The 68,645-nt window shown below is 45.9% G+C and overlaps 8 protein-coding genes across 10 annotated transcripts in view; 4 read left to right on the plus strand and 4 right to left on the minus strand.

Annotated features, from left to right (window-relative positions):
* The window catches only part of LOC120671250 (probable fatty acyl-CoA reductase 4), a 5,622-nt gene extending 1,884 nt beyond the window's left edge, over positions 1-3,738 (plus strand). The window contains exons 3-7 of the mRNA XM_039951541.1: positions 1,592-1,794; positions 1,938-2,038; positions 2,149-2,350; positions 2,478-2,727; positions 2,828-3,738. Of these exons, the coding sequence (XP_039807475.1) occupies positions 1,592-1,794; positions 1,938-2,038; positions 2,149-2,350; positions 2,478-2,727; positions 2,828-3,409 (1,338 nt within the window). The 3' untranslated portion in view covers positions 3,410-3,738. The remainder of the gene's footprint in view (positions 1-1,591; positions 1,795-1,937; positions 2,039-2,148; positions 2,351-2,477; positions 2,728-2,827) is intronic.
* Positions 3,739-11,891: 8,153 nt separating this feature from the next.
* LOC120671258 (protein HIRA) lies at positions 11,892-17,981 on the plus strand. 2 transcript variants are annotated; one of them, XM_039951548.1, is made up of 10 exons: positions 11,892-12,336; positions 13,037-13,312; positions 13,485-13,736; positions 13,827-14,224; positions 14,308-15,292; positions 16,192-16,402; positions 16,503-16,737; positions 16,833-16,955; positions 17,148-17,268; positions 17,398-17,981. In XM_039951548.1, the coding sequence occupies exons 1-10, from the start codon at positions 12,229-12,231 to the stop codon at positions 17,650-17,652; spliced, it is 2,964 nt and encodes a 987-aa protein (XP_039807482.1). In that variant the 5' UTR covers positions 11,892-12,228; the 3' UTR covers positions 17,653-17,981. The 2 variants fall into 2 exon arrangements, with proteins under 2 accessions (XP_039807482.1, XP_039807490.1); XM_039951556.1 differs by lacking the exon at positions 11,892-12,336 and having other exon boundaries at positions 13,164-13,312; positions 13,482-13,736.
* Positions 17,982-18,094: 113 nt separating this feature from the next.
* LOC120671274 (GDSL esterase/lipase At5g03600-like) lies at positions 18,095-22,680 on the minus strand. The gene is made up of 4 exons (XM_039951567.1): positions 22,263-22,680; positions 21,850-22,113; positions 18,848-19,128; positions 18,095-18,748 (listed from the first exon to the last, which is right to left on the minus strand). Exons 1-4 carry the CDS (start codon positions 22,324-22,326, stop codon positions 18,236-18,238), a joined length of 1,122 nt encoding a protein of 373 aa, XP_039807501.1. The 5' UTR covers positions 22,327-22,680; the 3' UTR covers positions 18,095-18,235.
* A 5,894-nt stretch (positions 22,681-28,574) lies between these two features.
* Positions 28,575-35,829, minus strand: LOC120671281 (probable uridine nucleosidase 2). Its single transcript, XM_039951580.1, has 9 exons — positions 35,527-35,829; positions 30,915-31,030; positions 30,765-30,824; positions 30,140-30,322; positions 29,942-30,046; positions 29,756-29,852; positions 29,542-29,649; positions 28,982-29,117; positions 28,575-28,888 (listed from the first exon to the last, which is right to left on the minus strand). The coding sequence occupies exons 1-9, from the start codon at positions 35,609-35,611 to the stop codon at positions 28,780-28,782; spliced, it is 999 nt and encodes a 332-aa protein (XP_039807514.1). The 5' UTR covers positions 35,612-35,829; the 3' UTR covers positions 28,575-28,779.
* Positions 35,830-38,135: 2,306 nt separating this feature from the next.
* LOC120671290 lies at positions 38,136-39,854 on the minus strand. Its single transcript, XM_039951590.1, has 2 exons — positions 39,015-39,854; positions 38,136-38,927 (listed from the first exon to the last, which is right to left on the minus strand). The coding sequence occupies exons 1-2, from the start codon at positions 39,846-39,848 to the stop codon at positions 38,877-38,879; spliced, it is 885 nt and encodes a 294-aa protein (XP_039807524.1). The 5' UTR covers positions 39,849-39,854; the 3' UTR covers positions 38,136-38,876.
* A 6,367-nt stretch (positions 39,855-46,221) lies between these two features.
* LOC120671299 (R3H domain-containing protein 2-like) lies at positions 46,222-51,277 on the plus strand. Of its 2 annotated transcripts, none has more exons than XM_039951608.1 (5): positions 46,222-46,703; positions 47,462-48,182; positions 48,659-49,031; positions 50,049-50,706; positions 50,789-51,277. In XM_039951608.1, exons 1-4 carry the CDS (start codon positions 46,424-46,426, stop codon positions 50,094-50,096), a joined length of 1,422 nt encoding a protein of 473 aa, XP_039807542.1. In that variant the 5' UTR covers positions 46,222-46,423; the 3' UTR covers positions 50,097-50,706; positions 50,789-51,277. The 2 variants fall into 2 exon arrangements, with proteins under 2 accessions (XP_039807542.1, XP_039807535.1); XM_039951601.1 differs by lacking the exon at positions 50,049-50,706 and having other exon boundaries at positions 46,230-46,703; positions 50,789-50,879; positions 50,911-51,253.
* A 2,849-nt stretch (positions 51,278-54,126) lies between these two features.
* LOC120695192 (zinc finger BED domain-containing protein RICESLEEPER 2-like) lies at positions 54,127-56,277 on the minus strand. The gene has a single exon (XM_039978492.1). It carries the CDS (start codon positions 56,275-56,277, stop codon positions 54,127-54,129), a length of 2,151 nt encoding a protein of 716 aa, XP_039834426.1.
* Positions 56,278-57,415: 1,138 nt separating this feature from the next.
* On the plus strand, positions 57,416-59,998 carry LOC120671314 (60S ribosomal protein L10a-like). The gene is made up of 6 exons (XM_039951619.1): positions 57,416-57,526; positions 57,641-57,673; positions 58,334-58,553; positions 58,832-58,997; positions 59,396-59,601; positions 59,730-59,998. The coding sequence occupies exons 2-6, from the start codon at positions 57,669-57,671 to the stop codon at positions 59,781-59,783; spliced, it is 651 nt and encodes a 216-aa protein (XP_039807553.1). The 5' UTR covers positions 57,416-57,526; positions 57,641-57,668; the 3' UTR covers positions 59,784-59,998.
* The last annotated feature ends 8,647 nt before the right edge of the window (positions 59,999-68,645 follow it).

Raw genomic sequence — 68,645 nt, forward strand, 5'->3', positions numbered from 1 at the left:
TGTATAAAGAAGGACGACGATGGGGAGCGAAAGTTTCATAGGGACCCCAAGCGTGGTCCATGATCAGATCTATCTCTGCGCATAATCTTTGCTCTCTCCAAACTTTATTATTCACCTATCACATCAAATCTATTATTTTATGCATGGAGTATTAAATGTAGATAAATAAAAAAACTAATTGTATAGTTTTGATGTATACGACGAGACGAATCTTTTGAGCCTAGTTAGGTCATGGTAGGATAACAATTATCACAAACAAACGAAAAATGCTACAGTATGCTACATTGTCTGATGTGACTCTTTTTACCCCTATTTTACGAATCTAAACACAGCCAGCAATTTTCAGTTTTCACACACCTAGACGGCTAGACCTACTAGCTAGCTCACCGAAGAATCTCCTTTCTCCTATACACCGATGGCAAGATCGCCACAGAAATGGACCCATGCATCTGGCGAGCCCCTGAGCCGTACGTAAAACACAGTGTGCAAGATGATCCACCTCGCTCTCCATCTGGGGCCCATACAATCCCAAACCCACCCAACATGAACTCGCCATCCATCAAGCGATTCAAAGCCTTTGAGTTTACAAGAATGAGACGCGTTTAATCACCAGAAACGTCATGGCGATGGACCAGCAGAAACTATAGGTGGCCAACCGGGCCGCACGGCACGGGCACGGCCCGAGCACGGCCGTTGCCGGGCACGCTGGGGCACGGCACGCCCGGGCACGGCGGCTCCGCCGTGCCGTGCCGCGCAGTGCCGCCGTGCCGCCATCCCGGCCCAGGCACGGCCCGGCGAGGGCGCCGGCGTGCCGTGCCGTGCTGTTGGGCACGCCAGGCCGGCGGCGGCGGCGGCGGCCTGCGTGGGAGCGGCGGCGGTGGCCGCTGGCCGGGGAGGCGAGGACAGGGGGTGACGGAGGCGGCCGGGTGCGGCGCGAGAGGGAGGCACGGCAGCGGGCCGGCGGCGCGGTGCGAGAGGGAGGCGCGGCGGCTGGCCGACGGCGCGAGAGAGAGGGGCGCGGAGTGGAGGATAGAGGCGTCGGGAGGTTGAGGGAGGAAGGCGGCGGCTGAAGGATGACGATGGGGCTGTGGCATGTGGGAAGGAAAATGATTTGATTTTATATCTAGGTTTGTAAATTGGGCCATCTCTGTTAGTGTTATCGGGCCGGCATCGTGCCGGCCCATTAGTCGTGCCGTGCCCGTGCTAGTGCCGCGGGCTGGACCTGCGGCCCAGGCACTATATAGACCGTGCCTCGTGCCGGCACTGGCACTATGGTGTCGTGCCCGTGCCGTGCTAGTGTTGTGCTTTTTTGAATCGTGCCCGTGCTGGCCCATCGGGTCTGGCCCATTTGGCCAACTATAGCAGAAACATGCCTTCTGCAGCGTCCAAGCTGATGATTCAGTGCCTGGGATTCTGCTTGTTGTTGCTGCATGCGATTTTCTGAAACGTTTCATGCATTTGATTTCTCTGTCAGAATACTTTTCTGGCATGGATCTCTTTAGAAACTCAACAGATTTTTGTTAGAACAAAAATCTGCAGATGAGATGATGATGATGAGTAAATTAAAGCTGCTTGTGGTGAATTCGCGCAGGTGATCGGGAAGGAGCTGTTTGGGCTCCTGCGGGAGACGCACGGCAAGGAGGGGTTCCAGTCCTTGGTCGACGACAAGGTCGTCCCTCTCGCCGGCGACATCGGCCACGAGAACTTCGGCGTGGAGGGCGCCCAGCTGGCGCAGATGACCCGGGAGATCAACGTCATCGTCAACGGAGCCGCCACCACCAATTTCTACGAGAGGTCGGCCGGCCGGCCATGGGTTTTCTTCTTCTGAAAAGAAATCAGCGCACACTCCATTGCCGGAGAATAGGAAGACCTGAAAATGGCCTGACGAAGCGAAACCCTCTGAAAATGTGGCATCTGAAGTCTGCATATCTGTGCAGGTACGACGTGGCCCTGGACGTGAACGTGATGGGCGTGAGGCACATGTGCCAGCTGGCCAGGCAGTGCCCCAACCTCGAGGTCATCCTCCATGTCTCCACTGGTAAAAAAAAGTTTCTGAATAATCTTGATTAGCAATTGATACGAGCATTAAGCTGCTATGTTTAGTTCCTGATGATCCAAGAGACTGAAACTGAAACTGCGACGTGGCAGCTTATGTGGTTGGGGAGAGGCAGGGGGTGATCCAGGAGCGGGCGTTCAAGCACGGCGAGACACTGCGTGAGGACGGCGCGCAGCTGCGGCTGGACGTCGACGCCGAGCTCCGGCTGGCCAGGGACTACCAGCGGCAGCTCGCCGGCGACGACGCGGAGCAGAAGAACGAGAGGAAGGCCATGAAGGAGCTCGGCCTCGCACGGTAGTGATCAATTTATCAATCTCCCGCAGATCGAAATGATCAAACTTTGAACTGCTATGTGCGGATACAATTTTTGAATGGGCGATCAATTGATGCGCAAATAAAATTGAAAAAAACTGTGCTGCAGAGCCCGGGAGTTCGGGTGGCCCAACACGTACGTGTTCACCAAGGCGCTAGGGGAGATGACGCTGGCGCAGGAGCTCGCCGGCGGCGGCGTGCCGGTGGCGATCGTGCGGCCCAGCATCATCACCAGCATCCACAAGGACCCGCTGCCGGGGTGGATCGAGGGGACCAGGACCATCGACGCCATCATCATCGGCTACGCCAAGCAGAACCTCTCCTGCTTCCTCGCCGACCTCGACCTCACCATGGATGTCGTAAGCAGCAGTCTACCCGTAGCTAATCTGAATCTGAATTTCAGTTAATAGTTTTCGTACGAGAATACAAAGAATTCCCTGCAATGTGTGACGCTCGCAGATCCCCGGGGACATGGTGGTGAACGCGATGATGGCCGCGGCGGCGGCGCACGCCTCGCCGCCGCCGCCGCCGGCGGGCCAGCAGCGGGTGCCGCCGCCGCCGCCGACGGTGTACCACGCGACGTCGTCCCTCCGGAACCCGGCGCCGTACGCGGTGCTGTACCGGACGGGGATCCGCTACTTCAGCGCGCACCCGCGGGGGGTCGCCGGCGCCGGCGCCGGCGGGCGCGCCCGGCCGGTGCGCTTCTTCGCCACGGTGGCCGGCTTCACGGCGTACATGGTGGTCCGGTACCGGCTGCCGCTGGAGCTGCTGCGGCTGCTCAACCTGCTGCTGTGCGGCCTCCTCGCGCGGCCCTGCGCCGAGCTCCGCCGCAGGTACGCCTTCGTCATGCGCCTCGTCGGCCTCTACGGGCCCTTCGCGCTCTTCCGGGGCGTCTTCGACGACGCCAACGTCGAGAGGCTCCGGCTCGCCATGGCGCCCGCCGACCGCGCCGCCTTCGGCTTCGACCCCAAGACCCTCGACTGGGACGACTACTTCTACAGCATCCACATCCCCGGCGTCATGAAGCACGTGCTCAAGTGAGTTCTTCAAGCCAAGCGAATGAAGGGCAAGAACTGGAATCTCATCCATCCTCAGCCGAAGAAGAAATGATCAGTGATCGTGCATGGACGATGAGGAGACACTGATGGAAATGCATCCAGTCAGCAGCTAGCTTGGACTTCTTCTAGTTATAATTTAGCTGGTTGTTATTATTATAATTTGATGATATATAAAAGGACAACGGTGTCCAGTACTATTATATTAGCAGTCATCCTGCCCTCGTCTCGGTTATTTGTTGGTTAATTTAACTAATCAGGCCGGATTAGCATGGCAACCTTCATAAGCTATAAACATTTCAGATTTCACTACTACTACAGCAAGGATTTCTAGGGAAGGTCAAAAGATCAATATTTGTACTAGCGGGTGCACGACCGCTGGCACAAATATATTTGTCCTGGCCGTTGTCTTAAGCATCCCCCAACACAAATGGATTTCCGCTATTTTCACATTTTAGTAAGCATCGGCCTCCAACCATCTATTTTTTTGAGCATACCTCTTGCTTCGGGCGTTCCTTCCTTATCATCTTATCTGCACATTACATCTTATATTTTCAATATATCCTATTCTTCTGATAACACTTTTTCGAATATCACATTAGATGTTTGATACTCTAAACGATCTCAAATTAAAAAAATGTCAACTACAAAGATTTAGATCTCATAGAGCACTACAACTTTGGTGTAAAGTTCATCTTCATCTGAGGTTGTTTAAAACATTCAAAAATTCACATTTATATTTTTAAAATTAAATTTCTGAAATGGTAATGAATATTTGGTCGAGTAAAAGGTCTTGAATGAAAATATTGTCAACTATTAAATTTTAGATCTCATCAAGCTCTCTAACTTTCGTATAGAATTTATCTCCATCTGACTTCATATGAAATAATTATTTTATTTTTCTTTAAAAAATGATTTGTACTAGCAGTCGACATAAGTGACCGCCAGCACAAGGTATTTGTGCTACCATCAGTACTGATCGATTTGTTCTAGTGGTTGTTTACAATAACTGCCAGCACAAATACGGGGCATTTGTGCTGATGGTCAGCAATAACGATCGCCAGCAAAAAAAATTGAGGTGTCCGTACCAGTGTTTCTTGGCAATCAGATCAGATTCGCCACCACGCTTTGTGCCATGTTATGATGCTCAACAAACTAAGCATATATACCGTTAAATGTGTGTAAATACTGCTCCAGAATATGGAAGCCATAGCACAAACCACAAAAACGTATCATTCTAGATTCATAGTTGCCTAAAAAAAGTAACATTCTGGTTAATTTAATTAAGCAGGCGGGATTACCATTGCTGACCTTATCATATTTGTCTATCTATTTATTTTAAGAATAGGAGTATTAGATAGCAGTTGATGTCGTGCTTCATCTTATTACGTCATCAGTTAGCGCACTAATCAAGTGCTCGGATTTGAAAGAGGCCAGCCCAGTGTAGACTTTAAAATAAATTTTGTCCGTGGGAACGTGCATTGATGTTAGTAGTAACCCTAATTTCTGCCTTTAGATCAGGAGAGAAAAACCAAGTTCGATAAGTTTATGCGGTTGCACGAAATCTCGGAGCAACTCGATGATTAAATTAAGGTAAAGACTCTATTACAGCAAGCCGTATGTTTGTCGAGTCGCACGGCCGCTTCCATCTACCGTCCGCTCTCCATCCAACGACAAACACCCACGTGCACACACATGCAGCTGATCGGGCGGCCCCACATTCTAGAAGGTGGTGCATTTCTGGATCTCACACCAGTTCATCCCCCCCCCACTCTCTCTCTCTAGGGTTTCTCTCTCCCCCTCTCGCACCCACCGGCGATTTCCTCGCACCACTGCCACCACCACGCGTATTTCTGGATCACGGTGGAGGGAGATCAACAGGAGCGCAGATTAGCACTAGGTGAGCCAATCCACACGCGTGCAGCATGCTCTAAAACCATGCCCCCAAGGTTTTTCCATCACTTTTTGATTTCCGTTTCTCTTTTTTTTGGGACGACGGAGGTCGCCAGTGGCGCGCTTCTGGAATGAGGCCAGGCATTCACAGGTGCGGAGGGGGACTACAACCTGCCAACCAGTTTAGGTGAGTTCATGCACCACGCGCCCCAAATCTCCCCTACTCGCGACCTCGTTTTTTTTCCTTGCCCGCGCCCCCGATGAAGCTGATCTGCGGCGTGTATCTATGATTAGGGGCGAAGGCCGAGGCGTGCTTCTGGAATCCGGCAAGGTATCCACAGGCGCGAAGGGGGACTACAACCTTCTAACCAGATCAGGTGAGTTCATCCACCACCCGCACACAAATCACACCTGCTCGCGCTTTCGTGGTTTTTGTTTGCGCCCGAACGGAGCTTATCTGCGGTAGTTGGTTGGGAGTGCAAATTTTTTAGGTTGAGTTGATGCACCTCACGCACCCCAAGCATTTCCTCTCACGCGTAGCAGGTGTTTTGATTACTGCTCTATTCTCTGTCCCTCGTTTTTGTTTTCCGGCGGATCTCATCCACGAGTGGATTTTGATCAAAACGGGGTTTATTCGGTGGGTGGGGTGGGGGTGATGGGGCTGCAAGCGTAGATTAGGGTGTCAATTTTTTGCAGAGAAGATGTTGGATGGAAGTGCATATTAGATTGAGTTAATGCCCCCCCCCCCCCAAAACATACCTGCTCGTGTGCATTTGCTCTCTATTTCCTTTCTCTGTTTTCATCCCGTGGGGTGTGCACTTTTTATTCAAGCAAGTAGTTATTCAGATGGGATAGGGCTGCAAGCTCAGATTAGACGAGTTTTCACTTTTCAGCACCAAGGGCACTGAATTTGTAGGGTATTTCGCATGCAGATTAGGCGAAATGCAGATTTGCGCTGAGATCATCCATGCATTGTCTCTGATTTAGATCTCTATTTGTTTGTTTTCTCTTCAGCTTTTTGTTTCTAATGAGCTCATCCAGTGGTCGAAGAGTATTTTTATTCAGGCAGGAGCTATATTTTCAGGCGGGATGAGACAACAAGCCCATATTTAGCGAGTTTTTTTTTACTTTTTGCGGTACTCACCTATGTCTGGGTGTGTTTTGCAGGTTCGGCAGCGCGAGATCCCAATGGCCTTTAGTAGACGAGGCATGCTCGTTGCTAGTGGTTGGCGAGGTGTGTGGTGGCACACGCCGAAGCTCCGGCCGAGCAGAGCTGATCACCAGAATTGTGAGCCAAAGACCGCTGGACTCCCACAATTTCTCTCTCCCCCACTGGATTTCTCCCCCTTACAGCTGGCTCCTCTCCCACACCCCTGTTCCCCTTCCTGCGTAGATCCAAGCATCTGGTGCTCCCTCCTCTGCCACCCCTGATGAGCTAACGGTGGGTCGAGGCCTTCAAAATATTTACATGCAGTATCCTTAGAACCAAAATGCCACTCGTAAGTCAGTAACCCATACACCATATCTCAATTTTTATCTAGCTGGTAATTTTCACTTTATTAGATTTTTTAGAGATTTAATGCAATGCATAGAGGACAGAAACGACAACATGGATATGCTTCATCATCCAATGTCATATATGCTCCAAACAAAGATTTTTCGGTTCCTATGTTCAAAACAATATGTTACTTTTTTCAATAGCAATTATACTTATTCCTTATATCATTTTTATAGCTTCCATTAAGCAATTTGCATATCTGATTTGGCAAATACGTTTCTTGTGTTTTTTATGCTATTCTTAGCCTCTGACACAACTAGATATAATAAACTGAGATCTGCATCATTATATGATTCTGATCTACAAGCACATATATTTAACCAGAATGATACATCATATTTTCACCTTCAATTATAGGTTTTCTTTTCTCTTGTTTGTGCTAGATCCAACATTTTTTATGATATAAGTATCACTAGTTCTTTAGTTAGGCAATGATATAGATAAGAATTACGCAATAATATTATTTCAGATAGGCAATAATATGTGTTACAATAAGTTTTTTTGTAAAAGGTTACAACGGGCTTCTGCATGCTGCAGCTACAGAAGCTGATGAATCATCGTTTGGCAACTGTTGTAGCATATAGTATTGCAGTATGCTCGAGCAAGAGAAAAGGAACAAGAAATGCTTTATCTTGATGCCTGTGGTGCACATGGTAGAGGATGGATTAGCCAAGGGATGGCTCACTATAGGGGGCATGGAACAAGAGAAATGCATGCTCTGCATACTGCCTACCTTTCATGTGATACACTGGTGGATTTCTGGTCAGCACTAGGTGAAGAAACAAGATCATATCTTCTACTGGTAAGCATGGCAGTGCTGCAAGCAGGTGCGGCGTGCAGTGTTCGCTAGCTGGCAAACAAAAGCAGCGCAAATGTAGGAAGGTAGAGCAACACTGCAGAGGCTAAAATGAGTTCGATGGAAAGGAAAAGTGCAAGGCTAAGGCCAAATTGAGAGGTAAAGGATTGAAATTTGTAGTTTTTTGCATCTCCAATTTAGCATCAAATCTCACTTGGCTTTGTGTTTCTTATTGGTTTTGCTAAAACTTAGTGTTGGTTTGTACATGTGAGTAGCTTTTGGTCTAGTGGCACAAAATAAAGCATCATTCACACCGAGTATCCTAAATGTTAGATCGTCTCTTGACATACAACTTCAAATTTGCAGAGATTCTCTATGACTTCACATGCTACAGTGAACTGAACTTGAGTGTTTCAATGCTGACACATCAGATCTTTGCAATAGACATTTTTGTCAAACAGTAGAAGCACTTCAGTACTTTCCATCAGGCAACTATATCAATTATAGAAGCATTTATCTTAGTTTGACTAGGCATCTATTTGTGTTTTAGCTTGTCTAGGTATCTATTTCAGTTTTATGCATCATTTATCAACACAATCACAACTCTTTTCAGGTTTGGTTCCTTCTTGTTTCTTGTTCCTTAGGCCTCAACAAGATCACTCTCAGATTCGGCGCCAATGTACAGGGGCGAAACATCCTCCACACCGCATGGGCGTTATTTACAGGTCACCCTCATCCGATTCATTTCTGGAACATTCCAAAATGCTAGATCTGCCGAGCTAGGATTATTCTTTGAATTCCCGAGATGATCTAGGATATGGTAGGAATCTTTCTCATTTCGGTCGGTGAAGTGATGAATTGTTCTTCGTTTGGTGATTTGATGATGCCTTTGCGCAGCTTAAGAGTGACATGAACTACTGTGTGCCATCGTTTTAGGGATTTTGGGTGAAAATTATAGTTAGCACTTGCCCCATGGTTCAGTTATTACGAACTGCCTACTGCCTAGTAAATTGTTAAGTAGAACAATGTATCTAGAACTCCGTGCATTTATCTAGAGTTTCTGTTTTACTAAATAATAATTTAATCAGTGAGCTAGGCAACCCAGTGCATTTATTCAGACAATTCTTCTGATTTCATATACACAACTCAATGCATTTATTTAGGAAATAATGCGTTAAGAACAAGACAAACTTAGTGCGTTTATTTGGACAATTTTTCTTGTACATTTCAGTTACATGAAAAATAGTAATCATTTCTACAATCATCTTGTACATTTCAGTTATCTGGATAGTCTGTCCCTTATGAGTATTTTGTTTATAGGTTTTGCATGGAGCAAAGTCAAGTAGTAAGACCTTTCAAGAACTACAGGATGGACAGTTTTTGTGTAATTATTATATTTTCCTTGTTAGGCATCCTACTTGATTGCAAATATAATTAACGTCGCCAAATTAGTTTTTCTACGCTCATGTCTAATTTTGTGCTGTGAGTTTCTTGCTGGATGGTTCCACACAATCTACCTGAAAACTTCATTTTTTGCTTCAAATGTCATCATGGCACGATACATATCTTTCCTATCTTGTTAACCAAAAAGTATCGTCGTCTATCTGTTATTGCTTACTGTGATAAGATTGTAAAAAAATGCTTACTAATCCAATGCTTCATTATTTAGATCAAGAATGGTTTTGAGGAGGCAAGGACCTTTTGGTGACTGTCCAGTCAGCCATGGGGGGAGGAGCATATGTGTGAGCTAAAGGACATTGCACTCAAGTAAATTCTCTAGAGAACACCAGTCTTGGAACAGAGGGACTAACTGTATTTGGTGCTTTTGTGCTTAGGTGCTATAGCAAGCTCACACAAATCTTGATGATGGAGCCATTCCATTTTTTTCAGTTTGGTGACAGAGGATGATACCTGAGATTTTTTTGTGAAGGTTTAGGATTTGGATGGTCAAAAATACCTTTGTATATGTTTAAATTTGCTTACAGCTTTCCGAAGCTTTGCCTACCATATCCCGAAAAGTTACTTTTTATTATAGATGTTGAGTTAAATTACTAGTAATAAGACGATAGAATCTTTTGGAAGCAGGCAAAATAGGAGGTAGCGGTAGTGCGGATTTCATTCTGGCAGGACTTTAATCTTAACTGGTGCTAGCTAGGTTTTTTATTGCCAGAAAAGGAAAGATTGCACGTGGGGGTGTTCTGCCGTAAGATAAGCCTATATTACGGCCTACCGTAAGTTAGCCGCATCCTTAAATTAAAGGACCGGGTTAACGTGATAGGCCAACGCGCGACCCTCCTCCATTTAGTGCCGATTTAGCACATGCCTCTCTCTCGTATTGGTGGACGCCACTTTCAAACTACAGAATGAGAGATTTTATCCAGATTCTTTTTTTTACCATGCAACTTGTTCGAATAATTTTATCTCTTTCATATGATATCCGTTTTAAATACCGATTGCACCATTGTGTTCTTTGTGATGAGACGAACAAAACTAGATCTCAATTGTATATATTTTAAAGACATTTTATACTGGCAGCAAGTTGCTATTTGTTATACACATAAGTTGCCATAAAAATTAAAAGTTGCGTACATGAATTGCTACACATATAACATATAAGTTGCCACAAAGAATATTTATTAATTATTATAAAAGAAAGTTGTCACGAAAATATAATTAGTCATAGACATAATGCCACACATATAACATATAAGTTACATCAAACAAAATCTAGCATGCAAAACAAAAATTATTATATACAAAAGTTATCACCACAGTAAGCCGATACACATAAATTGCTAAGAAAAAAAATCAGATCATCGCATAAGTAACCATAAAAAAGTGTGGACCACAGGAGCGAATCCGGGTCAAATCAAGACCACTTGTAGATACAAGATATCGAGATGGATTTCGAAGTGTAAGGCCATAAGGAATGAAGAACCGCTAGAGGGGATGATGCGGGTCACGTGGGGGTTGTATGAAGGCGAAGGACCGTGGCCATGCACATAAGTTGCCATTATACATGTACTAACAATTTATATATGTATATTGTAGCAATTTATTCAATAACCTTCAAACTCAAATTTACACATAAGTTGCTAATAGTACAAAATATCGTCAAAACATATACAAGCGGGGTCTAGTTTTGTTCGTCTTGTCGTCCGGAACACAACAGTGCAACCGGTTGTCGAAATAGAGATCGTATGAATGAGATAAAATATTTTTTAGCCTATTGCTTAAAAGACTCCAGAACTCATTGTACTAGGGGACAACATGTAGATGGGGTGTACGTATCAAGAGGGTGGATGTTGCCCATGTTCCGCATGGGAAGGGGAGGATGCAAGAAGGCCAGAGATGTGGGAGGTGTGGGCCGTGATGTTTTAATAGGCCGTAGGCAGGCTTGGGTCGCGCGATTCCAACAAGTAGCGACTGGTCGGTGGTTAGATTTTTCCTTAAATTAAATAAATCATGTGAAAGCTAAGATTATTGGTCAATTTTTGCTGGGCTTGCATCGCATGCATTTTTATGGACCTAATTGAACAGGCCTGGGCCCGGCCCAGTACAACCCAGCCCTCCCCTGTCCTCTCTCACTTTTGCCGTCCTCCGATTATCAGCTAGCTTATGCCTCATCCAATGGGATGAATTCGTCCCACAAATTTGTGTTTTGTATTTTTCTTATACGTCAAAACGAAATCTAGGGTCGAAAATTTACTATCTCCTCATTACAAAAGAAGCAGAGCAAACAAAAGAGGGGATGGACCAGGTCAGTCAGGCTTGTCTCTCTGCATTCTGATTCTGAGCAAGCAGTAGCTGCTGCTGCAGTACAAAACAAACAAATGAGAGATTTAACAATTGGAGTCTTGGAGATGCTACAAATTGTTAGTTTTCTTGACAGATTCAATAGCAATTTGCAAAGGCTGAATTCAAAGTTTGGTCTACGATAACAACAATACCAACTTTTTTTTTGGGTGAGATTATGAATAAGCCAACTTGATTGGCTGTCAAATGATGGCTGAACAGTACCGAATTTTGCAGATGCGGTTACAGTCATCATCGGATCGGATGTACCCTATTCAAAGTACTAATATCAAAGCATGGCACCTAATGTACCCATGGTATGGTATTCGATAGGAGACCTAGAGAAAAAAAAAGGGGGGGCAAAAGGTAAAATTAAATTCCTGACACGTCTTTGCCTTTGCTTTACGCTTTTCGTTTGAGTTCAATTTTTCACTCGAATTCGTTTTCGTTTTTTTGGTTTGTTTTTGTTTTTTTCGCCCTTTCTCACAGACGAACAGGACGAACAGCGCCGCCGTGTTCTTCGCACCGCCGCCGCCAGCCGATCGAATCCGCCCGCCCGCCGGCGGTTCTCCCCCCGAATCCTTAGTCCTCCGAGCTTCTCTACTATCCGGCCTGCCCGATTTGCCCCCCTGGCGCCCCGATACCAGTCGGGCCCCAGCTAGGGTTTTCGCCGCGGATTTCTAGGGTTTTGAGCATGGCCTCGTCGGTTTGGGGCTGTGACGGGCGGTGAGTTTAGCCTTGTCTGCCTGGGGGGTGGGAGGAGATGATTACCGAGAAGCCAAGCTGGATTCGGCACGAGGGCCTGCAGATCTTCTCCATCGACATCCAGCCCGGCGGCCTCCGCTTCGCCACCGGCGGCGGCGACCAGAAGGTATGCTGTGTTGTTTTTTCTCTTTTTTCTTCAGTTTAATTGGAGCTCACTACTGTAAATTTTTTGCTTGCTCTTTTGTCCTTTTGCAATGAATTTTCCCCTTCCTAATAACTTGCCTTGCTTAGCCTTCTTGCATGCTAACTATTGTATGGGTAACCATTTTTGTGCTTCGGTGATGTCCCCAAGTTGAAAGTATTATTTGGAGGGTCAAGTATAGCTAATAGCTTATGAGCATTTTTGCATCCTTAGGTCCAATTTGTTTGGTTAAGGGTATTATTTTGGATGAATTGGGAAGTATTTGAGATAACCTTAGAATTTGTGATTTAGTATCAGGATTTTCAGCTGGAACTTGTTGTACAGCCACTGTTTACCGTCCAAATTTGAATCTCATAAGGCCGATTTGAGTCATTTATGTTGACTTTAGTCCAGCTTGTTAGGATGGGCTGAGTGTTGATCAAACTCAAGGTTTGCTAGCGATGTGATTCTTTTCTGGGAATGATGGCAGTTTTGTTGTTGAGTGATAACTGGAAATTTTAACACTGCGTTTGTTGCGTTTTGTGATCTGTTTGAGTCATATTTGATGGTAACTTCTTGTTTATGCGATACTGAGGTATAAACACTCTATTATATTTTCCTTCTGTCTTTCCTAGGTGATCTTCTATTTACTAAGTCCCTTTTATTTGCTTCCTTGTTGGAATAGGTTCGAATATGGAGCATGAAATCTGTGGACAAGGACAATGCCAACAATGATTCGAGTCAAAGGTTGCTAGCTACAATGCGTGACCATTTTGGATCAGTAAACTGCGTGAGATGGGCCAGGCATGGACGCTATCTGGCTTCAGGATCAGATGATCAGGTTATCCTAATTCATGAGAGAAAAGCTGGTTCTGGAACAGCTGAGTTTGGTAGTGGAGAACCTGCAGATCTAGAAAATTGGAAGGTTGTTATGACCTTAAGAGGGCATACTGCGGACGTGGTAATTATCCTCCGAAACTTCACCCATGCTGTATATCTGCCCTATTTTTTTCCTTAAATAACCATGTATACAGTTTGTGCTGTTACTCTTGAACTCTTATTATCACATTTAGTTATTGACTTATTGTTACTGTCTAACTGTTGAACACCTCCTTTTCCTATGCCTAAAGTAGGTAGATCTTAATTGGTCCCCTGATGATTCAACATTGGCTAGCGGCAGCTTGGATAATACTGTTCACATATGGAACATGGCCAACGGCATGTGCACGGCCGTCTTGCGAGGGCATTCCAGCTTGGTCAAAGGGGTTACTTGGGATCCTATTGGTTCTTTCCTTGCAAGCCAATCAGATGATAAGACTGTTGTAATATGGCGTACAAGTGACTGGAGTCTTGCTCACAAGACAGAAGGCCATTGGACAAAATCTGTATGTTATGTTTCCTAACTTTTATCATTTTGCTGTTATCGATATGCCTTTGTTGCTGAAAATCCCTTCTCATTTTCTATCTTCCTGCAGCTTGGTTCAACATTTTTTAGGCGACTTTCATGGTCACCTTGTGGCCACTTTATTACTACGACTCACGGCTTCCAGAAACCTAGGCATTCAGCCCCTGTGCTTGAGAGAGGCGAGTGGTCTGCAACTTTTGACTTTCTAGGGCATAATGCACCTGTTGTGGTGGTTAAATTTAATAACTCAATGTTCCGTAAGAATTTCTCAAATGGACAAGACACAAAGGCTTTGCCAGCTGGATGGGCTAATGGAGCATCAAAGACATCAACAAAAGAACAGCAACCGTATAACATTATTGCTATTGGAAGTCAAGACAGAACTATAACTGTTTGGACGACAGCAAGTGCCCGGCCATTGTTTGTTGCTAAGCATTTTTTCTCTCAAAGTGTGGTTGATTTATCTTGGTAAGGCATTTCGATTATTCCTCTATAGGTAGTATTACCCATATACCCAACCTTACAGTGATGCTGTGCTTTTCACCTGACAGGAGCCCTGATGGTTATTCACTTTTTGCATGCTCCTTGGATGGATCGGTTGCCAACTTTCACTTTGAAGCAAAGGAGCTTGGATACAGGTTAAGTGATTCTGAACTAGATGAATTGAAGAGGAGTAGATATGGTGATGTCAGAGGAGGCCAATCAAATCTGGTTGAAAGCCCAGCACAGTTACTGCTTGAAGAAGCATCAGCAAAGCAATCAGCTAGCAAAAAAGGGACTTCCGTTGTTCAGCAATTTCAAGCACCCCCAAAAGTTCCTGCGGATGTGCCTAACCCTGCTCCAGTTGTGCAAAGTCAGAAAGCTCCTGAAGCTTTACCCGAAGATGGGAAGAAAACATCAGGTCCTGCTGCTGGTGATACAAATAAAGTTACTCGGTTATCTAGTCCAGTGAAGCAGAGAGAATACCGGCGTCCTGATGGCCGGAAAAGAATAATCCCAGAGGCTGTTGGATTTCCTTCCAATCAGGATAACATAACCAACCGTTCTCAGAATCAGGTTGTGGATTTTTCATCCTTAGATCAGCGAATGAATGGAATAAGACCATCTTATGGCAGTAGCAGTAACTGTATTAACTGTGGAGTTAAGGACCGCTCTGGTGTGACAGCCAGGGCGAACCTTACTGAGAGTCTTGTTATTCAAAAAGCTTCAACCGGTGCAGGGAATGATGGAAGGCTCAGTGTAGAGCACACTGGATCGGTTGTGCCAGGCTCCTTGACCTGCTCTGTGCTTTCTTTCCATGTATCAAATAAGAAAGACAATGAGGAGTCTTTGCCAGTCTGCCTTGAAGCAAAGCCTGTAGAACGCGCTGCAGCTGATATGATTGGTGTCGGTGGTGCCTTTTCAACAAAAGAAACTGAGATCAGGTGTACTAGAGGAACGAAAACTCTTTGGTCGGATCGTATCTCTGGAAAGGTTACTGTCTTGGCAGGCAATGCAAATTTCTGGGCTGTTGGCTGTGAAGATGGTTGCCTGCAGGTGAATATTTTCCCTTATCAGAATTTCTTATCCATTATTCTGTTTTTCAATATGGATTTTCTTTTCCAAAAAGCACACATGCAACTGAAGATTCAATCTTCGATTAACAATTATATTACTCTAAGAATTTGTACATTGTACCATACAAATATAGTATCAGTGGGTTCATATTTTAAAGCACTTCCATATGATGTCAATTTCATGGTCTAAACTTTATAATACGTAAGATATTAAAAATAGGAAAAAGTCTAAATTACTCCCCTCAACTATAGCAAAAGTCCGGATAACCCCCTAACCTATAACTTGGTTCAGTTTACCCCCTCAACTATGTCATTTAGTTCATTTTACCCCATGATACAATTTGTCTTTTTTGTTTCTTTGTACACAAGTTGAATTTCAATTTCAAAATTTGCAGGATAGTAGTGGATATCACAATGAATGTTTTAAAAAAATATTAGAATTTTTCATTGTTATTTTCCATATAATTTTAAACTCCAATGATTAATTTATTATTAATTATCCTGACCTATCAAAATAATGATAAAAATTATGATGTATTTTTTCTAACATGTTTTATGATGTGTATAATCGTCTTGTAAAATTTCAACTTAAAACTCCACCTATCATGAAGAAATAAAAAAGACATTGTTTTAGGGGGTAATTTGAACCAAAAGGCATATTGAGGGGTAAAATGAACCAAACGATAGTTGAAGGGGTTATCCAGACTTTGGCTATAGTTGAGGGGAGTAATTTAGACTTTTTCCTTAACAATAAATGTGTGGTGTTGTCGACTGCACCAGGTCAAACTGGGCCTCACATTTTGGAAAGGAGTAACCCCTGTCAATTATTTCTGGAATAGGCTTTTGTTTTCTCACAATTGGTTCTTCTGAATTAACTAGGTTTATACAAAATGTGGAAGACGAGCGATGCCTGCAATGATGATGGGATCTGCAGCCGTTTTTATAGATTGTGACGACTGCTGGAAATTGCTTCTTGTCACAAGAAGAGGTCTAATGTACATATGGGACCTCTATAACAGGACCTGCATTTTGCAGGACTCTTTGGCTTCATTGGTTACATTTCCAGATGAGCCGTCAGGAAATCATGCTGGTAACTACTTGTACATCCAGTATTCAGTTGTCATGTACAGCCTGAAACAGTGTTTGCTGAAACAGTTGGTGCTTAGCAGTTGTCTTTGCCTTGTTGACAGGTGCAGTAAAGGTTATATCTGCTAAATTCTCTAGATGTGGTTCACCCTTAGTTGTCCTTGCCAGCCGCCATGCTTTTCTTTATGACATGAGCATGAGGTGCTGGCTAAGGATTGCTGATGATTGTTTTCCAGCATCAAATTTTGCTAGCTCATTTAGTTACCCTCAAGGTGGAGAGCTAGGCAAGTTGCAGATTGATATAGGCAAGTTCATGGCTAGAAAGCCTATTTGGAGCAGGTCAGCATGCACCTTTGATTGCTTTAGTGTTAGGACCACCTGAAACATATCAGAGTTTTGCTCTCAACCAACTGATATGGGAATTTCTGTTTCAGGGTTACAGATGATGGTTTGCAGACACGCTCCCATTTGGAGACCCAGCTGGCAGCTTCTTTAGCTTTGAAGTCACCACAGGAGTACCGCCAGTGCCTACTGTCCTACATACGGTTCTTGGCAAGGTTAGGCGTCTATACTTAATTTAGTTTCCATGTCCGTGGATTATCCTGGACTGGTAGCATTGCTTGTGATCCTCAGCTCTATCCATTGAATTGATTGAAAAAATATGTGAATTTGTTTGTCTGATGAAAATTATTTGTTGGCGCTTTAGGTTTTAATGAAATCTCTTTCATTTTTTTCTTCATTATATGCAGAGAAGCAGATGAATCTCGTCTACGTGAGGTTTGTGAGAGCTTTCTAGGTCCTCCGATGGGCATGGTTAGCTCTGCGTCATCTACGAATCCCAAAAACCCAGAGTGGGATCCTGATGTTCTTGTAAGTCTGCATACTAGACTCGTGCTCTGCATTTGTGTCCACAGAAGATGGACCATTTCTTTTCCATATAACCACGAGGGTTCATGAACTCTAAATCAGTTTGTATACTAATTGATGGCTATTGTACAGGGAATGAAGAAGCACAAACTTCTTAGGGAAGACGTACTTCCTTCGATGGCATCCAACCGGAAAGTCCAGCGGTTGCTCAACGAGTTCATGGATCTTCTGTCAGAGTATGAAGCTGCCGAGGCCAAAGCTGACCTAATGGATGTCGCACCAACACTTCCACCAGCAGTAACAGAAGCCAAAGCTGACCAGATGGATGTCGCGCCAACACCCCAACCGGCAATAACAGAAGCCAATGACAAAGTGATCACCTCGTAGGTGGCCCTGGCATGATCCAGGCCGGTTGCTGGAGACTTACTGACCCCCCCTCGGTAAGTATGATAGGATTAGTCTTGTTTTGAGAAGTCCTTATATGAACCAATCAATTAGTTGTGCATGTAGCCGGTACATTGTTTAGCAAGGGAGGCGACCTCGGGCGAGCACTGATTTTTGAACCCCGTTAGCTGTAACGCTGAGTGTAACAGTAGAACAGGAAGCGCGAGGTCGCCTGGTGATTGATGTGTAACAGTAAAAATCTGTAGAAGGCAGGGTAAACTCATGTCTTTTCTGGTACATCTTGATGGTTTTATAGACTTTTAGTGTGCAGAGCTGGCCGTGTGTATCTTGCTTTTACAGATAACATCTAGCAGCTTGTTTTTGCATGGTAAAACTAAAAACTGTGACTCGTGTCCTTTTTGCTTCCAGAAAACTGGCTCTGGGATTTTTAGAGTAACAGTAGAATTTCACTAATATGATGATTCTGGTAGACAGACCAAGAAAATTTTGTTAGCTTTGGGCGTTTCTTTTGCGCATTTTTTTTATCCCCGGCAGAACAAAAAAATAGTCGGAATCCAAGGTCTGGTCAGGTGGAGAGGAGGAACTCGCGGATCTTGGGCCTGAAAGCCTCGGCGACGGCGGCCCATGCCGCCTGCGTCGGGTGCACGTCGTCCCAGTAGAAGTGCTCTGCGGGGTCGTCGCACAGCGTGTACATCCTCTTGCCGTCGTCGTCCTGCTGGCCGCAGTAGCCGTCGGCGGCGAGGGCCTCGCAGCACGGCCGCCTCTGCTCGGCGAATCTCCCCCCTGGCGGAGCGTCGACGAGGGCGGCGAAGGGCGCGTTGAGGTCGAGGAGGAGGAAGGTGCGGTTGGCCGGGTCGAGCGCGGCGAGCACGGACCGGAGCGCGGCGTTGTGCTGGGCGGCGCCGGCGTTGGCGAGCGGGTCGCAGCCGCTGTAGTTGAGCGGGCGGGTGAAGAGCGGCGTGCACCCGAGCGGGTGCAGGCCGGTGACCACCACCCGGCGCATCCCGGCCTCGTCGCGCAGCCGCCGGAGCTGCTCCCGGAGCTGCCGCACCACCGTCGGGATGTACGCGATCGCCGCCTGCATGCCGCCGCCATTATTGTTGTTGCAAATGAGGGCCTCAGGCATCAGGACACAGTAAGATGATATGACGACGACGGTGGCGATGGCGGGACTCACGCTCGTGCCGTTGTCCTTGTCGGCGGCGTAGGAGTAGTCGTTGCCGGAGACGACGACGAGCGCGACGCCGACGCCGGCGCAGCCGCGGTTGCTGGAGGGAGTGCCGCGCTGCGCCTGGGCCTGGAACAGGTCGATCTGGGCGCTGATGTTGCGCTGGAAGTTGCCGGTGTCGAGCACGCCGGCGCCGCCGACGGCGAAGTTCATGCCGCGTGCGAGGAGCCCCTGGGCGGCGCCCCTGCGCAGCTTGTACGCCACCGGCGTCGGCATCCCCATGGCCGAAGCTGCACGCCGCATCGTTCCAACAAGCATAGCGACGCATTGTTAGTAATTGTTATCAACAGGGGGGGGAGCTTGCAAGTACTAAATAAACTGTGCCGCCTTGTGTACTGCTGGAAAAGGGAAGGTTAAGGTTAGGTTGGAGCATGCACCCCAGCACGGGGATTTCATCGAATCTCTACTTGCCCCCTGTACTGCCGGCTTAGACAGAGTTTGAGATGCACGCCTGCATGCGCTGCCGGGGGGCTTAACTAGTGAGGTAATGACGCTGTCAGGCGCGCCATTAGCAGACTCAGATTGCCTTTTTTTCAAAATTTAAACTCTTGTTTTCCTGAAGAGGTGGCCACATGCATGCGTGGTATATCCGGCCAATATTCTAGCAGTGAGATCGATGCCGCCGCATGTATTCTTTTCGTTTCTCTTCTTTTCTCTGCTAGGACTTGATGAATTGATGGTGATGCACCGCCACGTGGCTAGTAAGCTAGATACGCAGATATTGCTGATCGAGAAAGATGTTTCGGACGCATCTTGACCTAAATTCCCAGCATGTATTGTACTAGCTAGTGATAGCAATGGCCTTCCTTTAACTTAGACCGCAATTAAGATGCTAGCTAGGCGGCATGCAGAAATATAAGTTTCTTTTTGTATAAGAGCGTTCGGAAATATTGTTGTGGCGACAAATTGTGGACTAATACTTGTGCCAAGTTAATTACCACTGCTAGAAAATCTAACATTTGTACCGGTCAGCAACCCCCGTTTAGTACCGTACAGCTGACCAGTATCGCTGGTCGGTACTAAATGGCATGTCATTTAGTACCGGTCAAAACGCCCGGTACTAAAGTGACCTACCGGTCGGTAACACCGACCGGTACTAAACGGTTTTGCACGCAAAAATTAAAGAAAAAAAAGGATGAGCAACTAGGAGGCCCCGCACACGCGCATCGTCACGCGAATTTTTCAAGCGTAAATGCGCGTGCGCAGTCGCGAGGATTCAAACCCATGACCTCCGGCTTCGCGCATTGCTTCCTTACCATCTCACTTATGCATCACATGTGACTAGGTGAGAGATACTTTCCTTTTGAACTAACCCATGGAAGACCATTTAGTACCGGACCAATCCACCGGCCAGTACTAAATGACGCATTTTAGTACCGGTCGGTGTTACCGGCCGGTACTAAATGGACGCGACATTTTAGTACCGACCGGTACTAAGATGCGACATTTAGTACCGGCTGGTGGCTTAGCCCGGTACTAAATTGGCTCTGAGGACTTTCAAATTTGGACCCGGTACTAAAATGGCATCGGGACAAGTTTAGTACCGGACCAAATTGCGACCAGTACAAACAGTCAGGGACGAATGAGGTATTTTCTGGTAGTGTACAACAGCTGATCACGAGCGCACACAGTAGACTTGCCTTCTTTTTTTTGATAAGTTATACGGTTGCCTAGTTCACGAGAGAGACACTGGCAAGTTACAAAGCATGGCGGGGCATGCATGTGCGGTACTGCTACCGCCCGGGCGCCCTCGGTGAGAGCCGAACTGGCCAAAAAGCCAAGATGAACCGGCCCGCATGACGCGCCGCACGCGGCCATGCACCATGCAGTGCGACGCTGCCGCTGGGAAGAGAAGGCGGCGACGTCAGCGCGTGCTTTTTCTGTGGCCGTCGTTTGCAGGTAGCTGGCACGAGTACATACAATTCCCTGTGTTATTCATCATTCCAAGTTTCCAACAATGGAAATTGGAAGCTTGTGGTGCACAGGAGGCTATTTTTGGTTTTTCTCACTGGAATGGGTACGTGGCGCGTATGCACAGGTGATACGGCCGATTGCGATGACGATACCGATCTACAGCTTTTGGAAATGCGCAAGCAGATATTAGCAAATAAAGACTGTTCGGCTGTTAGAATGAATAGCATTCGGCTAGTAAAATGAATAGTATTATGTGAGAGTAGATAAGTCGAGATAAGCCAAGACAAGCCGTGCCAAAATCAACCGAACAACCCCGAAGTGGCATGTAAGAATACTAGCACTTGGTATATATCTATATCTACCTCAGCATTTAGAGCAGTCTATCCCATGGGGCTAAACTTTAGCCCTATCCAATTAAAGAGAATCTAATTATTTATGAGCTCGTCTCTCCTTCTACGGTGATGCTGAGTAAACGTCGGTTTATAATGAATTAATTATTCTCATTAGATTCGTATCGCGAATTAGACTAGAGATTTTGCAATTAAATTTGCAATTAAATTTTATTTAATACTCATAAATAACATAATTCTCTTTGATACCTAAAGTCATGCATGGAGTGGATTGGTTGGCCTGCGGGCACCGGCTGCTGCTAGCAAATGAATTGAAGGCATTCCTACTGATGCAGCTAGGCAGGCAGGCAGGCAGGGGGGGGGGGGGGGGGGGGCTGCTGCTACCGCCTCAGCAGCGACTGCAGCGCAACAAGGGTCGTCGGATCGTATTGATTGGAAGCCTGGACCCCAACCAACAAGGCGGAGCGCGCCATCAATGCGAGGGCAGGCACTCACTACTGATCTGATCGATCCGCCCGCCCCCGAGCTTGGACTCATGGAGGTGGCCTCTGCCTGGCTGGCGGGGTACGGGGCCATGCAGCGGGCCAGCCAGCGGCAGGCATGTGCTCCGTTTGCCTACTAGGAGTAGGAGGAGGGTGCTACGATTGACTATGAACAGAAGAGCAGGAGCAGCAGGTGGAGGCGTACCTACGAAGTCGGTGAGGACGCGGCCGTCGGAGAAGCGGCCGGTGGGGCGGCCGGGGAAGGTGTCGCCGTAGGGGTCGTACCACGCGTGCGTCAGCTCCCGCCCGAGGTCGCCCAGGTTCCCCGTGTCCGCGTACGAGTCCCCGAACACCCACAGCCGCGGCGGGGCCGTGCCGCCGCCGCCGCTGTTGCAGCCGCCGCCGGTGCCGGTGGGAGCGTCGTCTTCCCTGCTGTGCCCGCGCGCCGCCGCCGGCGCGACCACCAGGCCTTCGTCATCATCCACACGAGTATACTATATAAGGTATCGAAAGCGGAAAATTGCTGCTAGCAGATAGAGAGATGCTCGATCGCTGCAATGGAGGCAGGGAGGTGTGTGCAGTGCAGTGCAGTGCAGTGGTGTCTTGATTGAGCCTTACAGAGGAGGAGGAGCGCCGCCGCCGGCGCTGAAGGCAGAGCCCGAGGGAGGCCGCGAGCACCCATCTCGCGCTGCGGTGGTGGGGAAGGCCGGGTGGGCGGCTAACGGAAGCTGCTGGCCTGGAATGGAAAGGAATGGCCTGCAGCTGCTCGGATACGATCCACGGCCTCTCATATATAGGCCAAGCCGCGGGCGTTCGCCGCCGTCGGCCCCGGCCATCCTCGCCATCCCTTCTCCTCTGGGCCTCGTGGCATCTAGCTAGTGATGGGTATTCTCTTCGATTCTCCTCTCGGTCTTTCGGCGGCAGCCGGCAGGCCGCGGGCAGGTGCAGGCTCACCGTACCCGCGCACGCGGCGGCCACGCCGTTTGGTCGTCGTAGCCTTTGTTTTGCCGGCTCGCGGGTCGCAGGTCGCAGCACGCACACACCTCGTCTGGTCTTTCGGCCAAATAAATTGGTTCATTTTGTATTTTGCGTTTTTTCGTTTTTAAAAGAATTTTTAATATTTGAAGTATTAAATGTAGATTAATTATAAAACTAATTACAGATCTCGTCTGTAAACTACGAGACGAATCTAATGAGTCTAATTAGAGGATTATTAGAGCATGTTTACTATAGTAGCAATTTAGTGTCTAATCACGTCCTAATTAGGCTCATTAGATTCGTCTCGTAATTTACAATTTCTTTTTGTAATGCGGTTTATTTTTTGACTATATTTAGTATACCATGCAAACGATTTACAAAAAATTTGCATTTTAAGTGTAAAGATCTAAACACGGCCTTGATCCAGCTCATGGTCGTTCGTTGCTTCCTTGCTGCCTGCCTTGCCCGGCCTTGAAAATAGTCGGAAACAATCGGTGAAAGACTCCACCATTTTTATTTTCACATTTTTTCATTGAAAACGAAAGTGGTACAGTATTTACGGAAACGAAAACACCATCGGTATTCCGGTAATTTCGAAAACGGAAATATACGGTCGAGAGCACATCGATGACAGTCGAAACCCATCAAAACGATATTTAAAAAATAATAAACATATCAAACAATAGAGCATAATATTAACTATATGACTTGACACATCTCATGCAAACAGTGAAGATTCGATTAAGATATTAATCCAAAAATGTGCGATGCGCGAGTCACGAGGCAAGCATTGCTAAGTCGCTGTTGAGGATATCACGGGAGGGTAGGGGATGACGGCGCCGGTGGTGGAGGGGGTGGCGCCGTGGAGACTGGAGAGGGGTCACGACTAGAAATGGCAATGAGTACCCGAAACCCGAGCACTCAACGAGTTTTACCCGATAAGAAGACGGGTATGGAATAATTTTTCTACCCGTGTGTATATTAGTGGGCAAAATCTTATACCCATCGGGTATGGCGGGTACGGGTGCGGGTTTACACTACCCATACCCGCGGGTAAGAAATACCCACGGGTAAGAAATACCCGCAGAAAAAACAAATGAGCCTAAGTGCCTAACTCATTTTAGCCCATATGACCTATGAATTTAGCTTAAATCCAATTAAACCCTCATAGTATATATATTGTTGAACCCTCTCTAACTCATGTTAATCCATATGACCCATTAACTTGTTGCAATGAAGCTTGTAGTGATTTATTTTTCATGTGAATGTCTAATATTTACATGTAATACTCGGGTATGATTTCGGGTGCGGGATACACGTCGGGTAAAAATTACCCGCGCGAGTACGGGTATGGAATCATTTTATTACCCGTATGCGGGTACGGGTAACCCGACAGATAAAATTTAATCCTAGCGGGTACGGGTATGGGTGGCCACTACCCGTCGGGTATATACCCGTTGCCATCCCTACTCACGACCTCACGGGGGTCAGAGAGTGGGGAGTGAGAGATTTTGATGCTAGAGTTGATTTGAAAGGCTGGACCAGCAGGAAGCTATTGGGCCGGGAAAGTATGTATTGGGTTGGGCTTCAAATACGATAATACCCGTGAATTACTGGATAAATATGGTAATTTTCGAAAACGATCGTTAGAGACTGAAATTATTTTCGCTTTCAGTTTCAGATAAAAATATATTTTTATTTTCGTATTTTCGGTAGCCGTTTTTATTTTCGTTTACACCTGAATCTCGATAAAATTTCGAAAACTGTTCCGGTAATCGAAAATTTTCGTTTTCGTTTTCAACCCTAATAATCCATCTCCATCGCCCGTCCCCTGGCCGGTTCGATTCAGACTCTCGACTCGACGGGTAACCGCCACCGACCCGCTCCCCGGGCGGCTGCGGCCGCATTAACGCCGCGCCACTCCGCGCCGTCCGCGTGCAGCTGCTGCGTCTCCGCGTCACTCGTTGCGTTCCAACAGGGGAAAAAAACAAGAACTATCCAATCGCATCTTGAGCAGTGACCGCAACCTTGGCGGAGGGGAGGACTGGCGGGGGTGGTCGTGGATGCGCCTGAGCCGGAGACGCCGGCCGAAGGGAGGAAGCTAGCGTAGCATCGATCTGCTCCTGCTGCATGATTGTTGTCTTGGCTCCTTGCACTGTGGCATCCGCCTCCTGCAATCTGCACAATGAATTCTGAAGTTCAGTTTCCATTCCATACTCTCTTTTTTTTCCCATGCTAGTAGTTTTTTTAAGAAGACCCATGCGAGTACTGTTTGGTTTAGTAGTGTTAGGCTACCGTAGCAAACTTTGACTATCAATTAGGAATATTAAATAAAGATAGTTTACAAAACTAACTCCACGATCTCTGCGCTACTTCACGAGACGAATCTAATGATGAGTCTATTGACTACATAATTAGAGGATGATTATTGTAGCAAATCATAGATTAATTGGACTCATTAGATTCGTCGCGCAAAGTTGCATCGATTTGTGAAAAAATTTTGCAAATAAACTTCGTTTAGTACTTCATGCATGTAAAATTCTCTTCTAACTGCTAGGTGTGCTAGAATAAACCAAACAAGACCAGAAGGGAGTAACACAATCACTTTCAGGGATGCTGTCATGTAAATTAAACGCCAATGGGTGGTGTCTTTTCTGGTCGCATTTTGACCAATGGCCCTGTTTGGTTCATTCTATAAATATCTTAGAATATATTTTGACCGCTAATTAGGGGTATTAAATAAAGACAGTTTGCAAAACCAACCACAGAACCCCTGTGCTAGGAACTTTAAAGAATCTAATAAGATCTTTGACTGTGTGATTAGAGAATAATTATTGTAGCATCACTGTAGACAATCATCAATTAATTACTGTCATTAGATTGGTCGCGAAAAGTTACACCCATTTCTAAAGAACTCGCAAATAGACTTTATTTAGTACTTCATGCATGCGAGATTCTTCTCTCGAGAAACTTGTGTTCTAGGATCAAGAATGATCCGAACAAGGCCATTGGCTTTTGGGGATGCAGGCTGTGGCCTAGTTTAGATTCAAAATTCAAAAACTATCACATCAAATATGTACGGCACATGCATGGAATATTAAATTTAGATGAAATAAAAAAAACTAATCGTATAGTTTGCTTATTAAATTATAAATTATGAGATGAATCTAATGAGTATAATTAGGCCATGATTAATCAATAAATTGGTACAGTAAAGGCTAGGGGCGAAGCCAACCGAGAACGCCGCGAGGTCTGCTTCATTGCGCGCCGGGATCGACTCCATTGTGGAACAGTGTCAAATAGTAATTTAGCACTGATTTTGCAAAAAATCGTCAGGGTCGGCGTACCCCAACCCTTATATGCAGCTTCGCCACCGAATAAAACTACAGTAAGCATGTGCTAATAATGGATTAATTAGTTTTAATAAATTCGTCTTATAGTTTACAAACGAGTTCTATAATTAGTTTTGTGATTAGTTTATGTTTAATACTTCAAATATGAAAAGATTCACTTTCAAAAAAATTACACGAAACAGCTAAATAAGGCCTAAGCTTATACGCTGGCTGAACCCTGTCATCACTCGTCAATCGTCATGCATACTTGCAGATGCACCTAGTTAGGGGTTGTTTGGTTACAGGAGCTAAACTTTAGTCCATATCACATCAAAGAGAATCTTATTATTTTGAAGTATTAAATAAAAGTTAATTATAAAACTAACTACAGAACTCTGAGACTAAACAACGAGACAAATCTAATAAGGTATATTAATTAGGAGCGAATAATGAATTAATTAGACTTATTAAATTCGTCTTGCGAATTAGCACTCAGCTGTCAAAAAAATTATAAACAAATTTTATTTGATATTTTAAAATAATAAAATTCCTTTTGACAGGATTTTAAAAAAATTGGCGGAAACAAACAACCGCTGATAAAGCTGCATCTGCATGCGGCCGCTACGACTAGCTTCAGCAGCAACGTACGGTCCAGCCACGCCGGCATCAGGTGAGCTCTTGCTTGCAGCACGGCAGCTGCACAGCTTGTTATAAATTGTTCCATATCATGTGGGGGCATGCACTATTACTCCTCGGTGAAATATTGATCGGCAGCCATATTACGTGTGCTGCATTGCGCCAACAGTCAGAGCACTGATCCTACGTTCAGAACCTGTCAGGCTTCTTGTGCCATTGATCATGCGATGTGGCGTTTTACCTGTAACCAAACATCAGTTTTTACTAGTTTTGCAATGTGGCCCAGCCCAGATTCAGCACTTGCCGTAAGAAACATCAGTTTTTACTAGTTTTGCAAACAGTCACATTGGCTGTGTTCACTTCCCTCCCATTTCTCCAAACTTTCTATCACATCGAAATCACATCGAAACATTAAATATAGTAAATGACTCATACATTGAGTACTAAATGTAGGTAAATAAAAAAAACTAATTGTATAATTTTGATGTACGTTGCGAGACGAATCTTTTGAGCCTAGTTAGGTCATGGTAGGATAATATTTACCACAAACAAACGAAAAGTGCTATAGTGTGCTACAGTATCCGATGTGACTTTTTCTACCACCTTTTCAAGAATCTAAACACACCCATGGGAACATTCAAAATTAATACACAGTCTTTTTTCTTTCTTTTTGAAAGGTAAACTACAGTCTTTCTCGTCGATACTGTAGCTTGAATTAGACCCATGCATGTGACTGGTGCTTGATAAGATTATAATCGTACAATTAAGCAGCGTGGTGGTTGGTCTGAATGTCTGATTGACTAGTGCCTATCCTCAGTGTGGCTGCAAATGCAGGCAGGCGTGCTCAAATTGGCAGACAAATATGCTCTTGCACGCAAAAGCCAAGGAAAACAAGCTTCCATCCTCTGCCGCCGCAGTTGCAGCTGCTGCATCCTCCAAGATCATATGATTTTATACTCGTAAAAAAAAAGATCATACGATCTAATACCAGCGGGATGTCGGCGCTGGCTAATTGCTTACCGCTAGTGTATTAATAAAAATAAACAGGGCTGGCAGAATCTTGGCGTCCAAGAATGTATGCCAAGCATATACACCTGCTGATCCCGGTCATCTGATGTCATAAAACGAGATAGACCCACTCTGCGTGGTTCAACTTTCAACTTGCTTGGTGCAGTTCATCTCTGCACTTGTGCCAAACTTTTACCTACTTTGAGTAAGAGCATCTATAAGAATGCCTAAAAACGTTCCAATAACTTATTTTGGGGATAGATGTGAAAAGCAATGTTCTAAGAGCATCTCCAGACTCCAACAGTTCTCCAATAACCCATTCCCAATAGCTGGTATTGGAAAATGTCTCAATAGTAATTTTAGGATTGTTGGGGGAGTTGCTTTTGCAGTCTCCCAATAATCTTGTCCCAATTATTATAATATATTGAGAGAGTATGAATCATCCTTTTATTTGAGGAGAGTTGGGGTGAAATATTGCGGCAACCTAATAGTTATTGGGGAAAGGAAGATGTATTGGCGAACTGCTGGAGCACATTTTGAGTTTATTGGGGATTGAGAGACTGTTGGACTCTGGAGGCATCTCCAACCGTTTTCCAATAAACATCTCCCAATAAAATAGTATTGAGATGTCATAATACCACTTTCATAGCTTTTTGGGAGAGATGGTTCTCCAATAACCTCATCCCAATACAAGTAACATAATGGGAGAGACAAAAATTCTCCTTTTATTTGAGAGGAGTTGGGGGTGAAATATTAGGACAACTCAATAATTATTGGAGAAAAGGAAAAAGTTTTGGGAAACCGCTAGAGTATATTCTCCCCAATACTGTCGGTATACGGTGGAAAGGGAGTTGCTGTAGATGCTCTATCTAACAGACGTCCAACCGTGTTGCCAATTTGGGCGCATGCACGAGACATCTGAAACTGATTTTTTTTTTCCGATAAAGGAAAGCTTTGTGAACCCAAGATCATTACATCGAGTTGAAATAAAGACCTTGACTCAGTCCCAAATTGATTTGCAGTCCGGAGGTATGGACTCGATGATTCTGAGAATAGCCTTTGCAGTACGTCAAATGTTGATGCATCGCAAATTTGGTGCGCATCAGGGGCGACAGGGCGCAGACAGCGCAACGCTCGGATTGTCACGGTACAAACAACTCACGTTAACCCAGCTGATTTCGTCACTCTCTGGTGACGAGCTCCTTCACAAACGCGACCATCTTGGGCACGTCAACCGTCCACGCGACCGAGATCGGCGAGTAGCCAGTCCACGGGTTCTCCGAATTCCACCTGCACCAATCAACAGATGATGCAGCAGCAAGCCATCATCAGTGACAAATCACCAAAGAATACAAAGAAAGCAACGGAGAACCAGTCGCCTACTTCTTCAGCAACATGTCCATGGAGGTATGCCCGGCGCAGATGCCCTGGGTCTCCACCCTCACCACGCCCTTCCTGAACGTGAACAGATCCGGGCGAACCAGCGCCGCGAAGCTCACAGGATCATGGAGGAAAATCACTGAGCCAAACGCACGAACTATGAGCTGAAACCATCCAGAGGCTCTGAAGATGGCAACGTACAGCGCAAAGATATTGGCTCTGTTTGGATCACTCTAGCATCCTAGCGCGCACATTTCCCGAAAAAAGAATCTCGTATGCATAGAGTACTAAATGAAGTCTATTTGTAAAACCTTTTTAGGAATGTGTAACTTTTCGCGATGAATCTAATGACGGTAATTAATTGATAATTGGCTACAATGATGCTACAGTAACCATTCTCTAATCACGCGGTCAAAGGCCTCATTAGATTCTTCAAGGTTCCTAGCGCAGGGTTCTGAAATTATTTTTGCAAACTGCCTTTATTTAATACCCTTAATTAATGATCAAAGTGTCTAGCATGAACTTCCTAGCATGAACCAAATAGGGCCATTGTTGCAGCGTACCAGGGGCGCCGTAAGACTTGATGTGCCAGTCCAGGTAGAACTTGCACACGTCGCATAGGAACTGCGCGTGCTTCCCTTTCGAGTTCCTCAGCTCCAGGAGATCCTTATCTGCAAAGTTTCGTCAGGTTCAGCACTTCTACTTCCCATGGTGACTGGAACGAAAGGGGGTGACACAATATTGCTTCAGGATTCATTCAGCAAAAAGATCAAGGACCTGTGAAGCTGACTTGTGTTGTGATGTTGAGGCCAACCACGTAGATTTTTGCCCCAGAAGTGAAAACTATATCGGCTGCCTCCGGGTCACTGTGGATCTGAAAATGGCAAATGAAAACTTTCGTTAGGCCCGACAAGTCACAGTTCAGACTTCTCCTAGCATAACGATACGCCTGATTGGCATTACATTTGCTTCAGCAGAAGGTGTGGCATTTCCAGCAGCAAAGAAGGCTCCACCCAGCACAACAATCTTTTTCACGTTTTTCACAAAGGAGGGATCCTTCTTGATAGCCTGAAAAAATATTGTTTCGCAATCACCACCATCAGCAATCAGTAATATACTATAAACTCTGAAAATTTCTATGGCGTCAGAGAAAGAACATACCAATGCTACGTTCGTCAGAGGGCCCAAGGCGAGTATGGAGACCTCTCCCGGAAACTGCGAAACCTTATCAACCAAGAACTCAGCAGCGCTTTGGTCAACTTTCTTGATAGTGGGATCAGGAAGCTCTATCTCCCCAAGGCCGTCAGATCCGTGAACAAAGTCGGCAACACGCGGCTTTCCTCCCTATTCACAATACAAGATGTGAATCAGTCCATGCTACATAACTAAATAAACTACCAAACTCCAGCAGATGATGTATGATGTATCAAGGTCGTTTTCCATGGACTTGACGTCAAATGATACAGATGAGCAGGTCTGCAGGTAATGCAGATTTGCATGATACCCGAAATTTCCAGGCTTTGACTTTGGTTCCGGTTGAAGTAACGCTTTTTAAAATGAAAATAAAAAAATGGACCCTAAACTCACTGAAGAAGATTTTATACATTCAAATAATATACATGATATAGTTACATTGATTCTTTTCCATATAATGCCTTTGAACCAGGAGCACGGATAAAAACAGCAGTAGATTAATGCCACATGAAGGAACACAGAATCTTCTGATCTCACAACTGTTCCTAAGACATGCGCCAGCAAATTGAAGTACATGAAGAATGAACAATACCTTTAGAGGCTCATGGCTGCCCTCTGCTACTGGAACCTCAGGATGGCCTGCCTTCTCGCACTGTCAGTCAGTTTTAGACAAAGCAGAATTAGTAAGAAGAAACAAAGTGGAAAAGGAGCGTTTGCCATGAGAATGTGTGCTACTACTTACCAGGATCAAGGCATTGCGTGTGGCGTGCTCCGTTGTGCAGTTGCCGAAAATGGTGGTGAGCCCTAGCACTTGCACGCCCGGCGACTGAAATGCCATCATAATTGCTATGCTGTCATCTGGAATCAGAGCATGGATACATTAAGCAAACAAACAGTGACTGTAGGCCTGCAATTTCAGTAGCACCCACCATATCTCACTGCAAATTAACCATAATGATGATACATACAAAAGTTTAAAGGGTGAGCAGGTGAATCTAAAGATGGATATACGATCCTGGTCAGCATCCAAGATTCATGGAATTGCCCAATGGCTGCACTCGTCATACTCCATACTTGGATACCTCTTAAAAAAAATCTACCTAGGGGAGGAAACTGCCCCACCATTTTTTCATTAAAAGGAAGCCCTACCGGCTTATCCAGGTACAGGGCCGGCCCTGACTTTTTGGTGGTCCGGTGCGGAAAAAATAATGGAGGCCCCCATTAACTATACAACAACAACATAGTCTTTTTTCCCAAGCAAGTTGGGGTAGGCTAGAGATGAAACCCGAAAGAAATAAGTTCAAGATTCAGGCACATTGATAGCTAGTCTCCAAGCACTCCTATCCAAAACTATCTCTTTAGAGATATTCCAATTCTTAAGGTCTCTCTTAACCAACTCATCCCACGTCAGTTTAGGTCTACCTCTACCCCTCTTTACATTATCGACTCGCTCAAGAACCCCATTACGCACCGGCGCCTCAGGAGGCCTTCGTTGGACATGTCCAAACCATCTCAGCCGATGCTGAATAAGTTTCTCCTCAATTGGTGTCACCCCGACCCTATCCCGAATAACTTCGTTCCGGACTCTATCCCTCCTTGTGTGCCCGCAAAACCACCGCAACATCCGCATCTCTGCTACACTCAGTTGCTGCACATGTCGCCTTTTTGTAGGCCAACATTCAGCACCGTATAACATCGCCGGACGAATTGCTGTCCTATAGAATTTGCCTTTTAGCTTTTGTGGCACCCTCTTGTCACAAAGGATGCCAGAAGCTTGCCGCCATTTCAACCAGCCAGCTGAAATTCTATGCCTAACATCTTCATCAATGTCGCCATTCTTTTGTAGCACCGATCCTAAATACCGAAAAATATCCTTCTGGGCCACCACTTGCCCATCTAGACTAACGTCTCCCCCCTCATGCCTAGTCGCGCTGAAATCGCACATCATGTACTCGGTCTTGGTCCTACTAAGTCTGAACCCTTTCGACTCTAACGTGCGTCTCCACAGCTCTAACTTCCTATTAACCCCTGCCCTACTCTCGTCAACTAGCACCACATCATCAGCAAAGAGCATACACCAAGGGATCTCACCTTATATATCCCTTGTGACCTCATCCATCACTAAAGCAAATAAATAAGGGCTCAATGCTGATCCCTGGTGTAGGCATATGTTAATAGGAAAGTCAGTGGTGTTGCTATCACATGTCCGGACAAATGTCATCGCATCCTTGTACATATCCTTAATGAGGGTAATGTACTTAGTTGGGACTTTGTGCTTCTCCAAAGCCCACCACATGACATTTCTCGGTACTTTGTCATATGACTTCTCAAGGTCAATGAAGACCATGTGCAAGTCCTTCTTCTGCTCCCTATATCTCTCCATCAATTGTCGTATTAAGAAAATCGCCTCCATAGTTGACCTTCCAGGCATGAACCCAAATTGATTTTGGGTCACACTTGTCACTCTTCTTAGGCGATGCTCGATAACCCTCTCCCAAAGCTTCATCGTATGGCTCATCAGCTTAATCTCACGGTAGTTAGTACAACTTTGAACATCGCCCTTGTTTTTGAAGATAGGTACTAATATACTTCTCCTCCATTCTTCCGGCATCTTGTTTCACCGAAAAATGAGATTAAAAAGCTTAGTTAACCATACTATTACTCTATCTCCTAGGCATCTCCACACCTCAATGGGAATACCATCAGGGCCCATCGTTTTACCTCTCTTCATTCTCTTCAAAGCCTCCCCGATCTCTACCTCCTGAATTCTCCTCACAAAACGTCTGTTTGTATCGTCAAAAGAGTCATCTAAGTCAAGGGTAGGGCTCTCACTCTCCCCATTAAACAACTTGTCGAAGTACTCTCTCCATCTATCCATGATCTCCTCATCCTTCACTAGCAGTCGATCTGTCCCATCCTTAATGCATTTGATTTGGTTGATGTCCCTTGTCTTCCGCTCGCGGATCCTAGCCATCCTATAAATGTCCTTCTCCCCTTCTTTCGTGCCTAGCCGCTGATACAGGTCATCATACGCCTTACCCTTTGCTACACTCACAGCTCGCTTTGCAACCCTCTTCGCTAATTTATAGCCCTCGATGTTGGCTGCACTCTTGTCAAGATGGAGGCGCTTGAAACACTCCTTCTTCTCCTTAATAGCCCCCATTAACTATAAAAATATAAAAAGTCAAATTGGCAATCGGCATGACAAGCAGGTGGCGAATCGGCGATCTGTAGACAGCGGCGGCGTCTCGCGAGGATGTCAAAGAGGCACTGAAGTGTATAGTTGGGCAGATGTTAGAGAAGTTGTCGATTGGTCTTCCTCTCTATCAAGTCAGCGCGCATCTTTGTTCCTCCAACTGGATAGAGATGTCACGCCCAACAATACAGATTACAAAATTTAGGAGATTATGGGTCTGTTTGGATACATAGAGATAATAGTTATCCCTCGCCTTTTAGCTCCAAATTATCCAACTTGTTTGGATGCATGAGGGATAATTTTGTAGATTATCCCTCCCAAAATCCTTAGCCCCTCCAAGAGGTGATAATGGGGCTAATTTTGTATGGACCCCACAAAAAATGTGAGTATGCACACACACACCTAGACATGGGAATGAGAGAGAGGTGGGCATTACCCCATGGATCCAAACAACCTACATTAGACTAATGCTTAGCCTACTAATTTAAGACTAAACATTAGCTCTCAAAATTAGCCCTGCGCTAATATTCCAAACAGAGCCCATGCCAAATACTTAGATGATCCGAGTGTCTTTCAACACCTAAATGAGCTAGCTTATGAGCACAGGTGTTACTTATGACTTGACATACCTCTTAACATCCCGAACTCTGACCCCATGCCCGAGAGTCAAGATGGCAATGGGTACCCGAAACCCGAGTACCCGACGGGTTTTACCCGATAAGAAGACGGGTATGGAATGAGTTTTCTACCCGTGGGTATATTATTGGGCAAAATCTTGTACCCGTCGGGTATGGCAGGTACGGGTGCGGATGTATACTACCCATACCCGCCTACCCGCGGGTAAGAAATACCCGCACAAAAAAATAAGCCATCTTAAGTGTCTAACTCATTTTAGCCCATATGGCCCATGGATTTGGCCCAAATCCAATTAATCCCTCCTATTATATATATTGTTGAACTCTCCTTCAAATCCCACTCCACACTCACTCCAATTTTAATTTGAAATGAATTATTTTTCATATGAATATGTGATATTTATATGTAATTCTCGGGTATGCTTTTCGGGTACGGGTTACCCGTCGGGTATAAATTACCCGCCGGGTACGGATATGGAAACATTTTCCTACCCGTGTACGGGTACAGGTAACCCGACGAGTAAAACTTAGTTCTAGCGGGTACGGGTATGGGTGGCCAATACCCGACGGGTATGTACCCGTTGCCATCTCTACCCGAGAGGGTCAAGTCTTGCGGCGAGCACAGTGAGGGTTTTTTTTTACCCCAACAATTGGAAATTCGCTTATGATGAGAATCGAACTCAGGACCTGAGGGTCAAGCCTCGCGGCGAGCACAATAGGAGTTTTTGTTACCCCAACAGTCGGAAATTTGCTTATGATGAGAATCGAACTCAGGACCTGTTGGGGCGCGACGTTACTGGCCTGGGCAAGCCAACTCGGCCGCCCAACCTTTCTCACTTGGATACCTCTTGAAGGAAGAGCAACATATTTCGTCCCTCGCTATATAAAAAATATAAAAGTGTGTGTGTGGGGGGGGGGGGGATCTTTAATCCTAGCATCCTCTGGATTTGGTTAGATATGGTCCCACAATGCGCCTCCTTTTTTTCATCTTCTCAAACAGTTGCAAAGTAACGGATGCAGGGGATGCTTAAGAACACTGTAGTTACGAGGGAATATATATTGACTCGGATGGATCCCCTGTCAAAAAAAGTGCCGAGTATACTGTGCATTGTGCTGGTCTCGTAGTACTGGGATAAAGTAGTGCTCAGATGATTTAGCGGGACGGAAAAGGTGAGCAAACCTTTTGCAACGCATCGGGTATTTAATTGACAGGTTGCAGTGGAAGCACAGGCGAGAATCCCCCATGAATCAGAACTGGATCCAAAGGCAATTCGACGAGATTAATTTAGCAGAAGGCTTTGCTGCGCACGTAGAGCAAGGCCAATAGTGGTGCGACTGGACTAATTTGCAGCAGGTAAACTCAGGGTAAAATGTGAAGATTAAAAAAAAAGTTGGAACCGACATGAACAGATAGCGGAGTTCAGTTGGGAGCCAAGCGAGGTGGGGGGAGGCGACCATTGGCCCTCCCTGCAAATGGAAAGAGGTAGAGAGGGAGGAGATTAGGAGGAGGGGAGGGTACGCACCGATGCCGGGATCCGTGTCGACGATGAGCTTCTCCTCCGCCGGCTGCTCGTCGCGGTGGTGGATCTGCCCGTTGCTGGCCTCCATTCTCGGGCTCCGATCACCCTCGGATCCCTTCCCGATCGCCTTCTTCCCGCGGACTCCGTCCGGCTGTGGTCTCCGCCTCTTCTTATAGGCGGGCAGGGAAGACGGCGGCGAATTGATCGGCGGCGAGGATGATGGGAGGGAGGGGCAGGCGGTTGCAGCCTGGACAAGTAAGCACGAGCAGATCACACACGGATCAGTTGGTTGGTGGCGCTGGCGACCGGGCTGGCCGTGCGCGGCAGGGTCATGCGGGCAGCGCCGCCGCGGCGGCGGCGGGGCCGTCCGATCAGAGAAACTCGACGGCGGAGATCGGGACACGTAGGGGGGCCGCTTCGCTCTGTGGCCGTGAGCCCGTGACGTGCGCGGGACCCACCGACGCCGCCGGAGCATTAACAAACGCTTCGCCCAATCGCCCCACGATTTCTGTGGCATCGTGCTAGTGAATAGTGATACTTTGACTGCTAATTACGGTGTCAAATCAAGCCAGTTTACAAAACCAACTTCAGAACCCCGCACTAGTGACCCTAAAGAATCTAATGAGGTCTTTGACCGCGCGATTAGAGGATAATTACTATAGTATTACTGTAGCAAATCGTCGATTAATTACCATAATTAGATTCGTCGCAAAAAATTACACTCATTCCTAAAAAAAATTTTGCAAATAGATTTTATTTGGTTTTTCATGCGGAGAATAAAAAAGGCACGCTAGGATTCTAGCGCCAGAACCAAACAAGGCCTGTGTCTCGGCCATCATTATCATTTCGTCCGGCATGTGGACGATATCATCGTCAGGGATGGAATATCCAAGTCAGCCTCCCTCGCGTGCAGCATGTGCTTGGTTTACTGGATTTTTGAGGGGGTTTTGCATGTAATGGGCTTGTTTGGATACACTAATATCTAGTGTTAGTGTTAGTTTCTAACACAGAACTAACACTAACACTTGAGGTGTTTGGATACTAATGTTAGTTTGCCAATAAAAATACTTTTACAATCATTTGACTTGTTTAAATCCCTTTGCAGCTGGATTTGTTGTGGTCAGCCACTTTGTGGCCTCATCTCGCACACAAACTTCAGAAACAAAATCATCTCCACAAATAATTCATCACAAACACGATTAAATTTAAATGGCCCATACAAATGAGCTGTCGCACTAAAAAATACAAGTCTTGAACGAAAAAAATTACACTCCATTAAACAAATCATAGGCCAACTGATCTCGGAAGACATTGATGTTGACATCCTCGATAAGAGGTTCATCTTCCGACCAGTCGGATTCAGTAGTAGGAAATGGATTATAATTTTCATCTGCATCATAGGCATCAAATTCTCTATCCGCAATTCTACTCTCTCGAATAAAATTATGAAGAGCCATACAAGCAACAATAATTCTCGTTTGCTTGTCCTCCGGAAAACAAGGCATATTCAACAAAATCCTAAATTTCATCTTCAACACTCCAAATGATCGCTCTATGATATTTTTAACTTTGGCATGTGCATGGTTGAAGGTTTCTTTCATACCTTGTGGCGGTGGGTCATTTTGAAATTGCTCCATATGGTATCTTGTACATTTGTACGGTGAAAGGTAGCTCGGCCGGTTGGGGTACCCCGCATCAACCACATAATACTTCCTTGCATATTCCCGAACGAAGGCACACAATGAGACATACATGCACAAGTGTAATTGGACCAAAATTACTGGAAGATAGGTCAAGAAGCGAACCTGGTGGTGGATGTGGAAATTTGTGATGATGTGTAGTCATGGCATCTTTGAATACTCTCATGTCATGTACCGAACCAGACCATCTCGACAATACAAAGGTATACCTCATGTCGAAATCACAAACAACAAGCACATTCTGGCTGGTTTCATTGTGTTTGTTTAAGTATGGAATCCTCTTACTCTTATCCACCACAAGCTTCACATGTGTCCCATCTATAGCTCCTGTGCAGTCGTTGAAGTGTGGGTATATACCAGGTTTTTCTAAGTTTGGGTGCAACTCTGAAAATGTTGGGTCCTTTGGTACAATTATGTCATGTGCTAACCTAAGGAGGCATGTCAAAACTCTGTTAAATGTCCTGCTTACTGTCTCCAAAGACCTCCTAAAACAGTTGTCAGCCTGTCTAACTGACTGTGGTGAACCAACAATCCATAAAACATTGCAAGAGCCTCTACAGATGTCATACCTCTAGTAGCCTTCAACCCATATGACTGGACCAAAGTATTATGTAACCTGTTGAATAGAGGTCTCTCAACCCTATACATGTTGTAGCAATCGGTATCTCGGGCTAGACAATTATGCACCCAATCCAAGCCAGGATCTCCATTGACCCTCGGTAGTTTCACAAAGTAGTTATCAGAGTACATACCCAGGATAGGAACCATTTGCAAAATCATCTTCTACGCCTGGAAAAGATTGTTCTGTCACATGGATATCATCTCATCATCACTTGTGCTACCTCCATCACCTTGTTCTTGCTCCATCAGGTGGCCATGATCTTCTTCCTGCTTAACACATGTAAAAAATTGTCAAAACTTCCACTAAACTTGAAACAGTACATGGAAATAAGTTCAACACATAGCCAAGGTAGTTCATGACATAACACACAGATATAGTTCGACTTTTCTTTAAAAAAAGATATAGTTCGACACAACACATATAGCATAGTTGGACACATCAACACACATATAGCATAGTTGGACACATCAACACACATATAGCATAGTTCGACACATGACACATCAACTGAAGCTCTCCAAGTAGTCCCTAACTACTCCAAATTGTTGTCCCTGCACCATTTCTGGAAGTAACTCAACTGAAGCTCAGGTGTTAATAATGGGCCACAGAAAAACTCCCTTTGGTACTCTTTGAAACAGCTTGGACATAGCATAGACAGACTCAGCAGTCCTCTCAACGCCACACTCAAAGGCCAGCTGCTGACACCTCCCAACAGAAAAGGCTTCCTTCTGAGTTGCATGTTTCTGTATCACCTAATTATTGACTGTGACAGACTCTTTGAAGGTATGGGCTATCTCCTTGACAATCTTGACCATTGGGCTCTTGCTCTTCTTCACTGGACTGGACAAAGTGCTTTGTGTGCTACCGAATGACCTCTTGCTCCTCTGGCTGCTTGTGCCATTAGGTGTTGCTTGAAATGGATCTTCATCTGTAGTACCTACATCCTACCCCTCATTTTCACCATAGTCATCTCCAGCCACGAAGGCTCCACTTCCGTCAATTGTTACCCCTCTCCACAATTGGTCTAGCAACTACAAGTTTGCTGGAGGACCATATTGCAGCTTCTTGAGGTATGGTTTCTTCTGCACGAGAGGTTCACATCACAAAGATATCAGAAACTAGTTAAGATAATAGAGCACAATACACAATTTGGTAGTGAACAACAGTACCTCTATATGTGTTTTCCAAAAATCAGAATCTGCATCAATGGATCCATCTGGATTTCTTCCAAACCCTGTGTGCACTTGCAAGTATCGCCAGAAAGAGTGGGTGTTTTTCAGTATCCCTATTTGGTTCCTCACCTGTTGTTTGCTATAGACCAACCTCTTTCTAGCCAACAAGCCATCAACAATTGCTTGGTACCCATCAGCACTCATTTGTGCACCATTATACGCTCCTGCTATACATTGCACTAGGCATAGTTCTAAAAAGCAAGCATTATTTGCATCAGACCATTGAGCTCGAAGGTCTTGGCTCACCGGGGGACCACCGAAGCTCGCCTCCACGTCTCCCTCCATTTCTTCTTCGTAATTGTCGTAGAGATTGCCAGCGACAGATGCTTGCCCACGGCTGACATTCCTCATTGCACGGGAGCGACGTCCCTGCTGGCTGCCTCCGGCATTCCTCGCTGCATGGCGGGGAGGCATCACGGGGGCCATGGTGGCACGCTGCTGGCTCCCGCCATCGCGACCGTAGGGAACACCGCCACCAGCTCCCGCTGAGGAGGACCCAAAGTTGAGGTGCCGGGTGGAGGTTGGCACCGTCAGTGCGGGGGCCGGTGCGCGCAATGGAGGCGGCACCATGGATGGGTTGAGGTCCACATCGGAGCTCTGTAGGAAGTTCCCGTATGCCCTAAGTCCTGGAAACCCCTCCGCCGCTTGCAAGTTTAGGTCGAAGCCGCCGCTGCCGCGGGAAGTGCTGGCACGCTGCGTCTGGGATGCCCAAGATTGAGTGCCCACATAGTCATCTTCGTGGGCGAGCGGATCGAACCCATCGTCCTCCATCTTCGCTGATCCTGCACACAAGTGTGCACTCAGGCTAAGCCATCCAATTGAGAAGTCACAGTGCAAAGCCAAGGCAAAAATCCAATTAAAGAAGACAGCGCCGGCGATTCACGCCATGGCGGGGGTTGGGGGCGGCGCGTCAACGGGATTGGCGAAGGCGGCGGGGTTGGGGACGGCGGAGACGAAGCCAGCGGCGAGGTTGGGGGCGCCGGCGGCGGGGTTGGGGCGGCGCCGATTCAATCCATGGCCGGGGGGGGGGGGGTGGCGGTGCGGAAGCGACGCGAGTCGCGAATGGGAGGCGAATGGGAGGGGGGTCGGGGTGCAAGGGATCTAAGGGAGGAGAGAGAGATGGGATTTTTTTTTCTGTGGACCATACCAAAACTAACACAAAAAACACATCTTGGAGCTGCTAGTTTTTTTTTGGGTGTTAGTTGCAACTAACACAAACTAACACACCTGTTTGGATATTTAGCTATTAGTTTACTCTGATTTAACACAAACTAACACTAACATAGGGTATCCAAATAGGGCCATGCTTCGCTAAATTTATCGTGGTCTGTATGTGTATCCTAGGAATAATAACTTTCTACGAAATTACTTGTCACATGTGTGGTGCACCAATACTACTTTTACAGGTCTTATGTGATGCTAGTTTTTTTTGGGGGGGGGGGGGGGGGTGCAGCTTGAGAAAAACAGAACAGATATATTTTTTTATTGGTAAGTGCTACCTTTAATCAGTAATACAAACTTACAAAGTTTTCCTACGGAACCTGGAGAAGTCATGCATGGTTGGGTGATGACACGATGTTATGGCTCATGATCACAGCCCCCCATGCAAGCCACGCAACGAGTACATTAATTAACATTTTAAGACCTTTTAGTTTGTGGTTATGGAATGTCATTAGCATACATATACTACTACAGTATGGCCGTGTTTAGATCATTTGGCAAAATTTTTTTAAAAGGGAATCTTGCCATTTCAAAATACTAAATAAAATCTATTTGTAAAAGTTTTTGCACGGATGGATTGTAAATCGCGAGATAAATCTAATGAGCTTAATTAATTAATAATTAATTAATTAATTAATTAATTAATTAATTAATTAATTAATAATTAGCGGATAGTTATTGTAGCACCACTGTTGCAAATCATGGATTAAGTAGGCTCGTTAGATTCGTCTCGCGATTTACAACCCATCCGTACAAAAAGTTTTGTAAACAAATTTTATTTAGTACTCCATGCATGTGTCCAAATATTCGATGTCATGTTTTTAGATGTATTTTTTTTAATCTAAACAGGGCCTATGTTTGGTTGGTGCGAAGCCAAAATCACGGCGAACGACAAGCTGCCACATGGGAACGTGATCATGGCCGTCAGCGTTTCTCATTGGTCGATCCCATCATGTTTGCATGGTGACATGGCTAGCGACAATCAAACATGTTCTTCCAGATCCGGCAAGCATGATCACTCAGATGAAAAAAGCGAGTGGGGTGACAGAAATTAACATATACTCCCTGGGTTCCAAATTATTAGTCGTTTTGACTTTTCTAGATGCAATTTAGAAAAGCCAAAATGGAACGAATGGTGTATGAGCCAATAACATGAGTCACGGAGTGGCAAAAGTATAAAATTCATTTCTTGAAATGACTAAATGGGAATGTTTATACTATGTTCTACAACTTACGTAGTACTCATCCGTTTTTATTTGCAAGTCATATATCATGTTATTTGAACAAGTATAGAATGATTACTCTATTAGTAATCCATTTATGTCATAAAAACATTCTCTAGAAAACATTTGTAAATTTGAATATAATAATAGAGTAACTACCTGTTAAAGGTTTGTCCTGATGATAAATTGAAATGAGTTTGTAATTTTAAATGGGGTGAAAGAACCATGACACCCTAAGAGGAGGTGAATTAGGTGTTTAAAAAATTAATGCTTCAAGCACATATAAAAAAATCTATTTAATTTTCTATCTTGATGTGCACTAGATTTTTTTATATATTGCTATCTCTACTACACAAAAGTTTTGCACTCTAGGTTCCATTCCTATAAAATACACGAGGTGATTCTAGGAAAATTAAACATGGAATGTAAGTGTAAAAAGTAATGCGGAATGTAAATAGGATAGAAAATGCAAACTTCCGGCATGATAAATTTTCACCGTGGTATTGGAAAGCTCTCGCTTTCCTCTAATCCTCGTTGGAGCCCCTCGTGAGGGAATGCTCGGGCTAGTGCCAAGCTCCCGATCAAGTAACTCTGTGGATAGCCAACAGGCCTTCCCCATGCATTGAGTCTCTGCTTGGTCTCTTCCGGATGCTCCACACCGTCTTCACTAGATAGAGCTTCGGCAAATTGCCGAGGGCCTCTCCTCCATCTCACAACTACCGGCGGCCACTCCAAGACTTACAAGCCACGGATTTACAACTCTTGGTTCGCGCAAGCACCAATCATTGTTCGCCTAAACGGTCGTTTAGCCCGTTTAAACACCGTTTAAATGCTACACAGTGGCACACCGTTTCCGTTTAATCGGTTGTTTTCACCGTTTAAACGGCCGTTTTTCCCGTTTAAACATCCGTTTTGCCCAAATAATGGGCTAAACGATAGGTGACCGACTGTTTACTGTTTAGCGTTTAGGATAACACTGTCACCAATACAATAGAGGTGTACAAATCTCACCTAACTCTAGGCTAATCCCTAAAGCAATACGCTAAGCGGTCTAAACTAGCACTAATCAAGCCCTAAGGCTAATGCTAATTGCCTTAATCTTCTCTTGAGCACTTTGGTGGCTAGATCACTTGAATAGCTCTAACACCCTTGAACGTAACTAGTCATGCATTGCTCCAATCGTTGCTCCAACAAGCAAAAAATATACTGTGACGGACTAACACAGTCAATTGATAGGTTGAATCGATCATGTCCTAATGCATCGGTCATAGGCTCATAGCCATTGATTAGCTGACTCCCGAGCCCGTCAAGCCTCACCGACTGATTCAGTGATGCTCCTATGGACATGATCGAATTAATCGGATGTTCCACTAATTCAGTCAACCCTTGGACTTGACTGATTAGATCTTTTTTTTTGCATCACTGAATAGGTTTTGTGCTTGTTTTTTCTTCATTTCTCCGTGAATCATTTCATACTTGATTATTTGAATGGTTTCCACACTACTAGAAAATAGCTTTATAGCACCGGTTTGTAGAAAATAGCCTTATAGCACCGGTTTGTGAGGTTTGTAGAAAATAGCCTTATAGCACCGGTTTGTGAGGCCCTTAGGTACCAGTTTTGCCAACCGATACCCCATAACCGGGACTGAAAGTCCAGGCCTTAGGCACCGGGTAAAAGAACCAGTGCCTAAGGCTCTTGTCATCATAGAAAAATATTGAACTTGGAATTGGTAGCTGGGATTCGAACCCATGACCTCCTGCCTCGCGCGTACCTCATTTACCATCTCACCTACACAGTGCTTGTGATAAGAAGAGAGATATTTTCCTTTTGAAGCAACCCGTAAAAAGCCTTAGATACCGGTTGGTAATACACCACCCGGTACCTAAGGCTAGACATAGGTACAGGTACCGGTTGGTGTTACCAACCGGTATCTAAAGTTTCATACCTTTAGATACCGGTAACACCAACCGGTACCTAAGGCTCACTTATAGGTTCCATCTACTCCAAATATACCGGTAGAAAGATGAACTAGTACCCATGCTAGTATGGGTACCAGTTCATCTTCGTACCGGTACTTTTGGGATGGACCTAAGGCTTGTTTTCTAGTAATGCCATTACATCCTTCGAAGCTAGCAAACACCTTCAAAGGTATATCTTAACAAAACATTAGTCCCAATGGTTATATTGTTATTCAATCACCAAAATTACAAACAATAGCTTTAGTGCCATTTTTCTTACATGGGGCGAGTATAATTTAAAACTTGAGAATTGAATCAATGTATAAATCTCCTAAATAAATGTGAGCAAATGGCTGTGGCAAAGTTGTATATAAATGGTTGGCGGTGAAATATTCGCCTATGTCTGAGAACATAGTATCATATTCATGGCACATTTACATGTAATTTCTTTTTCATTTCTTCAAAAGATGTCCTATTACATCTTTAGACCTCCTGCTTTATATTAAAGAAAAAAAATTAATACAAAAAGATCCCCTCGAAAAGGAAAATTAAATTCATGTATGTATGACTTGATTACTATGGTATTACTGTGATTGGCATAAGTGGCTAAGGATTTTTGTTTTATCATGATTTTTATAAATATATAGGTTGTATGCATCCTATTACGCAGAGAATGAGAGTGTATTCTAAGGATTTATATGAGTCTAGTGGTTACAAGAGTCTCGATAGTATTTCATGTCCTGGGTTTGACTCTCCATGGGAGCGAATATTCTAGAATTTAACGGTGTTGTGCATTCAGTGGTAGGCGACGTTCACATCGACAGCGAGACGTCTGTGGTGACTTCGTTAATCTCGTGGATTTATCAGCTCAGTTTTCGAAGATATTTATAGGAGTAGAGTTGCGTACATGTGTTCATAGGTGTGTGAGTGTGCGTGTGCGTGTGTTATGAGTGTCTGAATTGTACTGTGTAATTTAAAAAAAATATGGTGCTCTGGAATTTTGTAAATCTTCTTTTATATAAAAATAATAATAAAGACGCGAAAATTTTGTACTAGACTGATGAAAGGAGAGCGGACACGATAGTAGGCCCAATAGGCATTGGCTTTGCTTATGGAGCGCAAATGGGACCAGCCCATGCATGTATTCTTTCCGGGTTCCTTCTCAACCATTCTGCCATTGGCCATTGCACTCTCTTTGTAAACGAGGACAACGAAGCCACGCAAGTACGAAAGTAGATTGTGTTTACTTTTTCAAACTCCTCCAAACTTTTCATCACATTAAAATCACATCAAAATATTAAATATAGCAAATGACCTATGCATGAAGTACTAAATGTAGATAAATAAAAAAACTAATTACATAGTTTTGATGTACGTTGCGAGACGAATCATTTGAGCCTAGTTAGCTTATAATAGAACAATATTTACCATAAACAAACGAAAAGTGCTACGATATGCTACAGTGTCCAATTTGACTTTTTTTTACCAACTTTTCAAGTATCTAAACACACCCGTAAGTGAGCCCTGAGCTGAATCATTGATTTGTTGGAATGATGTGTCGGTGTGTGGTAGTAACTTCTGAAGTAAAAAAAACATATTCCAGGAGTATGAGATCATCCAAACGACACGGCAAAGTAAAACATATTCTTTGCCAACAGCAGGCCGGTGCAATGCACGCGCAAGCTCATGCAGTACACATGAATACTGCAGGAAGCAACACAAGGTCCATTGGATACCACATTTAGCAATAAAAAAAATACAATTTCAAAGTATAGTGCACTTTAATTCAATTTTAGGTTAAACTCGTCTAATTTGGACCAAGTTTACATAAAGATGTAACACCAGCTACAATACCAATCAAAATACATTTTAAAGATATATTTCATGATGATTCAGATAAATGAATTTGATATTTTAGATAGTGATTTTTCTATAAATTTTGATTAAAATTATAGAAAGCTTAAATCAGAACAACACTATGAGCGAGGGGAGCAATACACATGGCACCATGTTTAGTGTTTAGAGATGAAACACAATCAAGGTAACGATCACAATGCAGTCGTTCTCATAATGTGAAATTTTTGGTTGACTATTTGTGATACGTCCTAGGTTGCTGTGGAGATTTAACGCCATCACTTGGCATACGTACATGCTCGCCGTCAAACCCTAGTTTAAGCTCATGAATCTTTTTCAACATGACTCTAGAGTGGAAAAGGCGGCTAATACACACCCTCTACATTTTTGAACGAAAAAACAATCCATCTGGATTTTAGGCGAGTGATAGCAGGTGAGAGGAGAGATAATAAAACCCGAAACGCGTTCTAATGAAGGCCGCGGTGACGCGCTTAGTGGCGCCCGTTCAACCATTATGGTAAGCTCTTGTCCAGATCCAACCTATATTATCCAAGGACAACGCGTACGCTTTGGAAAACCGCTGGTGCACGTGGACCCGTGAACTCGGCGCACTCGCACGCCAGCACGCACGAGCGCACGACCCGACCCGACCCCAACACTGCCGAGTGGGATCCGGCGCCAGAGGGACCCGAACCGGCCGAGCCCGGAGCCCCTCCCTCCTGTCTCGCTCCCGGCTCCGCGGTGCCCGCACCCGCGCGTACCGAAACTACCCTCTCCCGTGGCGCGGGTCGCTCACTCGCTCAGCGGCCGCACGGTAAGGGCAGCCTCGTAACTTCCCGGAGCTCTCCCTATCCTCCTCGCCTTCGCCTCAGATTCCTGCCCGTCCCCCTCTATCTCCACCCTCCCCCCTCCCCGCAGCACCAAGCACCGCAGAACCAAACCCTAGCCGCGCTTCCCCCCCTCCAGATCTCGGCGGCCTCCCCCGCCTCATGGCGGCCCTCGCCCCGACAAGCTCCAGCCTCCCCGCCCGCCGCCTCTAGCTCCGGATCGGCCGCGCACGCAAGGCCACAGCTAGCCAGCCAGCCAGCCATGGAGCCCGCCGAGGACGCCGCAGCGGCCGCCGCCGCCGCGCTGGACTCGTGGGAGACGGCCGACATCGACGGGCCCATGAGCCGGCTCATCCTCACCGCGCGCCGCGTGTCCTCGTCGCCCGACCTGGCCGAGGAGCAGCAGGACCCGCCCCCGCCCCCGCCCCCGGCGCCGCCGCAGACGCAGACGCAGGGCCCCGCCGCCGCGGGCGACGATTTGGTCGCCCAGGTCGATCAGTTCCTCCGGGAGGCCCTCGAGAAGCCGCGGGAGAGGCTCTCTGGTAAAAAAAAAAATCGAGCCGTCCTCTTCTCGACTCTTAGCCGCCTTGCGCTTGGGATTGATTTGCTTGTGATGATGCCAAGCTGCTCAATTCACGATTAGGCAGCGAAAGGCTTGGGTTAGGAGTCGTGACAATTTACTCCTTGCTTGTCCTGTGCTTTTTATGGCTGGCCTAGGTGTGTACATGTTGCATTCCTGTCGCTCGTAATTGCGGCGCTTCAAAGTTCAAACCGTATGTGCACATGGATATCTTTGTTTCTGCTTCACCCCTGATGTCTTCGTGCAGTAGCCTGCTGGCTTTGTGTCTGGAAAATTCGACTCATCGCAGTTTCTTTTAATCTGTGTAAACATGATTGGCCCATTAAGGATGACCAGCATCATAACATACTGCTTTTAATCTGTGTAAACATGCCTATATCAAGGATAAGACGTTTAAATTCAGCCCTCAGATAGTAGAATTCTGTATGGCAAATTATGAATTGACGCAGTTACACAAGTCATTGGCTGCTTGGTGCAAGCAAGTTGTACATCCCGTGCTGGATGTTTCGACTAACATTATCTCAATAATCATGAATTGACGCTAAAGAGTTTGCATGCTTGATTGTTTCCTTTTTTGCTTACATGCTTAATTATTTTTTCTTGTTTGCTGTTGTGGTTGCCATATGCTGCCCACACTTGCTGCATTGCATTTCTGTGTCTTCTGAGCTACGATTAGGTTCATGCATGTGGTGGTTGTATCTTACGCCAAACCCTTTGCAGTGCTAAGAATGGAGCAAGATATTTTGAAGTTCGTCCGTGACCCCAGACGGACAGAGTTTGAATTCACGGGTCTCCCAACTTCATATCTGCGTCTTGCTGCACACCGCCTGGGACAACATTACTTCCTCCAGTCCCATGCCATACCAGACAACAGTTTGCCTGATGGAACTGGTTCTCGTATTATTCTCCGTAAGACGTCATCTGAGTGCCGGCTGCCTGCTGTGCGACTTGCAGATATTCCAGTTAACCTGCCACAAGAAGAGAGCAGTACTGTGGCCAAAGTAGCAATCAAGCAGAGGCCTCAAAAGAATTTCCATAGCATTAACAGCTCAAGTCCTCACTCTTCTAGAGACAATCTCCAGAAAAGTGTTGAAGAAAGAAAAGAGGAATACAACAGGGCGCGTGCACGGATATTTAACAACAGCAGTAGCGGTAATGCTGCTGATGGGAGACCTGTTGAGGAAGTGGCTTTGCCCAATACTCTGCTTAGGTCCTCTTCCTTGGAGTTGAACTCAAGCAATAGAATGGGCCAAGGGGCTGAAATTTGTGCAATTACTCTTGAAAGGAGCTTGACTACCACTTCAGCCAGCAGCAGGTCAAACCGAAGCAAGATCGAGAAGGAGCCTGGAGTCAATAGAAACAGGCAAAATAACAGGGTTGCAATTTTCAGGGACCGTGAGTCAGAGCGAAAAGATCCTGATTATGATAGGAGTTATGACAGGTAAATTTCTCATAACATACCTCTTTGCTACTATCATAAATGGGGAAATTCTACCTGGTGCACTATGGACAAGGTCGAGAGCCTTTGTTGTTACTTTTACCATTCTGCTGCATAGTTTCTTATGAACTGATATGGCCTTACCTTTAAGTTTAGTAAGTTAACTTCTACTTAACTATCACCCTATGCATTCAAGCCAACTGCTAAAGTATCAGTTTGATTGCTTTACTAATGATGAGATGCTAGTGAAACATTCCAACTATAGAGATCATGTGAGGAATTGCCAAAAAAAAAAATTAAGTAGACCGTTTTTTGAAACCTGAGTGTAACCTTCTGATGTACTCTTATAGTCCTATCTGATGAAAATGATTAGCTAGCCTGACTTGAGTAACACATTTCAATTAATTTTTTTCTCCTTCACTGTGATAGGTGTACTTGATCCCAGAAATTCCATCACTCACTATTAATGGATTTTACAGGTACATGCAAAGATTTGACCCTGGATTTGGATTTAATGGAGGCCCATACACCATTCAACCCCTGTATGCCCCTGCTGTAAACTACAACACTGAATTCCCCCAACTTGGCTCAGCACACAGATCTCCTGTTGCTGTTGAACAGCAGCCTCGTCCAATAGCTCAGCACATGCCTGGGTCATGGTCAGCGGGACAAGCACCTAATGCAATTGGCTATGGACCTCCAGATGGAGTCATGGCACCTTACAGTCCTGGTCACGCAGGTGCTCCTGTGAGATCTTCTGTTTTCATGCATGCTTCGCAGCAATATGCCATACCTTCACGCCCTGGAGTGCCATTTGTACATCCACCGGAATCCATGGGACCATTTGCACAGGTCTGTGTATGCACTTGCCATCCTGTGTGATTTCTTTGCTGGTCATGCTTAGTGATAACCGCTAGATTACCATCGTAGTGGCTACAATACCGTAGTATATGCTTGGTACTCACTATGGTGGCATGATATCTTTCTAGCTATATTACATTGCATGATGCTCAAATTTCTTTCTAGATATTACATTGCATGATATACTCAAATTCATGGTTTTTAAGGCGTCGCCTAGGTGGCGTCGCCTAGGTGTCCGAGCGGAAAAAAAGCTGGGCATCGGCGTCGCCTTACCATTCCTCGCCTTGGCCGGCGTTCTAGTGCCGCGCTACCCGGGGAGGGAGCTGCGCCACCGCCTCCTGTCCTTCCTCCCCCTCCTCCTCATCCGGTCTTGTATTGGGCGGAGGCAGGGGCTGGCGGCGGAGGAAGCAGAGGCGGGCGGCGGAAGAAGCAGAGGCGGGCGGCGGAGGAGGCAGGTGTGGGCGGCGACGGAGGAGGCAGAGGCGGAGGAGAGCAGCGGCAGTGGCTGAGGAGGAGGAGGAGGAGGAGGAGGAGGGAGGCAGGTAGGCAGCGGCGGCGGCGATGCGGTCGGAGGAGGAGAGGCAGAGGCGGCGGGATGCGGGATGGGAGGGAGAGGCACGGGCGGCCGGTAGGGTTGCAGATAGGGTGGACGAGGGAGATGGGTTCACTGGGTTGGGCTGACTTTGGGCCTGTTTTGCACCTCTAGGCCCAATGATCCTCTATTTTTTTCTTTTCTTTTACAGTTAAATGTACGTGTTTTAGAGGTAAATGCTTGTATTTTACAGGCAAATAAGGCGTCGCCTCGCCTCATGCCTTATCGCCTAGGCGTCCGAGCGGTGGCGCATCGCCTCGCCTCGCCTTACTGCTTTAAAAACCTTGCTCAAATTCCTCTTATGCTTGTTTTAACAAGTGTGGTATAAAACATGTAACTTTGAACAATGTGAAAAATCCTAATATGCACTCGTTAGCTTGATCCGCGCTTGATGCACAATGTCTTTATTGGTGCAGACTCACCAACAACCAGAAGCTAGTTTGCGCTTTGCCCGGCCCCGGTGAGGGGCCCGGGCATGCCTGCACCTGCCAGCACGCGCTCAACATGTCAAATTGGATGATGCATCCAATTTAACTGTTGCTGGAGGACTGCAGGCATAGAGTGACCAAGAAGCGCTGGGCAGAGGCATTCACCCACTCAATCATGCCAGCTTATGCGTTCTTGGTGTTTTTGCTCCCTGCATATTGAGATGCAGGAGGGGCATGATATACTCCATTGAAAGGTACTTGAGGTTCATTGGACAGACTTCTAGGTCCAATGCACAAAGAAGCCGAGAAGTGAAGGGCAGGACCAGTCACCTCTGTGGTGCTGCCAGCTCAATTGCTGTTGCTTGCTCCTCTCAGATTAAGATGCTGGAGGTTTATTGGACAGATCCTTAAGTCCAATGCACAATTCTCAGTGCGGTTGCATGCTGCTCTCAGATTGAGATGCTGGATGGGCCCATCTTGTTGCTTGCTCCTTTGATGGGCCCTTGACTGATGATGCAACAACAACATAGCCTTTCCTTGACTCATGATGATGATGAAAAAAAGATTGGGATGGTGGGTGCTGGACCAGAGAAGAGTTTGGGGGTGATCCACCATGTTAACAGGCAATGGGGAATTGGGGATGCGGGTTAGTGCAATTCTCGTTGCTTTTCTTTCTACCTAAAGCTTTGGTCCTTGGCTCTGCTGTAACAAAGATTAACCACATGCAGTTTCTGATGGGCTGGAAGGAAGATATAGGCACTTGCTGTGTTGGTGGCTACGGATGCGGCACTCTTGAAGATGAGCAAGAGTGAAGACAAGGTTCTTGAAGATGAGCAAGAGTGAAGACAAGGTTCTTCCTTGCCTAGTGCAGCCCTGGCTCGATCAGGACTAGGAAGATGCTGGCGTCTGTTGCTGCCGTGGCTGTTTTAAGATGAGTGTTGTGTTGTACATGAATGTGCGTTAGCTGAGTGACCCAGAATATTTACTGTACTATGTTAAGTAACGACTCTAGGTGGTAAACTGAGATGACTATAAATCATTATGCTACGGCGATTAGTGTTAGTTCCACAATGACGCTAAGGTGGTGCCGACGTGCCGGTACTGGATGTATGCTTTGCTTATCTTTCTGTGCGATGTAAATGACGGCTGTGAGCCTGTGACAATACACTGTACAACAACTGTGTCATGGTATATGTGCAGGTGTGCCGAGTGATCCATGCCTACCTTGTCCACGTAGGCGCCTGCCTGGATCAGGAAAGGATCTTGTGCTCCGCTCAAAAGGGAAAAAACAGTGGTCTTTTTGGTAGGGTTTATTCTTTTTGAACGATTAAAAAGGAATAAACCCTACCAAAGAGACCAACACTTTTGGTAGGCTTTATTCTAACTTCAGCTTTGTGAAAGTAAATCGCAAATGGACAGTGAAATGAGAATGAATCGAGAGAGATTTCCATTGATGTTTGAGTTACTATTTATACAAGATGTACATTAACCGCACCCTAAGGGGCATGAGTTGTCGGCTAAGAAGATGGCAAAGACGACGGACGCACTAACAGAGTAACGGTGAAGAAGATGGCAAAGATGACGGACTCACTAACGGAGTAACGGTGAGGGAAGATGGTGAGCGTCTCGGCACTGTATCTCAAGTGGAGTAGAAGTTTATTTCTTGTCGATGTAGATCGATCTATATTTTTCTTCTCTTCTCTTCTTCTCAGTGGAAGAACAAGTGCTGATAATGTGTAAAAGTAAATCGCGAGTAGACAGTGAAATGAGAATGAACCAAGAGAGATTTCCATTGATCCGTGAGTTTCTATTTATACAAAACATACAGTAACCGCATTCTAAGGGCGCGTCGATTTGAACGTGCAGAAGAGTGGGTGCGTCTTGTGGTTGGAGTCAACCTCCTGTTGACTAGAGTAAGGGATGAGATCACCCCTTAATAATATATGTGTAACACGTTTCACTTGTTTTACCCAAATCGAAGTACTGTAGCAAGAAGCCATTTTTGGAGAAGCCTTCCCAAACGGCACTCACCGACAACCCCCCCTATTCCACTAGAAAATTTGGACACTTCTTTCAAAATAGAAAAAGAAAACTTACGATAGTGCTATGGATTGGGTTGCGTCATTACAATTGACAGTTGTTGTAGTGGTAATCGTTGAATTATCTAGCAGGAGTAGATGAGATCGCGAAGCAATGGATGACCCTGTCATAGTTTTTTACATGGTGAACGCTGCAGAAGTGGAGGTTTTCTCAGAGTTGCATTCTCATTTATTGATGTGATACATTAGCAATTTTGATGACATGGTATGATAATTATGAAGAGAGAGAGAGAGAGAGAGAGAGAGAGATGATGATGATGATGATGGGCTTTATTGGGAATTTGAGGAAATCCGTTGAAACCGGCATTTGAGGAATTGGGGACTAGAAAGTTTTATTACCAATGTCCAATCCTATGCTTTGTAATTAAATGTTTTGGTCAGTCTAAAACTGTGAAATGAAATTCTGCACCAGGAATCCTTTGTTTCAATCACCAACTAAAGGCTGTCTCGATGACATGACAATCATGGAAACTGCGATATGAAACGCACCATCGGTAATGGTCTACGGTGTGACCCAGGATGCAAGTGGCGCGGGCCAATCTGCGAACCCGCCGGCTCCACGCGCGCCGCAAACCCACATAGCCTGCACCGCGAACCCACCAGTTGAAGCGGACTATGCGGGTTAGCTTGCGATACCCAGCGGCGCCGCAAAGACCGCATAGCGTTTCCGTCGGCAATAAGCTGTTCGGCGTTACGGGACGACGACTAGCTGCAGACACCACGAAGTAGTGAGCTCACGCCCGTACCGCCTGTCGCGCGCAGCTGGCCAGCGTCGTCTGGGCGTCGTCCGCGGCAGCGAGTGGCGTCGAGGCGGTGGTAGACGACGACGTGTTCTTGCCCGATCTCGTCGCCGACGGCAGCGTCGAGCAGCTGTTCCTGTACGATGACTTCTACGCTGGCCTGCAGTACCGGGTCCTGCTCTTGATGTGCTACTTGCCGAGATGTGGAGCGTCACTGCCTCCGACGCCAAGCCGCATGGCCTCTGCAACGCCTTGACATAGGAGCAGAACGCAGGAGGAAGCAAGCACGGTCTTCAAGTCAATTCAGCTGGGACTCACCTTTGAGATGGAGAGTTTGAGGTCCTGAACCATGGCGTCCTGGCCTCCTGGGTGGGCGAGGAGAAACCGCCGACCGTGACGATGAGTGTGCAGAGGAAGGCGGAGGCTTGGGGACTTGCGCAAGACGGCCATGGAGGAGGCCTCGGGGGCGACGCTGGACGGCTGGACTTCGTGAGCTCGTCTAAGGATGGCCACACCGGCGGCGGTGTCGTTGTTTTTGTTGGAACAGAGATGGGAGAAGCTGAGAAGTCACGGCGTGGAGGGAGAGAGCTGAAGGTAGGAGAAAGGTGCATGCAGCTTGCCGTGGTAACTTGATGTGGGCTATAGATGAGCATACGGGCGGCCCGGCCCGACACGACCCGAGCCCGGCTTCGGCCCGGCATGAATGGGCCCGGCACGACTGGGCACGACGGGCCGTCGTGCCGGGCCTAAACAGGCTTCGTGCTCAGGGATCGGCCCAAGGCACGTCCCGTGGGCCGATTTTCGTGCCGGGCTGGCCCGTCAAGCACGGGACCAGACGCCGGGCCGGGCGGCCCAAAAGCCCGTCACCAAAAAACATCTCAACAGATTTCAAAAAAATTTCAGATCTCAAATCTAGACATGAATTATTCACATTTCATATGTATTCAAAGCACAAAGTCAAACACCCCCAAATCCAAAAGGCCAAAACCCCCCAAACCCACCAAGACAAACAGAGATAAGTTCAAATTATTGGGAAGAGCTGTTTGTGCAATGCTGCCTCATTAAAAACCTTTCTAGGTAAAACTCACCCTTGTGAGAAACCCTAGAAAGGAAAAAAGAGTGCAGCCAGCTCAAGTTAAGTTCAAAAGCCACCAGGCCAAATAGTTTTAGTGTCTTACAATTATAAGTTACAACAGCCACCAGGCTAAATGTCACTCACATCTTACTCTAACTCTCATCCCCAGCAGCAGCACCAGCATTGTCCTCATCAAGCCATAGGTTCTTGAACTTCTCCTCCAGCTCCAAGTCCTCCACAGAGTGTTGTGCTCTCCTCGCAGCCAGCTCCCAGTCCTTGATGATGATCAGCTGCTCCACAGTCTCCGGGTTCAACCTTCTGCGCCGATCCTCTAGAATCCTGCCAGACTGACTGAAACAAGACTCTGAAGAAGTAGTTGAGACAGGAACCGACATAATATCCTTAGCCATGATAGAGAGAACTGGATAGGTTAGTTTATGATCATGCCACCAATTAAGGATATCAAATGAATCATCATATGCCACAACATTGTCACTGTCAAGATAGGCAGTGAGCTCACATGTACCAGCAATAGGAATGTTACTAGAAGGACCAGAGGTACCAGATCCTCCTGGCCCTCCAAAGATCTTACCCCAAGCCTGCTTCCTTTTACCTGTCAAACCTGATGGATGGGCTGTCCTTGCTGGCCTTGCTGCAGCAAACTTGTTTTCATACTTGTTATACAGCTTGAACAACTCATGCTTAACTTCATTAGCATACAGATTGTAATTGTAGGAAGTAGACTTAGCAAGCAAATCAAGAGCCATATGCAAACCTCTCAATTTAGCTCTAGGGTCAAGAATAAATGCAAATGAATATAACATGGGAATTTTTTTCCAGTACTTCTCAAACTTCATTCTCATAGGGCCTATAACAGTTTCAAGTTTTGAATCACCCCGACATTCATGGAAATGAGTAGCAATTTCAATTATATGATGCAGAACCAAAGGACTTGTGGGATAATACACTCCAGATAGAGCAATAGTTGATTCATAAAACAACTCAAGGAATTCACAAACCTTTTCAGCAACATACCAGTGCTCACCATTCAAAGCAGCATAGCCAATATTACCATTGATGAACACAGAAAATACATTCTTATATGGAATCAGGTGCTTAAGCATGAGATAGGTTGAATTCCATCTAACATCCATATCCAAACCAAATTTACGAGGTCTAACACCCTTAAGCAAACAGTAGTCTTTAAACTCAGCAATTCTTTTATTAGATGCATTCAAATAACTAATTGCAGTTCTAAAGATCTCTATATAAGGTTTCAGCCTTTTCAAACCAGACTTCACAATGAGATTAATAACATGGCAAGCACACCTCTGATGCACAACATAGTAGGTTTTCTTAGATGGATTATCAGGATCAGTATCAACACCCAAGTAACCAAAAAAGATTGGAGCCAAAATTTGCATAGCATTATTATTAGAAGAAGCATTATCTAAGGAAACAGCAAAGATCTTATCAGTCATTCCGAATGCCTCAACCACATCAGAGATACGTTCAGCAATGTTTGTACCAGTATGAGCCTCTTCAATCAATCTAAAACCAATCACATGTTTCTTAAGTTGCCAATCAGAATTGATAAAATGAGCTACAACAGTGATGTAATCCTCCTTTGCATTACCAGACCAGATATCAGAGGTCAAACAAATAGAATTGACACCAGGAAAGACAATATGTTTTAAGTTATTAATAGTGTCAATGAAAAGCTTCTCCAGATCTCTACTAGTTGAAAACCTAGACACTCTAACATGTCTAGGGTTATGAGCACGTTGAATGTAATCATCCCAAGCATCATTATCAGCAACAGATAAAGGCAGATCAAGCCTAGCAATCAATTTGCATAATTCAACCCTAGCAACATCAGGTGTGTATTCCCAGTTCCTATATGATCCATCAGGGTTCATAGCAAGCCTAGTTTGAACCATTTTAGCATGATCAGCTTTCTTTTTACATGCATTTTGATGCCTAAGCAGATGACCAGTGCCAGCAGCAGATTTAGCAGACAATCTATGGCGACAAAACTTGCAAACAGCAGCAATACGCACGCGTTTATCATCCAAGATTTCATCAAAATTATCCCAGACAGGAGATCGACGCTTAGATCCACAGGACTGAGACTCACTTACCGGCGGCACAGGGGCCGCGGCAGCCTCAGTGACGTTGCCAAGCCCGAGGAAGGCAGCAGCATCAGCGCCACCCGCGTCGTCGACGTCGTCGGGCACGTGACCATAGTCAACCAGATCTTCGTTGATGGTTGCAGGGTACACGGCCTCGTCGATGTCGTCCATGGCCACCGGCCCCCGCGGCTCGTCAGATCCCCGCTCCCGGCCCCGTTCCTCACGGCGAATGCAGCATCAGCTACTGTAAAGAAGAGCTAGCTAGGGTTAGGGTTAGGGTTAAACAGCTAGGGTTAGAGAGAGGGGTTGAGGTCTTGAGGAGGATGTACTTGCCTGCAAAGCCGGAGCCCGGCGCCGGAGAGATGGAAGAAGACAAGCTCGACGGAGGACGGCGGCGAGGATGACGACGACGCGGTGGACAGAGATGAGCAAACGGGCGAGGACGAGGTGAGGGAGAAGGATAGAGGGGGGAGGACGAGGTGGCGACGCGGCGGTGAAGGACGAGGCGGCGAGGCGAAGTCCAACGCGGCGACGCCCGACGGGCGACCGCTGAGTCGCTGCGGCGGCGAAGGGGATGGCAGGCGGGGGCGAGGGCGGGTCGGGAATGGATGGGGATTAGGGTTAGGGATGGGGAAGGGGCGCCGGCGGGGTCATATAAGGCTGGGGCCTGGGGGCGTCGTTTTGGGCCGGCGCGGGGAGCCTGGCTGCCTGGGCCGCGGCCGCTCGCTCGCTCCCGACCGTTGGCAGGCGCGGGGGAGGCCGGGAGGGGCAGGCCGACCGTTGGAGTGGCCGGGCCGGACCGGGCCGAGGTCGTTTTGGCGGGCCGTGCCGTGCCGCCCGGCAGGCCGAACTGGCGGCCCAAGCACGGCCTGGTGCACGGGCCGTGCTTGGCCCGGGCCCGGTGACTTCGGGCCCGTGCCGTGCTTGGGCCGTGCCGGGTCGTCCGTGCTCGGGCCGGGCTAACGGGCCTCGGGCCGTAAGCTCATCTATAATGTGGGCTGCCGCGGAAGCCCGCAAAAGCAAGCGGCGCCATGTGGGCTGCTGCATGCGCCCGCAACCTCTGTCACGGCTCTTGCGGACGCGGGGCGGGCAGCCCGCACCCGCCCCACTTGCAACTTGAGGTGTGACGAGGTGACGAGTGAGAGCCTTCTGTCCCTCCGGTGTAACGGCAGGTTCCTCCAACGAAAATCCATCCGCGGATTCGGCCCATCTCATTCTTAGCCCACTAAAGGCCCATGCCGCAACCGGCCGATCGGATCCGACGGCTAGCCATGCCGCAACCGGCAGGCGAGGATGCATCGGCATCCGTTAAATATCCAGGTCTTTGCCATATCTCCTCCCTGTCCTCCTCTACGCCCTCGCTCGCGCCGCCGCCGCACTTCCCGTCTGGTCTCGTCTGCGCAGCAAACCCTAGCAGCAGGTAGAGAGCCGCCATCCGCCCCTCCCCTCCTCTTCTTCTGCTCCCGGTCCGCATCCAGATCTCTGGCCTCACCGCCTCGTCTCATCTATTTCGCGTTGGTTTTCCTGTCTACAGGTGGGTCGGTTATCGACGGACAGTAGCCATGAGGTAACCCCTACCCGCCACCAATCTTTGCATCCCTTCATCTTCTCCAGTTTTTTCTCGACAGATTGTCCATTTATATATCTCATTATGTGGTATGTACAAGTGTTTGTGTGATCATCTTGTCGAGGTAGTAGTAGGTCTTAGAGATGCCCCTGATCATAAGAGTAGTGGACAACACACCTTTCTTTTCATACATAAATATATAGTCATTATATAAATATGAAGATGTGAAAGGCGTGGATTGGGTTAGCAGGTGTACGTGATCATTCTGGAATCTGGATGTACTCGAATCATGGTAGAAATTATTAGTTTACACTTTACAGTACCAATCCGTTCTATCCCTTCTGAATTCGAACAAATAATTCGTTAACTGTCTGCAATTCGAGGCGCGATATTTGCTAGGGGTGCAACTTGATGACCATTAGACCATTAGGTGCACCCACAACCCTCTTTAGTTCAAAATTTTGTACCACATTCTCAAAGTGGGATCATATTTTGAAGTAGTACAAAATTTTGAACTAAAGAGGGTTGGAGGTGAGGTGCACCTAAGGGTCACCTCTTGGCACCCCTATTATTTGCTATTCTGTTGTGTGGTGGTCTTGTCTTGCAAACACAAATCTTTGACACTAATCTTTTTGACACCTGCCCTCTGCTTTTTTGCAGTAAGTTGCAAACTGAGGCCCTCAAGGAGGCCATCTCCCTGGTCGTGTCGGAGGCAAGGGAGAAGAACAGGAAGTTCACAGAGACCATCGAGCTCCAGATTGGACTGAAGAACTACGATCCGCAAAAGGACAAGCGTTTCAGTGGCTCCGTCAAGCTGCCCCACATCCCTCGCCCCAAGATGAAGGTCTGCATGCTTGGTGATGCCCAGCACGTGGAGGAGGTACATCTCTTATGATGCTGATGCTGTATTTTTCATCATTTTACTAGGACAGAATGCTGTTGTTGTTGGATTGTAATTCTCAAAACTGTGGTAGAATCCTCTTAGTATGCTGTTGATTATTGTGAAATGGGGCCATTCATTTTACTGCATGTTGATATCCAGATACATATGCTAGAAAACCTGTACATTGTTCGAAATTGGATCTTAAATCTCTGTACTGAATAGATTACAGAGTTTTTGTTTTCCGGATCTGATGTTGTATATTCTTCTGTTTGCAGGCTGAGAAGATCGGTCTTGATTACATGGATGTTGAAGCTCTTAAGAAGATGAACAAGAACAAGAAGCTTGTCAAGAAGCTTGCTAAGAAGTACCATGCTTTCTTAGCTTCTGAGGCTATTATCAAGCAGATTCCCCGTCTCCTTGGTCCTGGTCTCAACAAGGCAGGCAAGTATTCTGATCTGTCAACTGCTGGTTTGTCAGCCTCCATAGTTCGAATGAGCTTTATCTGTCTATGCTGCTATCTACCCTGTATATTCACTATTGTTGTTATATATTATATGTGATGGCTGTGTTAATTTTCTGTGCAAATATATTTGCCAGAATCATTTTGAGTACATTTTCTGTTTTGTGTGTGGCATTCCCTTTGCCCTTTGCATATACATATAGAAAGATATGGCTTGTTTCGGTACAGCTTAGCTGTATGCTGCAAGATTTTGAACCTTGTTGGCTGTTGCAGCTCCACATTATATATCAAACTTTATGTAATGGAATCAAAGGTGAATGAGATGGAAGCTGGTATTGATTGTGGTTACTAATCTTTTTGTGTTTTCATGTCATCATAGGCAAGTTCCCAACTTTGGTTACTCACCAGGAGTCTCTGGAATCAAAGGTGAATGAGACGAAAGCTACAGTCAAGTTCCAGCTCAAGAAGGTTCTTTGCATGGGTGTGGCTGTGGGTAACCTGTCGATGGAGGAGAAGCAGATCCAGCAAAACATCCAGATGAGCGTCAACTTCCTGGTTTCATTGCTGAAGAAGAATTGGCAGAACGTGAGTCATGCATGCCTTCAGCCCCTCGTTTTATTTTCCTTGTTGCATCTTCTGTGTCCACATCAAGTGAATATATGACAGAGCCACCGACCCAAAGTTGACTTGAGGCTGTGACTTATATTTTGCAGGTGAGGTGCCTGTACATCAAGAGCACCATGGGGAAGCCAAACAGGGTGTTCTAAGTTGCTGCGCTCATGCCCTTTTAAAACCAACTCTAGTCCGTAGTGGAGTTTGTTATGGGATATATGCTTATGCAGTAATCTATTGTACTGTTTTGCAAATTTTGTGCCTAATTTGAACAAGAGTGGCATTATGATCCACTAGTTTCACCTTGCACTTGAGCTACTAGACAGTGTGCTTCAGGTTACGCTGCTGCTAGTGGCATAGTTCTTGTGAATTCCTCTTTACGATATGCTGCGTTCATGCACGTTGCACGTCTGATAGCTGGCCGTTGTTTACGGATCTATTTCAACCGGCAAATCCTACACAAAATACATGCATTAAGGTGGAATAATATTAGAATAGGGTGTTTGTTTGATGAATTCTACAGGCTGATCTATTTCTGTGAGTAGGGGAATTTTTGCCGAAAATGCACGAAAAGAGAGCACAATCCAAGTGACAATCTCCCGCAAGCACATGGATCAAGCGGCCCACAAACTAGTCTAAACCGCCATAAATACATGCATTGTACACGCATACCTGAATGTGGGATCTACTGGCAGCCCTTCTTCCGAAGGAGGTGGCCAAAGACGGCGCTAGTAGGTCGGCCGAACCAAGGGTTGGGCCCACTGCACCCGGCTTCCAGGTGCTCCTCAGCTAGAGATGGCAGCGGATCGGGTTCGGTGCGGGTATCCGCGGGTTTCGGTTTTTCGGGTTTCGGGTTTGGTGTTGGTTTTTCGCCCACGGTTTTCAGGTTCGGGTTTGGGTTTGGTTTCGGGTTCGGTTTCGGGTTTTGGTTTCCACCCGTGGATATCCAATGGATATCCGAAAAAAATTATTTGGAATTAAAACTCATGTTTTATAATATGTTAATGATAATTTGTTTACTTAGACTATTAAATTTATTGAAAGTTGAGTTATGAAAATATTTATTATTTGTTGCCTCTTGTTTATACATGTGAATATGTGTATTTATTCGCGGGTTTCGGGTATCTATTCGGGTTTCGGGTATCCGCGGGTTTGGTTTTGGTGATGGATTTCCACCCGAATCGGTTTCGGGTTCGGGTTCGGGTTTCGATTTCGGGTTTCGGTTTTGGGTGCACGGAGACTCCACCTGATCCGAACCCGACCCGTTGCCATTCTTATCCTCAGCGCGTCTCCAAGTCGATTTTGCATGACTTACCTTGGTCTCCAAGTCGGTTCTGCATGACTTACCTGCGCCAAGCCTCTCTGTTCTTAAAACCGGTAGTCATTATTTCGTTTCCACCATTTTGTTGAATATAGCACTAGGTACAAGCACAAGTGTGGAGATCTCGCAAGTTCATCAATGCCCTACACGTTTGAGATCTCCCACAAAATTATTGCACAACATCGACTGTGTCAACATAACAAGGGATAAGACAATGACACCAAAATCAGCCGGCCACCCGGTGGTTTGGCTGGATCACCATTACCTTGACCCCCATCTTCATCAACAATAATTGCATGTGCACCTTCTATTTCTCAACTCTCTTGATTCATGAGTTTGAATGAATTTTAAATCCGACTCACTAAAATCAAACTCAAAATGAATCAGTGTGTTCTACCTGCTCTACATGTTTCCTATGGCTGGCTTGCATATATTTTATTCCATGCTTATCACCTCGATGCTTGTGAACAAAAATCCTTAGGAAAACATGCTTATCTAAGTAGTTGACGTTTGAGATATGGTTTGAATGATATGATCTTCACTCTTTATTGTTTAAGTGCTTGGAAATTTATTTGAAAATTTGTGAAACCTTTGCAAAGCTCTCTTTGATATGCCAAAGTCCTACCAAAGCCATATGATGATACCTCTTGAAAACCATATACACATATGCTGTTTGTTTTTGTATTGAGCTTTGTCAAATTGTTGTGACCCTTGAGAGAATTCTTTTTATGCTTTCATAATCAAGATTCACGTGCACACCATATACCCCCTTGCTATGCTTCTTTGAGAAGTTAACATTGTACCATCCACTCATTCCACAAAATAAATGCTCCACTATAGGTGTTGGTTTCTCTCCCTAGTTTTTGTTAAAAAAAAGAGGCATGGGCTATCAAGAAAAAAAAAATATATGGACACATAAAAGTCCAAGTATTGAAAAAAAAGAAAAAAATGTGGGCACATGAAGGTCCATGAAAAAAAGAAAAAAAAGTTAGCCATGCTCTCAAAAAAATTTATATAGGGAGAGAGATCATACAAAAGGAGTTTCCATTCCATCCATCACAATCCATGCACGTGCACATCTTGAGCTGATTGTATGACTTGTTTTTCTCTTTGAATCCGGTTTTTGACATTGCAATTTATGTGAGACAAGTATGCCTTATCTTCCATACCCTACCTTGAGCTCCACATATAGCCATAACTAGAAGTAGGATGAAGGAAAGGCAAGTCAAATGCATCGGTAAGGACATATACACATTGAGTGATCTGAGAGAATCAAATGAGGAGCTAAGCAAGGTTTGTTTTGAAAACTTATTGAAAAATCCCAAGCTATTTGACATGAGGAGTAGAAGCAATTTGATTCAAGACCATTCCATACCTCAACCACCCAAGATGGTATGATAGACACTTCAGAGTTCACAAGTACAAGGTACGAGTTGGAATATCTCTTATGCTCGCTTCATATCTTGGGAAGTCATGTTCCACCTTAGTCCTTTCTCCTTTACTCGAGGACGAGCAAAGACTAAGTGTGGTGGTGTTGTTGACGGCTACTAAGTACCAAATTTAGGCTGTTAACTCCTGCATAAATACATAAAATGTGAGCATCAACCTAGTGGTAGGGGTTTATTACTGACAATTTCCACAAGTGTTGGTGAATATTTGTATGCTGGTGGATTAAAAGAGAAAACACACTTCAAGAGCAAGGAAACACACTCCTCAATCCAAGACAAAAGACATCGACCAATCAGAGCGCACCATTCAGCCTCACATGGATTAATGGGCCCACATGCAGCAAGAAACCGACATACCCAAAGCTTAGACACTTGCAATAGGGATAAGGGGACACGTGGCGACCCACCAGAGGAAGCTGGAGGCGGTGGGGCCTAGTGGGCCATCGGCCGACCAGCATGATCGGCCGAGCCCACCAAGGCTCTACCGACTCTCCCCTTTGACGTGTCACTTGCTCATTGGTCCTAGAAGGTGGTTTGGCAAGGCATAGCTACAGCTCTCACCCGTACACACCCTTGGCTCCCTATTATAAATAGTAGAGGAGGGGTGACAAATGAAGACATCCATCAAGTGCTCACTTCAAGCCTTCTCTTGGTTTAGAGTTGTCTTAGAGTGGGGAGAGGGTAGAGGTACTCAGGATGGGTGCCGGTCTTCCACGCTCTTCTCCATTTTGTACCTCTACAAGAGTGAGAGAGTAGTTCGGGAGAAGTGCCGGGGTGTCGGCATTCTGCTCCCAGCTTGTACCTCTATGGATGCTGCTACATTCTTCGGGTTTAGTAAGTATTCGTGGTTCCTATTTCTAGTATTATACTTGGTTTAGTGTATGCTAGTAGTGCTTGTAGTTGAGTGAGATCAGTTCTCTTACTCGTGGGTTTGTCGCTCTGTATTCATACAGAGTGCTGTAGTTTGCTACGGGATATCATATGTAGTTAGACTGCAGTAGTAATCAGTAGCATAGGCGTGGTGTCTAGGCTGAGGGTTATCCTTCGTTTGCCTTATATCCCACAGTTTGTTAGAGGTAGGCTATAGGTGGTGACAGCCCTATTGGTCCTACGTAATCCTCCACGTTCGGATATAGCGTAGAGCTGTTGTCCGGAGCCGACTGGCAGACCAGTTGTAAGCCGGTACCCGAAGCGAGTATTGTGCCCGAGAGATCGACCTTTAACTCAGCAGTAGCACTATCTTAGGAATCCTCTCTACCCTTCTACCTAGCTTGGTGTGTCCTTGGACCGATTAGAATAGAAGAGAGTGCACACACGTTCCCTATAGATTTGATAACCCTTGGAATACTCTGAGATGAAAGCTACAACGGTATCCGTGCGCTTGCGGATTTATTCGTGACGCTAAAATATCCAACAGTTTCCCTAAGCAAGTCTTTCTCGGATGAATCGATAGGAGTGAGGGAGGCAGGTGGTCGCTTCTGGCAGAAATAGTTCGAGGTGTTTCCAAAATCTTCAAAAAGATCATCGTTAGAATTTTGGAGAAATTCTGAAGGTTGAGGTTCCTCTTCCTTTGGTGTTTCAAGTTCTGGTTCAGGAGAAGATTTAGGAGTCGATTTTAAGGTCTGGATGTCTATGGGCTTGGATTCGGTAGCAAAGACTTCCTCTTAGTGTACCTCATACTCTGCTTGAGGAGGCTCACGTTTGTAGACAAAGGAGGTATTTTCCAATTTTGTCAAGGATTTCCTTTCCTTCAGCTGGAGTTTTGTGTGTGAACGAACCCCGGCAGTGATGTTGAGTTACAGTAGCAAGTAATCGGGTATAAAAAAGTCATGACCGGATTGGGCTAACAACGACAATTTGGCCCAAGCCGCACCCATAGATTCCTTCTCTCCCTGGCCGAAAGTCAAAGTTTCCGCTCGTAGGAAACAGATACGAGAGAGCGGAAAGAATGCGAGAGAGAACCGGTCTCGAAGATCTTTCCAAACTCCGTTCGTGCTCCTGAAAGAAAATGGACACAACTCTCATTTGAGAGTTTCGTGTGTCATTACTAAAATTTTCAGACATGAACACATTTGTTCTAATTCGCACGGGTGATGGTAGGGACTTTCATCATCCCATCCTGAAAAGGATTGTTCCTGAACCATGGCTATAAAGTTAGAGCTAAGAATTGGATTAGAAGAAGATGATGGCTCATAGAACTCGCCCTTAGGTGCGGAGAGCTGTTGAATAGATGGCTACTCCATTGATAGCGGGGATAGACATAGAGTCAAAGAAATGAAATAGAAACAAGGACGAACTAGGTCCGAAGATAATATAGCTACCATTTCCCGGCAGCGGCACCAGAAAGCTTGTTAGTATTTTTTAGCTTCACAGATAAATCTGCAAGCATATAGATACCTGATCATAGCCTTTATTCGCCCATCGTCCATCAACTTCTCATACATATTTTATTTAAACTAATAAAATTCCATAAGTTTTGGATGAGTTGTCAATGCAGGAACAGGTGTACAAAAAATGAGCCAAAATGAGGACAAACCCAGGCTAACCAGCCTACACTAGGCCGGCTGGCCCCACATGTCAGCCAGTCAGGGAGTTAGAGTGGAATCGAGATTGTCTCGAGATTTTGGAGTCGTCATCGGAAGTCTGGTATAAGCTCTTGTATCCTTTCCTTTGACTTTATCAATATATGTTATCTTCTTTATCTTTTTGAGTTAGCTTCACTTTCCGCATTTATTTATTTATTTATTTATTTCCAAGAGTTTAGCTTGTGTGCGGAAGTTCTGTCCTTTTTAGCTTAGGCTTTGTGCCGGTCTTAGTTTGTCGGGACGCCTGTACTAGGGGGCTCAAGTAAGGATGGCAGCGGGGCGGGTTCGGGGCAGTTATCCGCGGATTTCGGGTTTGCGGTTTTTGGGTTCAGGTTCTAATTTTCGCCCGCGGATTTACGGGTTCGGATACCCGAAACATTTTGGGTTTGGGGCGGATTCTAATTTTTACCCGCGAAGCTCCATTGGGCCCCCGAAACAATCAGCCCAATAGAAGCCCAGCTACCAACCCTAGGTATATAACCTGAAAATCCCCTCACCCTCACCCAGTCCCCACCCTTGGCCCCTCTCCCTCACCCGCAGATGTCACCCACCCCATCCGTGGCTCCCTCAAATCTCTCAGCTTTCCCTAATCATGCAGGCGGCCTAGCATCCATGGATCCATCCAGCGCAAGCGCCCACCCACTCACGCAGGCCGCGCCGCACGGAGTCCGGTGCTCCGCGACCCCACAGCATGGCGGAGGGCCAGAGGCCGCCTGCACCCCACGCGCCGCATGGAGGCCGCGCCACCGCGATCAGCCGCAGAGGCGCGAGGCGCCACGCACGCCGGCCACACCGCACACACGCCGGCCTCAGCCTGCCGCCCTCCACTCCAGCAGCCCGGCCTCCTGTCTGCGGTCTGCCTTCAAGTGGATCGATGCTGCTGCATCTCAATCTGTTGATTTGTGTTTTTTTATTACACTTGTATTGAACTTTGGAGTGCTTCGTGTGTGGTGTTGCTCTGTTTTATCTTTGTAATAATCTCAACTAGGAATGGAATGTTGGAATGTTATTATGTATTCTTGGAAAGCTGGTTTGTAAAAAAAACAACGGGTTTTGGGTTATCCGTCGGGTTTTGGTTTTGGGGATGCATTCTCACCCGAACTGAAGTTCGGGTCGGGTTCGGGTTTTGGTTTTTATTGCCCAGACACTCCACCCAAACCGAACCCAACCTGTTGCCATCCTTAGGCTCAAGTCAGTTCCCTAGGTTGAGGGGGATTTCTCTTGAAGGTTTCAAGAGAAATCCTAACACTGAGTGTAGACGTGGTGTCTGGCTTAGTATTAGCTAGAAAGTGTGTTCCACCCCACGGAACTATGTGCTAGGTGACAGGTGGTGACAATCCTGTCTGTCCGTTGTAGTCCACCACGTTCAAGTGCTTTCATAGCACTAGATCGTTGGCCGAGTTGGACTCCCCTCTCATCCCTTTCCGTAGTCCTTCCGCCCTAGCCGCCGAAGTAAGCTCTAGTTTCTTGACAACTAGGTTTAGGCAACATTTAGTCTAGAGAGACTAGGTCGATAGTCTTAGAAGTGTGTTAGGAGTCTTTCTTGCTTGCTGTCCTCCCAGCTACTTACCGCTCTAAGGTTTGAGTTTTATGTGTGTCACTCGGTCATTTCCTGGCCACTTATCTATCCAATTTATCTGGCTTACCCCTACTAGTTAGCTGGTGATTATCTCTAGTAAACTTTACCATTCATTCAATCGATACTCCTTATACCATAGTGCTTCCTTGTGGAAATTCGAAATACTCCAAGGTGAAGTGCTATAGCGGTATATTTTGTGCGCTTGCGGAATATCTATTGGGCATAAGAAACACCAACAATACCGTTGTAGCTTTCATCCGGGAGTATTCCGAGGTATCGTATCTACTGGGAACGTGAGTTTGTTATCTAAGGTTCAAGTTTGTCCAAGTACACCACACTGGCTAGAGGTGAAGGGTAGAGAGGACTCCTAAGGCTAAAAACAAAGATAATATATAGATATCGTAATTGTTTACTTCGGGCTACTGGCTTCTTCCTGGATAAAATATAGTCGCTCCAGTAATACGTCTTTACACTATACCCGGATGGGAGGATTACGGAGGGTGAACAGGGCTGTCAACACCTGCTACCTACCTCAACTAATTGTGGATATACCATAACTAAAGGTAAAGTTTAGTCTAAACACCACGTCTACACCGTCTCTTACTAACTCTATCCTTCGCCAAGAACGTCCGTCTCTATCACGAGCCTTAGACTGGAGCATCCACTAAACTAGTGAACAATGATCCATAAGCACCTAATTAACTAGAACTATTACTTAACTATATGAAACTAAAGCACAAAGGAGGTCACGAACACTTATTTTGACTGATAAGAATTTGTCGAGGTACAACCTAGAGAAGATAGAGAAGAGTGTCGACAAAGTTGACACTTCCCTGACTTCCCCTCACTCTCTCCCTATTTTCTAACACCGCCTAGGTAGCGCTAAACTCCTGAGGTGAGCCTAAAACTCATGTGTGCAAGTTGAAGCTCAAGAGAGTGAATGTGTTGTGTGTCCTAATTCTAACCCCACCCCAACCCACACACCAAAAGTATTTACAGGGGTGAGTAGGTCAGTTTTTTTTGTTTTTTTGAAAAGATAGCAGGAGCACTGCTCTGTCATATAAGAGAGAAAGCATTCGTACATAGCACGCCGAAGCGTACACCACACCACACAAACAAACACACACAACACAACACTACACCACCACCACCTGGGAGAGGAGCTGAAAGCAAGGCGTCGAAGAAAGCGCTGTCGTCGCCAATGCTGAACGTAGCCCGCTGCAAGCTCGAGCGGCTACCTGAACTCCTCCACCATGGGACTAGTATTCTCAAGCTGCACACACGTGATCATCGATCCCTCTACTCTAGCGGTGCTTCAGCAGAACAATCCCATCGCAGCACCAAAGAAAAACACTGATCCTGACCACTCTACGTGGGGCCACGCCTCTCCCACCACCTCACACTCCTCTGCCAAGGACTCAGATATCTGAATCTGCTATGAGAGCATCACCTCCGCCCAGCCGTCACCGAGATCACCACTGCACCTTGCGCGCCAGCTTAAGCCCTCCAGCACCCATAGGCCCTCTGCACCTTGCCGCCAACATGGTTGGGGTCTAGCACCGGCACGGCCGAAGCTATGTGTGGCCGAACGCTGCCAAACCAACCAGTGAAGACTCTAGTGCACAACGGAGACGGGGAGCTCCAAGGGCAGCGTCTTCAGGAAGAAACACGATGCTAAAGTGCGCCGTCGCCGCCCACCCAAGATGGGTAGGGTTTTCACCCGGAGACTCCACCATTGAAACAGGAAGGATGCTTTGACAATGTCGTCAGCAGGATAACGGCATCCAGGATCCACTGAGTAGGTCGGTTTGCAGCAGCCCTACAATTTATTGAAATTAATCTTTACTCTCACCATGAGACTTACTCTGGCGATCCTCGGGCAACCTCCCGGCAGGCTTTGTTTAATATCAAAAGCAGGACATTGAGAGTACTTACCATAGTGTTTTGTTGATGAGAACTCAATATTGTCACCATGGCAACTCCTCTTGTTTTTTTGAATTATATATATATTTTTAAGCATCAAGATACAGAAACTAACACCATTCCCAAACCAAGATAAGAATTAGCAAGAGAGATCTTACTTG

This window comes from Panicum virgatum, chromosome 2K (genome assembly GCF_016808335.1).
Source record: "Panicum virgatum strain AP13 chromosome 2K, P.virgatum_v5, whole genome shotgun sequence".
NCBI lineage: Eukaryota > Viridiplantae > Streptophyta > Magnoliopsida > Poales > Poaceae > Panicum > Panicum virgatum.

What these genes read in the sequence shown, in the direction of transcription:
- LOC120671274 (XM_039951567.1), bottom strand. Translation starts at nt 22,326, where the DNA reads ATGGGTGCTCGCGGCCTCCCTCGGGCTCTGCCTTCAGCGCCGGCGGCG. An exon ending in GGCGGCGCTCCTCCTCCTCT is followed by an intron (nt 22,114 to 22,262) that starts GTAAGGCTCAAT and finishes ATGATGACGAAG; the next exon opens with GCCTGGTGGTCGCGCCGGCG. An exon ending in ACAAGGACAACGGCACGAGC is followed by an intron (nt 18,749 to 18,847) that starts GTGAGTCCCGCC and finishes GGCGGCATGCAG; the next exon opens with GCGGCGATCGCGTACATCCC.
- LOC120671281 (XM_039951580.1), bottom strand. Translation starts at nt 35,611, where the DNA reads ATGGAGGCCAGCAACGGGCAGATCCACCACCGCGACGAGCAGCCGGCG. An exon ending in GCAGCCATGAGCCTCTAAAG is followed by an intron (nt 30,323 to 30,764) that starts GTATTGTTCATT and finishes TATTGTGAATAG; the next exon opens with GGAGGAAAGCCGCGTGTTGC. An exon ending in AACACAAGTCAGCTTCACAG is followed by an intron (nt 29,650 to 29,755) that starts GTCCTTGATCTT and finishes GAAACTTTGCAG; the next exon opens with ATAAGGATCTCCTGGAGCTG.
- LOC120671314 (XM_039951619.1), top strand. An exon ending in ATGCCCAGCACGTGGAGGAG is followed by an intron (nt 58,554 to 58,831) that starts GTACATCTCTTA and finishes TTCTGTTTGCAG; the next exon opens with GCTGAGAAGATCGGTCTTGA. An exon ending in TCCTGGTCTCAACAAGGCAG is followed by an intron (nt 58,998 to 59,395) that starts GCAAGTATTCTG and finishes ATGTCATCATAG; the next exon opens with GCAAGTTCCCAACTTTGGTT.
- LOC120671299 (XM_039951601.1), top strand. Translation starts at nt 46,424, where the DNA reads ATGGAGCCCGCCGAGGACGCCGCAGCGGCCGCCGCCGCCGCGCTGGAC. An exon ending in GCCGCGGGAGAGGCTCTCTG is followed by an intron (nt 46,704 to 47,461) that starts GTAAAAAAAAAA and finishes AACCCTTTGCAG; the next exon opens with TGCTAAGAATGGAGCAAGAT. An exon ending in TATGATAGGAGTTATGACAG is followed by an intron (nt 48,183 to 48,658) that starts GTAAATTTCTCA and finishes TGGATTTTACAG; the next exon opens with GTACATGCAAAGATTTGACC.
- LOC120695192 (XM_039978492.1), bottom strand. Translation starts at nt 56,277, where the DNA reads ATGGACGACATCGACGAGGCCGTGTACCCTGCAACCATCAACGAAGAT.
- LOC120671290 (XM_039951590.1), bottom strand. Translation starts at nt 39,848, where the DNA reads ATGGAGGACGATGGGTTCGATCCGCTCGCCCACGAAGATGACTATGTG. An exon ending in TTTGGAAAACACATATAGAG is followed by an intron (nt 38,928 to 39,014) that starts GTACTGTTGTTC and finishes CCTCTCGTGCAG; the next exon opens with AAGAAACCATACCTCAAGAA.
- LOC120671258 (XM_039951548.1), top strand. Translation starts at nt 12,229, where the DNA reads ATGATTACCGAGAAGCCAAGCTGGATTCGGCACGAGGGCCTGCAGATC. An exon ending in AAGGCCATTGGACAAAATCT is followed by an intron (nt 13,737 to 13,826) that starts GTATGTTATGTT and finishes ATCTTCCTGCAG; the next exon opens with CTTGGTTCAACATTTTTTAG. An exon ending in AGTGTGGTTGATTTATCTTG is followed by an intron (nt 14,225 to 14,307) that starts GTAAGGCATTTC and finishes TTCACCTGACAG; the next exon opens with GAGCCCTGATGGTTATTCAC.